Source organism: Phoxinus phoxinus (genome assembly GCF_949152265.1).
Source record: "Phoxinus phoxinus genome assembly, chromosome: 7".
NCBI lineage: Eukaryota > Metazoa > Chordata > Actinopteri > Cypriniformes > Leuciscidae > Phoxinus > Phoxinus phoxinus.
In genome coordinates, this window is record NC_136882.1 from 1,263,167 (window position 1) to 1,335,255 (window position 72,089).

Sequence of the window (72,089 nt, forward strand, 5' to 3'; positions counted from 1 at the left end):
TAAAGTGAACACAAAAGAACAATATTAACTAGAATGTACATTTCCAGAAGAAAATGTGAATGGTGCTTGCAGTGGCAAAAAACACGACCCGGTTGCTAGGGTGTTCTTGGAGTTTGCTATGAAGATGCTAAGGTGTTCTGGGTGGTTGCTAGGTGGTTGCTAGGGTGTATTGGGTGGTTGCTAGGTGGTTGCTAGGGTGTTCTAGGTGGTTGCTAGGCGGTTGCTAAGTGGTTGCTAGGGTGTTCTGGATGGTTGCTAGGCGGTTGCTAGGTGGTTGCTAGTTTGTTCTGGGCGGTTGCTAGGCAGTTGCTAGGGTGTTCTGGCTGGTTGCTAGGTGGTTTCTAGGGTGTTCTGGGTGGTTGCTAGGGTGTTCTGGGTGGTTGCTAGGTGGTTGCTAGGGTGTTCTGGGTGGTTGCTAGGTGGTTGCTAGGCGGTTGCTAGGGTGTTCTGGGTGGTTGCTAGGGGGTTGCTAGGGTGTTCTGGGTGGTTGCTAGGCGGTTGCTAGGGTGTTCTGGGTGGTTGCTAGGCGGTTGCTAGGCAGTTGATAGGGTGTTCTGGGTGGTTGCTAGGCGGTTGCTAGGGTGTTCTGGGTGGTTGCTAGGCGGTTGCTAGGTGGTTGCTAGGCGGTTGCTAGGGTGTTCTGGATGGTTCCTAGGCGGTTGCTAGGTGGTTGCTAGGCAGTTGCTAGGGTGTTCTGGGTGGTTGCTAGGCAGTTGCTAGGGTATTCTGGGTAGTTGCTATGGTGTTACTAGGTGGTTGATAGTTGTCACAGATGGTTACTATGGTGTTTGTAGCATTTTCTAGGCATGATTTAGCACTTAGCTAATCAAAATTAGCATGTAGCTATTCACTGCTAGCATGTGTAGCATGTAGCAAGTCCTGTTTGCTAGCATGAGTCAAAAGAGCCAACCCCCATCTCTATACGATGTTCTGATGCAGAGATATACGTCTTGCAAAACGGTTGCTAGGGTAATCTGTTTGGTTGCTAGGGAGTGTATGAAGGTATTTTTGGTGCAAAACTACTGAACACATGTGAGAGCGGAATTTGTAGCTGTAGAGCATACCCACACATGTGTATCAATAAATTTGAAGTCACAGAGATTTTTTTTTAAACTTGTAGATTTTTTTCCTCTCCTACAAATACAACACAACAGTTACACATTCTCAAATTCTTCATTGCAGGTGCACAAATCGCATTCTACAAATCACAAATTAAGAAATTTGTACGCTCACATTTTTGCTACAGTTGCTGCAGTGAATATGGTGCAAAACGCATTCACACACCTGTATAAAAAATGTGAAGTCACGGACAAATTTTGCACACCCGTAAATTAATATGTGAATCCATACAATGAGAGTTGCACACTTGTGGAATATCTGGTCACAAATGCATTACTTTTCTTGGATAGTTTTCTGACATAATCACAAGTCAAATTACTACAACTGCTTGAATCTGCTGCTACGAGTCTCAAACGCATTTTTTTCGCCTTTAAATGACAAGTTACGCGCGCTCTCACATTTGCACCATATACTCCGTGAAATTGGGAGCAAAAGCAATTTGTGCATCTGTGAGGCAGGGGCGGGCCCTGTTCAGAGAGCAGAGAATTTCGGCCAATCAGAAGAGCTCGTTTGAGCCGCCGGCGCGCGACCGAGAAAGGGGAAAAAAAACCGTGACCATCTTCCCGCGCTGGATGTGAAGGAGAAGGACCAATAAAGGTATGTTTATTTTCACCGTTCACCGTTATATGTTTGTTTAAGTAGTTTTAATATGTGCTCTGGTCGGCTAAGTTGGAAATCATTGTTTCTTATTGTTTCACGAAATGACGTTAAGTTAACTTACACTAACGGTAATGCTAGCCTAACGCATCTGTACTATTAAGTTTGCTATTCAATCGTCTCATAATTAAAGATAACAGCTACTCTCATATTAAACAATGTATTCCTTATATTCTCTTCTGCTTTACCTTCTAGAAAAATGACAGAACAGGGTGGGTCTTCGCAGGTCAGTATCATATCAAATGTGTACAATGTTTTTCTTTCTTTTGGTTTGTTTTTGGTGGATGATAACAGTTATAGGAATACCATAGTAAAGTAAAAGTATTGTATTTGCCCAGTAGGCATAATTGGAAGCTACAGTGAGTCACAGAGTAGGTTAATTAACATTCTATAAAGCCAATGCGATTTAAAGCACGTTTTAAATGCAAAATTCCCGTTCCATGAAATATATAATCACTATTTACATAGTTTAAGAATAGTTAGTTCACTCCCATGTGCCCTGCAGTGTCCCAAAATCAGCTGACCTGCAACAGATGCTTTACCACTTAGAAACAGGCACTGCCTCCTTACTTTGTTGTTTGATCTTATATACTCTTGACAATTAAAATGATGTTGGTTTAGGCATCAGAGACAAATCGTTTGTCTATATAATCAAGACTAAATTTACATGATTCCATTTTCTAAGTACATCTAATTAAATGTAACCCAGACTTCTCTCTAAATGAACAGAAGACAAACATTGAGTCAGCAGTCCGTGTACTTCTAAACTGCATACAAAGTGAAAGGGAAAGACCTCCGTCACATCAAAACACCACTGCTCAGCCTACTGCTACTGTTCCTACCAGCAGCAGACCTGTAAGACCAGCCACAGTGCAGACGGAGATGCAAAGGTAAGTGATTGTTAGCCAAACTAAATTTTGCTTTTGGCAAAAATAACCACAATTATTGTGGTCAAAAAGTAGGTCACTCTTACTTAACACAACTTAGGAAACATTCCAGTAATCACTCAGCCCTGTTGTAAAATAAGAATATTGTGTGCTGTGCTGAATTATCTTTATTTATACAATGGAGCTGTTGAAATCTTGAATCTGATTGGTTGATGAATATTCTAGGTGTGCAATTATTTTTAGGGAAATGCACGGCTAAAGTAGTTCCAGGCAGGTCTGGAACGCATTACAGTTCCATATCACTTCGCCACATGATTTCAATTATTTCAAAGGTCAAACAGATTTCAACAGTAAAAAACAAAACAAAAGAGAACTGTGTAAGAACTGAACTGAGTGCTTAACTAATTGAGCTTGAACAGTTATATACACATACCTATGAGTCAAAGTTACATGTATTTTCAAGTAAAATTAGTCATTTATGTCTTAAGTTAACATGAACAACTGAGAAAGCAATGGAGGCTTGGGATGAGATGCATAAGAAATGAGTCCTACACACGAGCGTTTTAAGGACAAAAACCTGAAAAATTTCTTGAAATACAATATCTGAACAATGATTGTTGTATATTGTATATTGATTGTTGACTGTTGTATAAGTGGAATAATTAACTCCAGTGCAATATTTTGGCCCATCATCAATTATTCCTTACTTAATAAGAAGAAATACTCAGTTACAATGTAACACAATTTTACACAACAACAACTCAACACCGTTTTATATTCATTAATAAAATGTTACTTTGATATTTAGATTTTCACTGCTTAATAACTGTCTATGCCTCCTCCAAGATGTTTCCCATCTTTGTATTCTGGAGGCCAGAAACGAAAAAGAAAGTCATCGGATACTCCACGTGTATCAGCTATAAAATTTATGGAACTGCAGTTCTGCCTGCAACCTGAGAACACCGACAAAACCCCAAAGGATGAGGCAGTGCTCTTGCAAGCAGGTCTTGGAAGGAGGACCATAAATATGGATGAAAATGTGGATCACACAGAGGTTAGCCTTAAAAATATATAATAATAAAAAATCAACTCTCAAGACAGATATTTTTCAGTTACTGTTTCAAATCATGTGATTTCTGTTGTGGTCGCCATACTGGCAGTCAATTTTTGACATCTGCATATTGTAATGTCTTACAATTGCTTTGATCATGCCACAGAACTGTGTAACTGTGGTATACATTTTAAGTGATTTCATTGTCAGTCTGTCTAATCCATACACATTGTAATTTATCTCTTCTGATTTATCCCCTACTCTGCCTGTCACTGCTGTCTTGTGATTTTGTAGATTGATATCTGCAACAGCTGGACTGTACACCATGTTCCGTACACCAGGAATGACTGAAAGTCTTTCAGTCATTCCTGGTTTATGGAGGTGTATGAAATCATTTACATTTTTACATTTGGCAGACTTACATTGCATTATCCTATACATTTATACATAGGTATGTGCAATCCCCTGGGATCGAACCCACACCTTGCGTTGTTAACGCAATGCTCTTACCACTGAGCTACAGGAAAGCTAATCAGTCTGATTTTTGCAAATATCACTGTACATAGTAGGGCAGGGACCTGCAGATTGGCGGGTGAACCAAACAGCCTTTATTGCAGCTGGTACAGATCAGACAAACTATCAACATCTAACTTTATCTGATAACTGCCATCAGTCATCATTTAACTATTTCACCTCATAAAACACAAAAACACTGGTCGTAAAGATACCAAATCCTGACTGTATGCTATTGATGATATTGATTACATGTTAACTGATGCCCCAGTTGTTTCAATTGACTGAAAAGATGGTGGAACTGATATTTTCACAATGACAGCAGTGAAAATTTATTACAGATAAGCCGAGTGCTGCTGGAAGAATTTCCCAAGATGAGAGATTTGCGTGGTGGTTGGCTGCTTACAAAGGCTTCAGGTGAGTTTTTTTTTCCATTGTTAAAGAAAACATCCAGACCTGTTAAGTATCTAGACCTGTTATATATCAGTTAAGCTCAAAAGTTTTTTTTGTGTTAAATTTTAATAAATGTAATCTTCAATAATATCATATTCCATCATACAAAGGAAGAAAAGGTCATTTGAATGAGCTACTAAAATGTTTTATGTTTTCAAAGGGGGCAGTGGACAAAGAAAAACCACTCCATTGCCCCAGGGCGCTGAAGGGTACACTGCCAAAGTCCTTAAGAGTTCATCAAACAATGGAAAAAATGTTATATACATTGTCCCTCTGCAAGAGAAAATTGATACCACCCCACTCCCATTTGACGCTGCAGAATTCGCAAGAATGCCGAAAAATGCCTGCATGACCTGTGGCAAGTTAATTCCTCTGCCACTGATACAGTTCCACATTGAGTCCTGTGGATATAATGTAAGTTGTCTTCTAAATTCTAGTTGTTTTATAAAATAAATATAACACCTCATGTCCTCGGCTATGGTTTGATTGAATCATTGTAGTGTAATTCAGTTTTCAGCTGACAAGTCATTGTTATAAAGGGTTGTTTTTTGTGTTTTATATTCAAAGAAAGATGAATTTGAAGAGGAAGCAGACCAGACAGTAGTAGACCATCCAGCAGAACAGGAGTCAGACCTTATTTGTGTGGTAAGCCATCAATGATGTTTCAGGTTAATATTAAAGCTGCAATCCAGAAACAAATTACACAGACTGATATCACAAACTTCAGTATATTTTATTCTTCGGTTCATATACTACTGTAGTATTTTCAGTTTCAGGTTTGTTAATTTTATATACCTCTTTATGACCACTTGGCCTTTAGGACTCCTGTCCAATTTGTGGAAAGCAGTTTCCTGCAGAGATCGTTGCATACCATGCAAGTTCATGTGGTGAAAGGTATCGCAAGCATGATGTAAATCAACAATCAAAGACAAAAAACCAGTGCCAGTGCTGTTATATCAATAATTTAAATTGATTCACTTAAATTTCCTTTCTGAAAAGGTGAAAAAAGCTTAATTGTAACATCCAGATTTAAAACAACTTGTATTGCTCCCATTGGCAGACTAATTAAAGTAGTCTTATAAGATATAAAATAATTCTTTGAATTAGTATGTCTTGCTATTTGTTTAGTATGTTTAGTGAAAAGCAAGGAAATCTAGATATAATTTGTGAATCATGATTTTTTTTTTTTATATAATAATTACATTTTCATATCACCCAGCATATTATTACAAAAAACATTGTCAGCCTGTTCATTATAGCCACAGAGCTAAGGCGGAGCTACAGATTAGGCGTCCCTAATTAACCCGCGTATCTAACAGTAGTTCCGCATTAATTAATTTGCACGCAAGTTTTATTTATTTTTGTACCGTGTATATTCATGCACCGAACCCGTATCGGTTCAATCCGAATACATGTAGGCTACCGTTCCACCCCTATACTTACTAAGACACCTGACCAACTCTCCACTGGTTCTCTTCAGACCAGATATTTATGTTTCTTCGATAGGAATTATTTAAATTTCTGTTTGGCTCCTCATCTGTCTCACGCCTGGGAGGCTCAGAATTGTATGTCTGTGGGCCATCGTAGGTTTGAGGGGGATTTCGGATCTCCTCAGACTCAAAACTCTCCATACTTGAATAGAACTTTTTTGGCACGTCTCCCTCTTCTGACGTCACAGCTCAGCTGTGTTTAAAAATATGATCTTGACAGAAATGGCTATAAAGTTTACTGTAGGGCAATTACAGTAATAATTTTAATGATAATTACATTTTCATTCAGACATCTAAACATTATTTAATATATCTAAAAAAAAACTGACATACTTTAATCTTTAATTTGGTGTAATGTCATGCTTACACAATTCTAACTTTCTTTAAAAGTCCTCACTGTAGACTGCACATCATATCATATTTACTGATTGTAGTTATACATTACTGGGCTTTTAGAAATCATAATGCTTTCAGATGCTTGAGGGGTAGCTGATAGGTTAGCTTCATACAGACTGCAATCAGGTGTGTCACATGCACAATGCCATGTTTGCAAATATCTTTTGTGTAATAATCTGAGTGTGAGTGTAAGTGTAATTTTGTTTGTTATATAGATTGTTCAAGTGTGTTTATGTTTTAATGTTAAGTTTTGCAGATATTATTTCCACATCTACACTGCCTGACTCTGAAAGCAGTGCTGGTGCCTCTTTTTTCTCTGTCGACTCAACACTTCACACAAGACCAAGCACATCAGCTACTCTTCCAGTAGAGGATATGCCATTAGGGTCCAGACCTGTACAAACTGATGATTTGGGTTAGTGTTGATTTATTCATTAGTTCTTAATAAGTTAACTCAATACAGTTGGACATTATTTTGAAACATGCTGTAATTGTGAAATGTAAATTCCCAATCTACAATGTAGACATTGCAAAATGTCTGACTCAGACTGGTCCACAGTTCTTATATATTCATACTATTTAGACCGCTGTAGCCATGCAGACTGTGTTGTTTAAGGGTTAGTGCACCCAAAAATGTAAACTCTGTCATTAATTCTTCTCCCTCATGATGTTCCAAACCCGTAAGACCTTTGTTCATCATCAGAACACAAATGAAGATATTTTTGATGAACTCTGAGCTTTCTGGACCAGCCATTGAAACTTGAAAAGGCAGTAAAGACATGGTATATACTCCATGTGACTCCAGTGGCTCAACCTTAATGTAATAAAGCGACGGGAATATGTTGTGTGCAAAAAAAACATAACAAAAATAACGACTTTATTCAACAATCTCTTCTCTTCAGCTTCATTCTCTTACGCTGTTCACTTAGTAAACACAGTCCAGCGCTTCAGGTTTTACGTCAAATCGCTGGCTCGTTATTGGCCGAGGCTGGTCACATGATCACCACGACACGTGTGCCAATAATGAGCCAGCGTTACTATGTGAACAGCTTAGGAGAAGAGAGAAGAGATTGTTGAATGAAGTTGTTATTTTAGTTTGTCTTTTGCCCACAAAAAGTTTTCTCGTCGCTTCATAATATTAAGGTTGAACCACTGGAGTCACATGACTATTTTAACCATGTATTAACATGTATTAACTGCCTTTCTGGGCCTTGAAAGTTGCAATGATGTTGCTGCCTACGGCTGGTTCAGAAACCTCTCGGATTTCATAAAAATATCTTCATTTGTGTTCCGAAGATGAACAAAGGTTTACGAGTTTGAAACGACATGAGGGAGAGGAATTAATGACAGAAAATATTTTTTGGGGGGTGAACTAACCATCTAAGTGTATGAGCCTGTGTGGTTTACAGTACATTATCTCATGGAGACTTTATTGACTCAATTGAGTTGCAGACCATGTTGATTCAGACAGCTTGGTACTGTGGCTTTAAACAACTTTTCTGCTTTCATTTCCAGCTTGGAAAGGCATTGTCAGTCCAGAACTGGCTGCAGACCACTACAGAAGACAGTGGCTGCAAAAAAAAGAAGACGAGCCTACCCTGAAAATTAAACTAGACATCGGAGAAGATGTAGAGGAGCAAGAGGGAACGATCCTCAACTTCTACAAGGCTCCCTACATTGATTGGGCAAGACCGTTCCAAGCTAAATTACAGGGTACTGTAACTTAACAGACAGTACGCTGTACATATGATGTACATCTTATTGGTTTAATTACATGTATAAGAGCATTGATTGTCTACTCACTGCTTTCATGCTTTTTTCCCTTTCTTAAGATCATATTCTAAAATACATTTTGAGCATATACTGCCTAAATTTAATATTTTCATATAATGGGGGAGAGTATTGGAGAAAATGATCAATACATTTTTGTACAGTATATTAGTGCACTCATTTGACTTTGTGTTTGTAATTTCTTGTATTTTCAGGAGATTTGGCTATTGGGGATGGTGTGAATCGACACTTTTTAAGTATGGTAATGCACAAGTTGCAACATGGTTTTACTGTTGATTTTGGTAAGTTTACTGGACAAATCTGGCATAAAAATAATAAATTAGCTAAATTAAGTTCTTAAAGATTTCTTTTAGGGTGTGTTCATACTTGTAGCTTGGTTCGCTTGGTATGTTTGGTCTGGACCAAAAAAAAAAAAACATGAATTCCTCACACACACAAACACAGATCTGCTGCATGGATACGCGGTTCTGATGCATGTACCGAACTGTGATGGGCAAACTTGTGACAATGACGAGAAAGAAATTATATGAGTGAGCATTCTGTCCTTTTTAGGGTCTTATCTTCCTGGTCTTGGTTCGTTTACATGTTCTCACTTGGCATGTTTGGTTCAATTGCTCTGTTAGTGCAGTTCATTTGTATGAGTGTGAACGCTGCCATCTGAACCCTGGTGCGCATCAAAAAAGCAGACTGAGACCGCTGAAAAGATGAGTCTCAGTCCACTTCTAAACAAACTGGTGTGGTTCAAATGACCAAACAAACTAATCAAACTACACTACAGGTGTAATTTCACCTCAGAGCAAAATTTTACATTGTGTGTTTTTGTTTACAGGTAATAATAGTTTTTTTTAAAAAGACAAGATGTTAGATCAGATGCTGTTTTTGCACATACAGATTCTTTATATCACTCATTGTATACCTTTAAACTGGGGACTGTCAAAAAATCTAACTACATACTAACTAAATCTATGGTTTGATTATTTCCCTGTAGGAAATGCATGCGGCACTTTACTCTTTGAGGGCCAACCTGACCATCTAATCCCTTCCACCTCACAAGTTTTGGCGCAGAATGAAATGTTTATCATGGCAGGGAGAATGATTGGCCATTCTTTTCTGCATGGTGGACCTCGTCTGACAGGTCTTAGCCCTGCAGTTCTTCATGTGCTGTTAGGTGGAACACCCCAGACAGCCACCATCACACTAGAAGATGTGGCAGATCTAGACATCAAGGAGACCATCAGACCGGTATGTTCCAAGAAGTGCAATGCAATCCAGTATATATATATATTTTTTTAATTGCAGATGTGAAAGTGCATATTGTCAGCTTTAATTTTAGAGTACATCCATATCAGGTGAACTGTGTGGGAATTGCATGTCATTTTATTCTAAGTACACATGTTTTATCTTAACAAAATTAATGAGACAATTCAATAGAATCTTGATACCATGAGATGTATGACTGGGTTCCTATGCAAAAGTATGGAAAACACAGTTTGAAAAAGTATGGAATTTGAGTAATTTGTGTAAATTAAAGAATTTTAGTAATTTCCTGGTCTGGACAAGTACGTCAGAATGATAAAAAATGGTTTACCAGACTATTGCACCGATTTTTTTTTTTTTTTTAATGAACTATATAGCCTATATATATATAGCATTTTAGGTTTCAGAAAAGCAATTAAAAAAAAAGAAGAAAATAAAAATATTTACAGATGACTACTAAATACTAGATATAATGCTAAAAGTAATGATATTAGAACTGTTTATGTTAAATATGGTCTGAAAAATGTTCGGAGTGGTTTGCAAATTTGAGTCTGAAAAAAGTACGCCTTTTTGTAGGAACCTTGGACTTAGTTACAACTGCAACAAATTCCAAATGTAACCACCACATACGGAATCAAACCTAGATTTTTTCATATTTATTTAACATATCTTTATTGCGAGGATTTACCCCTTGAGATGAAACATCTCGTTTTCGAGGGGATCCTCCAGTACATCAGAGCAACAAAAAAAAAAAGCAGCAGAGCAAATATCACGGTCAAAGACAGCACAACAAAATACTTTTATACTTTTTCATATAAACTAAAATTAAACGCAACTAGCCAAACATCAGGCATCAGATGATTGATCACTTACTCTTGGACACTGTAAAGTGGGTCAATGTTTTAAAAGGTTCATAATTCGAACAGAGTTCATCAGATATGAATGTACCTTAAAATTAAAGCTTGACCAGTCTCTTCTACTGAGAACGTAAAATATGTTGCATTCCATAAGCCAAAACAAAGCTGTCATTGTAAAAATAATTTAGACTGCTCTGTATTAAGTGGTATATACAATTGATATGTAATTGTGATGGGTCTCATATCGATTTGAAAGCTTTTTGAAGATGAAGCATCCAAGAACCAATGCTGTGGACTCACTGAGGATCAGAGGGCAGCTGTAAATGAGTTGGCACTGGCATGGGATCTCCCTGTATTAACAAAAACCAACAGGACTTGGCTTCTTCACAATCTGCTTCAACATGCAGTAAGTCCAAAGTTCCAACATTTAAAAAAATGAAGGATTTGGTCATTTGGGTGTATATTTGTCCCATCTAACTGGACATTTTCATATTTCAGACATGCTTTGTTCTTTTTTTGAATGTACATTCCTGGTTACTTTTCCAGGCCTAGTGGTAATTTGACTTTTTCTCGTAGTTTGTATGCAACTGAAAAGGGCTTAATTGTGTCTCTAACCCTTTTCCAACATCTCCAGTGCAGTAATTTATGAGTAAATTTATGTTTCCCACAAATAAAGTAATTGTTTAAATATATGAACATGAGAATAAAAAGGAAGTAAACACTGTAACAGGGCACTCAGTAACTTTGTGAGCACATAAAGACAAGGTAACGCTAATTTTATCCTTCTGATATTTTGAGGTTCTTGGACGAAATGCACGCCAGCTGAAACAGTTCAAGCAGGGATTGAGGGAATCATTGATTTTGCCACTTTTGGAATCTCGACCTGACACAGTGTTATCGGTTTTTCCACGTCAGTCAATGGCTGAATGCAGTGCTGAGGTATTCCACTTTTTGTCCAACAGTAATTTTAATCGGAAAAAGTGCCATCTGACAATTTTTGTAACTATGTATCTTAGTATCAAGGAATATTTTTTGTTGTTATTGGAGCAGTTAGAAATGCAAATAAATGGGACACAACACATACTAAGCCACAAAATAATGAAACCAGCATGTGGTTATAAAATGTGTATAGTTGTCATAATCATCTTGTTCTTAGGTTATTCTAGACCACATTAAATGGCCTGATGAAGGAGGGTTGGAGGATGATGGAGATGACAGTGGGTACTCAATTGACATCAAATGCAGAATTATGGGGTACTTGCGTCAGTTTATGAAAACAGGTAAATTGCATACTGATATTCGTTTTCCTATGTAATGTCCCATCTAGTGCTTTCCACTTTTAGTGTTAAACAACTACCCGCATCCACCTGACCTCACTCATCCCACACACATACAATTTCCTTTAATATAAGGATTTTGTAAAGGTACCTTATGGAGGAATAAATTATGTTCATTAAAAAAATTCTATGCATTTTGATTTTGAATAATTCTTATTGGTTTATAGACACCTATTGAGAAGGTGCGTTGTCTGTTTGTGTACAACGCATGAAGAAATAAAATAATTATAAGATCTGTTCCTCTGCCATGCTGAGCACTTGTTTTGTCCTACTTGTGAAGTCACATCAACAAAGCGTATTTACTCAATTATACAAACATGTCAGACACCATAGGAAAAACATGTACACTAGACTTTTAACCTTAACATGCTTGCAAATTAGCCAAATATTTTTTTTACTGCAACATGTAGGGTTAGAGACTCAGTTTTCTTGTGCTTTGGCTCTCTTTATTTTCAGTGTCTCAAGAGCAGCTGAAACAACTTGTCAAGTTTTGGGTTGGATGGGAGATACCCATGGCTAACATGAAAGTGGAGGTGGTTAGAGCGGAATATCCCACTTCATCCACATGCTACCGCATGCTTCGCTTGCCAGGTTACTACAAGAGTTACAGCGAATTTAGTGTTCATTTAGAGAACTGCATTGCCACAAATGACAGTGGGTTTGGATTATTGTAGAAAGTGGAACGCTCTGAATTCACAAGCTATCTCATTTCATTGTTTTCCATTAAATTTTAGCTTAATAATTGAAGAATCTTACCATTGTTAAGCATTGATCAGTTTTTCAATGTTCCAAGACGTTGAAATGTTGGGTTTTATTGAAACGGTTTAGAGTTGTGTACAGTTGTACAAATGTATTTACAATAAACTTGATTTAAAAAAAAAAAACATGAAGTTGTGTCTATTTGATTTTCATAGGGAATTAAAGTTCATACAGATGACCCTACACATAGCCAATGCTGTGCATATACTCCAGCGCAGCTAAATATTTATCTACTCCCATGCATGTTGAGGGTCCCATTGGGTCCACAGCAGCACTAAGTCCAGCTAGGCCATCAGGTCTCAAAAGGCAGTCACTCTCAGGGACATGGACACCAGAGTTGGGATCACAGGGTATAAGACCACTACTTTCCCAGTCAACCAAAGGGATCTGCAAATCCTGTAACATAAGTTGTCAATACTTCATCTGCCACAAATGCATGCTGTTTTGAGTATAATTAACAAACATGTACCTCATCATTGTACTCTTCAGAGTTGTGCTGTAGACCCATGTGCCACAGTTGATTAGGAGTGAGATTTCTCTCAGTTGAAAGGGGGTGATTGTCCCAGCCATCTCTGAATCCATCAAGCTGGGCTTGCAAGCGGGGAATAAAAACATAATGGCAGCAGAATAGATGAACACTACTGGACAGGTCAAGTAGACCATCCCCTTCCAGCTGGTGAAGCACATTGTAGAAGTGGCATGTGACCGCTGTGAACACATCTCGCCAGAGACGTTCAATTCTGTTAAAAGCACATACATTTATTTCAGCATTTAGAATATTCCTGTCCAGAAATTGTAGCATGCAAATAAAAAAAGGACTATTACAACAAATCAAAAACTATGGTTAATGCAATATTATAGTCCTTTTTTTAATCAGTAAGAGCAAAGTAAATACTGTACTCGTGTTAGGCAATTGAGGTGAAAGAGGATTCTAATCCTGACCTTGGTTTGGTATTAGCAAGGTTTAACAAAACATAAAAAGTTGTGGATCATCCAGATAACACAGTATTAAAAAATAAAGCGTATGTAAACATTTTACCCGTTTATATATATATACATATACACATATATTCATGGTTACCTCTGATTATGTACACTTTTCCCTGCAATGAAGCTGTTTCTCCCGGATCCCCGGATGGAGAACATGAAGCGGGCCACATCAACATTTTCTACACCATGGTCACCACGAACCCTTAAGAAGTAAATGTGCCAGAATTTAAGACTGCAACTTTCAGTTGATATAAGAGGCCATTTAAACGAAGGACAATCAGAGTGGTACAGTTAAGAGTAAATATATACATTTAACTATAATATTGACCTTTGTGGTAAGCCACATCTCTCAACAGCTTCACTGAAGAAGGCAAGGGTAGTGGAGGCCTTGTTGTTATTGGCAACACCAAGATACATTATCTACAGGAATAATACAGAACAAAATCAAACCTTTTAATTTTTTAAGTTTGATTAAGTTATATATACTCTTTAACCAAATAAGTGGCACTGCCATTACATATTTAAAACAATATCTTAAAAAAACCTAGTTGTATATATATATCATTTGAAAGCTTACAATCTCTAGTCTGATTTTCAAAACAAATTACAGGGCAGTAATTTATCAATTTGCAACAAGAATATTTTCATACTTAATTTTGAAATCATGACAGATTGGTAAAAAATGTCGGTTTGTTTTCATGTCAAGCGTTTAAAAGATAACATTTATAAAACATTTTTGAGAAAAACATGTCTGAAAATGTTTTAAATTTAAATAAATATATATATTATCCATTTGTGATGCGGTGAGCTATTAACGCACATAGGTTATGTGTTTATTAGAGGTTAAGTTCAAATCAAATACTTCCAAACTGCCCATACTACTTCTGAATAGGATGTCTACTTCATAAATTGTAAGAAAATTATGGAAATATATGGTTCAGATTTCACAAACCATATATAGCAATGGATATATATCCGCTTCGCGTCGTGACCGCATTACCACCTCGGGTGTGCATTATTTTTCTAATAATTCAACGGCCTGTCGTCAATTATTCCTTACATATGGTTCCGATTGCACAAACCATATATAGCAATGGAGGCACCCTTATATGGTCATCAATGGAGCTTGGATGTCATCTAGTGAAAAACGTACTGCGCCCAAACAAAATCTCACTAAAAGCTCATTTTTTGAGATATCAACCTTAAATTTGTTCAGATATTTGGCTTTGATTTTCAGTTTTAGAGTCAAACATATTTTGTAAAATATATATTTTATTATAAAAATTATATTTTTACATTGTATATGTTCATATATATATATATATATTTCATAATTTATTCCACTTCTACAATTATCTGCCAAATGTCTTCTTAAAAACAAGACCAAACCAACCATATGTCTATATTACAAAGAACGCTTGAATTTCACCCATTTAAGTTTAGATAGGCTACTTTATTTTCATGTCTATGTGAAAAACGGGGTGCAAGTTAAGGGGTTAAGTATTGTTATGCTACTGTTAAGATATACTACAAAAAAAGGCCTGCATCAAATAATTATCAGTACCTTTCTGGAGAAGCCATCAATTCCTCCGAATATCACCATATTGTACCTTAATAGAGAAAGTGAAAAAAGTGTATAAACATCCATAATCTTACTTTTATATAGAACTAGCCCTGCAATAGATTTGTTTGAAAAACACAACCAACCTTATAAGTTTGTGGTTTGTGTCGATATGCATCAGTGATCTGGGGCCTGGGACAGAGTATGTCCGGCGTACCACACACCGCAACTCTGACATTCTTGATACAATCCCTGCAGTGTCAACTCTGTGCATTGATGCACGGACCCTCCGCCACTGAACTCGATGTCCCCGAGCCTGCAGCAGTCCCAACATCATTCGATATCCGGCATGTGGGTTGCTGGAGTGAATGTCTGATACCAGAACGTCAAGTTCCTCATCAGTTAAGTCACTGTACAGACCCCTCACAGATAATCCCCAATCACTCATACGTCTCTGCAGCGTCCACCTAGAAACCCCTACAAAATTGGCAATGCACTTCACAGATAGGCCCATACTAAGAAGCTCAGCCACATATTCCTTGGATATTATAACTCTGGGGCGGCCACTATTTCCCCTCTCCAGAGAAACTGTTATACATGTTTCCTTGTCATTTTGCTCAGAGACTAGGTGATGTAACTCCGTAAGGGCATCATACACTGCTTGAGGGATCTGAAGTTGGCTTGATACTGCACTGAGTACAACAAGCTCCTGTGAACATACAAACTCCAAATAATCTAGATCCAGAGGGGCACGATCAAGGCAACTTGATAGTCTGATGAAGAGCCTGTCAAGTAAATGACTGAGTAGCATTTCCTAGAGAGAACAAAACTATTACAAAAACAATCCTTCTAGCATCTCAACAATGTTGGCTGCCTAAATGATATTATGCCAATAAACAATTATTAAAACAAACATGATTATACTATAATAATTTATACGTTTTGCATAAATCAAACCTGAAATAAAAATATTGGAATTATGTTATAGTCATGGCACAGAGAAAAAAATGATAAATATGACCAAAAAAAAATGCACGTCTAGCTTAGTTTTGTGAGGCAGTGCCTGTTTCTAAGTGGTAAAGCATCTGTTGCAGGTCAGCTGATTTTGGGACACTGCAGGGCACATGGGAGTGAACTAACTATTCTTAAACTATGTAAATAGTGATTATATATTTCATGGAACGGGAATTTTGCATTTAAAACGTGCTTTAAATCGCATTGGCTTTATAGAATGTTAATTAACCTACTCTGTGACTCACTGTAGCTTCCAATTATGCCTACTGGGCAAATACAATACTTTTACTTTACTATGGTATTCCTATAACTGTTATCATCCACCAAAAACAAACCAAAAGAAAGAAAAACATTGTACACATTTGATATGATACTGACCTGCGAAGACCCACCCTGTTCTGTCATTTTTCTAGAAGGTAAAGCAGAAGAGAATATAAGGAATACATTGTTTAATATGAGAGTAGCTGTTATCTTTAATTATGAGACGATTGAATAGCAAACTTAATAGTACAGATGCGTTAGGCTAGCATTACCGTTAGTGTAAGTTAACTTAACGTCATTTCGTGAAACAATAAGAAACAATGATTTCCAACTTAGCCGACCAGAGCACATATTAAAACTACTTAAACAAACATATAACGGTGAACGGTGAAAATAAACATACCTTTATTGGTCCTTCTCCTTCACATCCAGCGCGGGAAGATGGTCACGGTTTTTTTTCCCCTTTCTCGGTCGCGCGCCGGCGGCTCAAACGAGCTCTTCTGATTGGCCGAAATTCTCTGCTCTCTGAACAGGGCCCGCCCCTGCCTCACAGATGCACAAATTGCTTTTGCTCCCAATTTCACGGAGTATATGGTGCAAATGTGAGAGCGCGCGTAACTTGTCATTTAAAGGCGAAAAAAATGCGTTTGAGACTCGTAGCAGCAGATTCAAGCAGTTGTAGTAATTTGACTTGTGATTATGTCAGAAAACTATCCAAGAAAAGTAATGCATTTGTGACCAGATATTCCACAAGTGTGCAACTCTCATTGTATGGATTCACATATTAATTTACGGGTGTGCAAAATTTGTCCGTGACTTCACATTTTTTATACAGGTGTGTGAATGCGTTTTGCACCATATTCACTGCAGCAACTGTAGCAAAAATGTGAGCGTACAAATTTCTTAATTTGTGATTTGTAGAATGCGATTTGTGCACCTGCAATGAAGAATTTGAGAATGTGTAACTGTTGTGTTGTATTTGTAGGAGAGGAAAAAAATCTACAAGTTTAAAAAAAAATCTCTGTGACTTCAAATTTATTGATACACATGTGTGGGTATGCTCTACAGCTACAAATTCCGCTCTCACATGTGTTCAGTAGTTTTGCACCAAAAATACCTTCATAGGAGTGGCTTGGCAGCTGCCAATCATGAAGCTCCAAAGTCAGTGTGAATGTATAAACCAACCCCCATCTCTATACGATGTTTTGATGCAGAGATATTCACCTTATTCCGCCCCGCCCACTTTTACTTCTGTCCAGTACTTCCGTTGTAAACGAACTTCCGGTTTAGCGGACTCTCATTCAATTTCGAGGAGAACTGCAGAGAAGTCTCACTGATAAAATGTCACATAAGGTAAGCTAATTTGTGCCAAATGTGCTCTGTACGTGTGTACCAACAGCACAGCAATGCAATGCAATGTTTCTCTAGGTAATTTTTTAACGACTTTTAGGTGTTTATATGACCCGTCTGCCTGTCTGATCGCAGCCCGGCCGATGTGTAGTGTTTAGCCTACATTAGCCACAAACATCTAAAGTTGTAACACCAGTTCGTGGCTATTTTTTTCTCATCTGTTAGCTATACACTGCAAATGTATCTGGTGATTAAACAAACAAACTGTGGTGTAATAATGTTTCAAACTTTACATGTAGTAGTGTTTGTGCACATATTCATAACTAAGTAATAGCTATTAGAAAGACACAGCTATTAAATAATTTGATGGTGGCATTGTTTCAAAAGCTTCAAGTGAAATGTACTTTAGTACATTGCAGCAGTTATTAATAACCATAGGCCAACGCATTTGGCTATAAAATTATAGCCTATCTACTTATATCAATATCATACTGAGAACAGTAAAGCATAAATGTAAAAACAAATGTAGCTACAGCGCTCTCTTATTTCACACTGTCTGCTGCATCATTAGTCTGTTACATTAAAATTTTAAGTGTTTCTGACTATACTAATTACTTTTATCTTTCACAGATGTCAACAATGGAGAAAAGTACATGGGAGGAAACAATACACACACTGAAGAGCTCAGGGGGGATATGTTTGCCTCACCCAAGGGATGTGTCTGAGTGGGGTGATGACATGAAGCAATGGCCACATATTACATATGGCGACATTTTTAATTATTTTGTTTTGTCTCTTGGGGTTGATGGTTCTGCTATGCGGAACTTTAAAAGTACTGAGGCATACCAATACCTCCACAGTGGTAAAGTCGGCCGTGTGTTGGTTCACCTGGAGGAGGAGTATGTGTTTCTGAAAGCAAGCGTGAGCCCAAGTCAGGCCAGCACTCCATCTCATTTGGCTTGGGTGTTGGCCACATCCAATGGAGCAGTGGAGACTACAGGATGCACTTGCATTGCTGGGTTAGGGAGGTCCTGTAGTCATGCAGCAGCAATATTGTGGAAGGTGGGTTGAGCTGATTAAATGCTAAAATGTTTATGTATGGCAAGGCAATTTTTCTAAATACAATGAATAACATATCTATTCATTTATTTAAATATATATATATATATATATATACTGTATGTTTGTAAGTATTAGATATCATTTGAATTTAATTTGTCATGTTGTGTATTGTTTTTCCAAAAATGTAAACCTTTTATTTTCTCTTTTATCAAAGTACAGTAACAGCCACTGAAATGTTGTCTTCATATGTGCTGACAGAATAGTTTGACAGTTTTTGTTCCATGTTCTGTTTAATGTACAAATAAACAGCTTTCATTGTAACAAGCAGTGATTGTTTCTATCAACATTTTATAACTCTACATGTATCAATTTCATGTTTCTTTAAAACGTGCATTATGTAAAAATAAAAAAAAGTACACAAGCACGCAGGAATCACTAAAGACAATTGAGTAGAGGAAACACTGTTAAAGAAAAGCTTAACTTAAGTATTTACAATTATTAATTTACAACTAATCTTCCTCTTCATGAATGATATCCCCACGCAGGTTAGATAAAGCTGCACAGATTCTCAAGATTTTGTCCAATTTGGGGGCCAGATTAATCGGAACAGTCTGTGAAATGAGTCTGAAGTTTTTTAGACGACGGATGACCCGTTCAACATGGACACGGACATTAGCAATGCGTCTGGTGTTGGTTGTGTCCTCTTCTGACAGTTGCAGCCCCTTTTTTGTGAACGCTGGCAAGATGAGCTTAACTTTTCGTTCACGGAGGAGGTCTGAAATGATGAAGCCTCTGTCCGCCATGACTACATCTCCTGCACGTAGGTAGTCCAAAAAGCCACTATCTGCTGTAATAAATTTGTCACTGCACCGTCCTCCATATGCAGCAGACACAAACATTATTAGACCACAGGGAGCAATCGCCACCAGGTATTTGTATTTTGGCCGTAATAATGACTATAAGACTCGCCTCTTGAGTCAAGGTTGTGGGGTTTCTGGAGGGGGGTTTCAGAGCAGTCAATGACACAGGTTGTTGTTGGATAGTGATCTTTAAAACATTGTGGCATTGTAGCTTGAATGGTCTCCCTGGGCAGCCATGGGATGTAAGTCCTCATCTTCTCCTCCATGATGTCGTACCACAATGATGTAATCTTGCTGACTTGTGACTGTGAGACATGAAATATTTCAGCAAGGTGATCCTGCAGCAAATTCAGCCGCAGCTTCATCAGTGACATAAACACCTGATCACGAGCATCCATCTGAAAAGCATTTATGTAATCCTTTGTCAGCTGATCAGCTAAAAAAGAAAAGGTTTCCAAATTCAAGCCTGTGTACAGAAGGCTGAGGTGATCAGAGCGGAGAAGTTGTTTGTTCAGTTCGGGGGGACCCGAGCACTGTGTTGCCTTATCGTGCTTAAGTGGCTGGTCTAATAATGGGGTAGGACTCCCTGCGTAGTCGTGGTCAGGAGGAAGCCAAGGGGTTTCTTCCTCATGATTATTGTCTTCCACAGCACAGGTGGCAGATGCAGCTGAGGAAACAAAAATAGTACAACATTGGTGACATCTATATATTTAAGTAAAGTTAAAGTTACTTCAATACAACAGTAGGGGTTCAAGTAAATATAATGTACTCAAATTAGAGAAATTGTGAACGCTACATCCGTTTGACAATTTGTACAAAAAAAATCATGCAATTCAAATGAAAAGTCTGATCTTAAATTTACAAAACTAAGAAATAATTAAATAATTTTGGAAGAAGAAATGTTTCATATTGTTAAAATAAAGCTTTTAGTTAAACAAAAACGTTTATAACAGACTGTTAAAAATACTCAATTACATTAAAAGTAAAGAAACTTTGTAAATATAGCTAGCTAACGCAGTACTGCACACCTCTGGTTTTCATAATTTCACAAAGTGTTACATAGAACCAATCACATTACTTTACATATTTTAACAAATTAAAGAACATGACATGATCTTTGTTAAATGTCTTGATAGCCCAATAAATAATGTCTATTGCACTAAACATACACAAACAGGATCAGGCGGAGAGTCTTGTCAAACAACTTATTCATCATGTCAACTTACTTGTGTTTCTTACTAGCACCCGGCGAGGTCTCTTCAGAGGCGCGACGTAGCCTAACCATTTCTCGGGGTATGGATGTTCAGGAGTAGGTTTACCGTCTACAAAGTGATAGGAACAGACAAAAGGAAACTTCGGCGGGTTCTTTAAATTCAGCGCCTTAAGCCACGCACGCCTGTCCTCTTCCTTGACCGGGGGTCGGTGCAGAGTAAATGCTGGCCCACAACATTCAGATCTCTTCTTTTGATGCTCATAACAAAGCTGAGACAGCGTCAAATTTCTTTTTCTCCAGCTGTTATGGCAGCCACGGACTGCACAGTTAACACTGGCCATCTCTAATTTCTTTAAATAAATTAGAAGGCAATTAAATTAAACTAAGACTGATAACAGATTTGACCAGGGCAAACAAAGCGCTAAGTAGCTAAAACAGGAAGTGAGATTACGCGGATGGCGCCACCCAGTGCTACTTCCGGAATAAGGTGAATAGGTCTTGCAAAATGGTTGCTAGGGTACTCTGTTTTGTTGCTAGGGAGTGGCTTGGCAGCTGCCAATCATGAAACTCCAAAGGCTGCTTGTCAGTATGAATGATATAAACTCCTATGCCTCTGTGACATTCAGAATGGAAGATATCCCTGTCTGGATTTTGGTTGCTAAGGTACTCGACAATGGTTGCTAGGGAGGGGCTAGGAAGTGTTGAGGTGATTTATGATTGGCTGTTTGCTGCCCCGAGTCAAACGAGCCAACCCTCGTGTTTCTATGACACTTCTATCCAGAGATATCCATTTGATGTCTTTCAATGGAAGTCTATGGAACTTGTTGCTAATGCACTCTAAATGGTTGCTAGGGCGTGGCTTGATAGCTTCACAGTGATCCTGAGAGACTGATTGGTCGTCTGAGTAAAATGAGCCCGCCCCCTTGTCTCTATGACACTGTGATCCAGAGTTATGTTCAATATAAAATCGCTTACTATGGTGTAGGACGACCCATTTCATGGGCTGTCCTACACCATAGTACTTCATTGGGGCAACTTTGGGCCCCTCCTGCCCCCCAGGGGTGCAACTTTTACCCCATTGTGAGGTATGTTCTGTAAGCCTCTTCAAATGTGGTAAATTTCACATTTCTGTGAAATCCTCGCTCTGAGCTATGATTCTGTGAATTTTGGTTGCTAAGGTGCTCCACAATGGTTGCTAGAGAGGGGCTAGGAAGTGTTGAGGTGATTGGGGATTGGCTGTTTGCTGCCCCGAGTCAAACGAGCCCACCCTCATGTTTCTATGACACTTCTATCCAGAGATAACCATTTGATGTCTTTCAATGGAAGTCTATGGAGTTTGTTGCTAAGGTGCTCTAAATGGTTGCTAGGGCGTGGCTTGATAGCTTCACAGTGATCCCGAGAGACTGATTGGTCGTCTGAGTAAAATGAGCCCGCCCCCTTATATCTATGACACTGTGATCCAGAGCTATGTTCAATAAAAAATCCCTATGCAATTTACCATAGTAGGAAAAACGCATGCATTTCATGGGTCGTCCTACACCATAGAAAGTCAATGGGGAAACTTTGGGCCGCTCCTGCCCCCCAGGGGTGCAACTTTTACCCCATTGTGTGGTATATTCTTAAAGAGCCTGCCAGCCTTTTCAAATGTGGTACATTTCACATTTCTACGAAATCCTCGCTCTGAGCTATGGGGCGTTACATGCTTTTTTCAATGTAAGTCTATGCGTTTTTTTCCGCTGCTATTTCGCCCCTGGGGCGAACACCGCACCCCCGATCGCTTATAAAAGTCATAGCACACCATTCCCAAATAGGCCGCACGTTTTGACACCTCATTCATGGGTCTGTGACAAAAACTGCGGGAGGAGTAGCGCGCCGAAAAAAAAGTGGAAGAAGAAGAATAAGTATGAGCAATAACAATACTGTTGCCTTGCTAAAGCAAGCACCAGTAACTATTGAGCGGTGGTGACGCATTCATGAAAAATGTCACAAAGAACCGGCAGAAGTAATGATTATGAATATGTCAAATATAGCAAGGAGACATTTCAATTGTTTATTAATAAACAAGTGTTTTCTGTCGGTGTCGGCTGCAAAGATGACTCCGGACTTGTGATCTTTCAGACCACACTATTTACCCCGAGAATTCACACAAATTACTGTGATTTTAGTATATGTACCAGGACCTGATTTTACACTTGCTGCTGAACATATAACAGACAGTTACAATAAGGCTGTCAATCAATCTGCCGAACAACCAGTATTTCTGCTGGGGGATTTTAATAAATGTGACGTCACCACTCATCTACCTAACCTGGAGCAATATGTTACAGTCCCCACTAGAAGGCACAACAGACTGGATTTGTGCTATGGTAACATTCCGGATGCGTATACATCAAAATCTCGTCCTCCTATTGGTCGCTCTGACCATAATGTTATTTTATTGTTGCCCAAGTACAGATCACAACTTAAAAGGGGAGCACCAGTTAAAAAAATAATTAATGTGTGGAACGAAGAAACTTCAGAAACATTGAGAGGATGTTTTGAATTGACTGATTGGGGTTTGTTTTCTGAGGATTGTGGGAATGATTTTAACTTATTGACTGATGTAATAACCTCTTACATCTTATTCTGCGAGGACGTTGTAACTACAACTAAAACAATAACAATACATCCAAATAATAAGTTGTGGGTCACCAAGGACATGAAAATCTGTCTAGTTTTAAAAAAGAAGGCTTTTTTAGAAGGTGACACACCCGGAGTGAGGGAGCTTCAGAAAGAATTTAGAAGGAAGGCTAAGATGGCAAAAATTCACTACAAGGACAGAGTGGAACAGAAATTAACCTCTGGGAATGCGAGGGAGGCATGGCAGGGGTTAAACACCATGATGGGGAGAACATCTAAACCTGCAGCGATTAACTGTCAAGACCCCGCCTCCTTTGCGGAGCAGTTAAACAACTTCTTCAGCAGGTTTGACAAAGGAAGTACACCAGCCAGTTGGAATCCACCTAGCCCCAGTCTATCTCACCAGACTATCATCATTGATGAAAAACTAGTGGCATCTATTTTAAGGCAAGTGAACCCACACAAAGCTCCAGGCCCTGACAGACTCAGAGGCAGAGTGCTTAAAGATTGCTCCACTCAACTAAGTGGGGTCTTCACCAATCTCTTTCAGGGCCTCCTGGATTCTAGCTGTGTTCCTTATCAGTGGAAAGAGTCAACCATTATCCCAATCCCTAAAAAGACACATGCCAAAGACCCCAAGGATTTTCGGCCAGTTGCCCTGACATCACTGCTCTGCAAATGTATGGAAAGAGTGGTAAGTAGCCACCTTTCCAGCGCTGTGACAAGAAGACTGGACCCACTCCAGTTTGCTTATAAAGCCAAACGTGGAGTGGAGGATGCAACTCTAACTCTCTTGGACACTGTGACCAGACAGCTGGACTCATTACACACCCACACAAGGATCTTATTTATGGACTTCTCATCTGCTTTTAATACGGTACACACACATACACTCTTGCAACATCTAGTTGAACTTCAGGTCCACCCAATACTGATTTTATAGATTAAGAATTTTTTTTTACAGGACAGACCTCAACAGGTGCGTGTGAACGGTTTTAATTCTAGAAAACAGCTTTTAAACACCGGGCTACCTCAAGGATGTGTCTTATCTCCTGCTCTTTTTTCTGTGTACACAAACAATATTTCATGCAACAGACATGGAATGATTCTTCTAAAATATGCAGATGATATGGCCTTAGTAGCCCACTTGTCTGATACGAAGGCGCTGTCTGACTACCATCAGACAGTCAACAATCTAGTCACAACTTTCCAAAACATTTATTTAGACCTCAATATCGCTAAAACAAAGGAGCTGTGCTGTCAGAGCAGGGAAACTAAAAATACACAAGATATGTTTGAACCCCTCAGCATTAATGGTCAGCCAGTCGAACAAGTTAATGTTTTTGAATACCTGGGGACAGAAATTGATACATCCATGTCCTTCTCACAACACGCAGATAGCGTGTATAAGAAAGCACAGCAGCGCTTACACCTGCTGAGGAAACTCAGAGATTTTAATGTGAGTAAGGACATTTTAACTAGAGTTTATCAGTCACTCATCGAATCCTTACTGACTTTTAACATTTCAGGCTGGTACAATGCCCTTACTGTCAAGCATAAAAGTAAACTGGCACGAATAATAAATCAGGCCAGCAAGATAATAGGCTCCCCGCAAACCCCACTAACAGAACTTCACACACGGTCAGTGTTAAGGATAGCCACGGTAATCACACAAGACCCTACACATCCACTTAATCAATCATTTCAGTTATTGCCATCAGGTCGACGCTATAGAGTCCCACTTGCAAGGAAAAACGTTTACAAAAAATCATTTGTCCCCACGGCCATTGCTACACTGAACAGCCATCTATAGAACAAATCATGTTTTTGCAATTTGCACATTAATGTTTTTAGAGCAAATCTGAGTATTGTTTAATTGTTTTTGTATATGTCTTAAATGTTTTAATGTAATGAGCCTGTTTTGTCAAAGACAAATTTCTGTCACTTGTGACAGACAATAAAGTTTTTCTATCTATCTATCTATCTATCTATCTTCGCAGTAGTGAACGCACCAGAGAGAAATGCACACTTCATACAGATTACATGAGCAGAGAGTCTGTTTTCTTTCGTTTAGAATAGTTTTGTTTGAAAATACACATTTCAAGCTTTCTATACATCTCTCAGGTATTTGAGGCAAAGCTTATACGCGGAGTTTGGGTTCATTTATGAGACGAGCTCCAGTTCACGCGCCGGTGCGGAGATCATGAGAAGTCCTGATTATTGCCTGCTATATTTACTTCTTATTTATTAAATCCAGGCAATTGGTTGATGAAACATTGATTAAAATTAAGATACAATTAATACAAAACGAAATTCACTTTAAAGAAAGGCTTTCTACAAAAACAGACTTAATGAAGTGGTCAAAATCATGTCTGCCCACTCCATTTGTCTCCCGATCGCGCATCTTATGATCTTACTCATGCTTTTCACTTTTCATAAAATCAACATAGATGAAATTAAAAAAATAATTATTTTATTTAAACATAAATATGAAACTAAATCGTTTTATTTAATATCTACGCTACAACACGTAGGCCTATTAGACTACAGTACAGAGAAATGTAATGTCGGAGCGGGATTTGAGTGAACGCCGTCTAACTGGTGAGCATGTGTGGGGAGAGGTACGATTTTCGAACAATCATCGAATATTATTTTTGCTTGATTTGCCAATCCTTAATATTCAGTGTTTTAAATGCCAACCCGTTTTCATCCGGTGGGTAGTATTACTTTTGGTTTGCGCAGTGAAATGACTGCTCTGCTTCCAGCCTGTCACGTAGACCGTGTGGAGCTTGAGACTATTGCAATCGCACAGCTGAGAAGACAGTGTCACTGTCAAATCTGTTCCTGGGAAAAGTAACGTCGTGGCGAATTGTAAAAGTAAATACGTTTCGTTACCAAATTTTCAGTAGCAGCGCGTTACACTACTTTTTACCCGAAAAAGTAGTTACGTTACTGTAACACACAACACTGGTGAACAGGTTTGAAGGCTATGTGCAATTTCTCCTAATTCACAACACGGGTGAATGTCATACTCGCAAGTGTAATGTTAATTATTAAACTACATAAAATATAAAACTTTCAAAAACACTCAGCAATGTGATTATTTTATTGAGTGATAAGGTTTAATCAGTGACATTTGTGATGTCCTTACATTAATACTCCACAAGATGGCCCTCAAGCTCCTTAGGTGAAATATACATGTGAAGTAAAAGAGAGAAGAGTGAGAGTAAGTGCTGAACATGTGCTCGCATGTTATCCTGCTTGTGCAGAAGTGATTAAAAAGTTTCCTGAGAGAATTCGACTTGCCTGTGCTTCTTGTCATGAAGACATTACAACATTATAACAAGATTTGCTATCTTCCCATCCCCTCCTCAACCTGCTTCCCTTGTTTTTACACGTACAGACAATTTTGATTTCATGGGTTTCATAAGCTGTAAGCCATAATCATCAAAATTATTACAAATAAATGCTTGAAATATCCCACTTTGCATGTAATGAGTCTATATAATATATTAGTTTCACCTGATAAGTTGAATTCTTGAAATAAATCAACGTTTTGATGATATTCTAATTATATGACCAGTATTTGCCATGGTCTGATTCGTATTACACTCTGCAACGTATGACCAATAACGAATAATGATTTTATTAAGTACATTTATAATTGTTTTAAACTGCTTGAAAGTGCAGGGAAAGTGCTTGCATTTCACTCTTAAAAATCTGTAGTAGGAATTCAGCATAAACTACAGAAAACGGCACAAATAGATAAAACTGGAACAGCGGCAAATACCTTTTCACATCAATGCACCGACTGTTAATACTGAGCTGTTTCTGACGGGTCTGTGTGTCTGTGGGTGTGTTTGTCCAGCCGTCTGAAGAGCTTTATATAAGACAGAAATCTGTCAGACACTCATCTCTCAGTCCAGGGGCCTCATTTATAAAACTGTGCGCAGGATCCTTACTAAAAGTGTACGTGCGCCCAAAAGCCAAAATGGCGCGCGCCAAAAAATATTCAGACTTATAAAAGCATGCGTACGCCAGAACCTGCGCAGGATTCACTTTATAAATCCCACTCAGCGGAAGATTGTGCGCACATGCGTCTCCTCCCCGAAATAACCATATATGAGCTTACAACGCCTAGTTTTACTATGCATATCCTCATCTGCATATCATTTACATATGATTATTCATCCACGTGATAACATGTTTAACGGTACAAGACATTAGGAAAATATGAAATACGGATGTGCCGTCACGTTACATTAAAAACCATTTAGTAGCCTATCCTGGCCTTGTTTTTGAATAAATAAATCAAATAGTGTAAAATACATTTCAGAGAAAGTTTTTCTCAATCTTTTCCACTGACCAAATAGTATTTTAATTGATTTATATTTTTAATGGAAACAGATCGACCTTGTTGTGCTATTAGGCTATATTTGCACAATCTGTTATTATCATGATAAGCAATTATCTAGTTGAAACATTGAAACACAGCATGCCAGAGGAAAATTTTTCAAAAGCCACGACAAATATTTATATTTATTGAATATAATTTTTTTTAAACTTCCCAGTAAATTTCATGTTTATGTGTTTAACTCCATTAATGAGAATGGCATATTTCATCTAAATGTTTATATCAGAAGTAAAACATAGTTTAAATCATTTATTTACATAAACTGTTATTGTGAACATGCACTGTAGCCTATTTATGATTAGGACTCATAATGAAGATTTACAGTTTTACTTCATCTTCCGTTAGATATGCGTCAGTTTCACTAACGGCCAAACGCGCTCGCTGGCGCGGACATTTAAGGTGTGGATATTTGCTTCAAGTGATAGGCTTGGTGAGTGAAATTATATTTGTATTATCTTTCTGTAGCCTATATGTATAATTTTATTTCGATTTTCTGTCTAAAAGTGACCAAAAAGACATTTAACTCCAGCTCACCATCGGAGTCGCCGAACTGCTCCGTCTCCTAAACGTTCGTCAGAGTTTGCGTGCAGGAGCACACATTTTCCCGTCAAGTTTGTTTTTATAAATCACAACTTATGCGTCGGAAGTGGCGTACGCCTCTCTCAAGGCCTGTTCTGTGCGTACGCACCGGTTATAAATGAGGCCCCAGATCGAGGAGAAGCTGCTCTTCTGACTCCGGCTACAGTCCAACAAGTAAGTATGTTTCTAATACTGAGCACTTGTGGACTCATAGTTCATTTGAACACCTGTATTCTGTAGCCAATGTTATTTTGTGATACAGACATATTAAATATGCTCACTAGTAATACATATACATTACAAATGGAATATAGAAATGACATGAAAAAGTTAAAAATATAATACGGGGCTAAGGAGAATAAGGGCTTTTTTAAGGAGAAAACCTTGTTTAATTTCCAGAGTGTTGAAAAAATATTGTTAACTTGCTCATAACCATCTTTCTTTCTTTTCCACAACAGCTGTGGGCGTTGACTGGTTTGCATGTGTTGCCTCAGATCTGCGTTTGAATAGCGGCGCTCTCTCGATGGGTGTCACATTAGCAGAGTAATGAGCTGCCAGAACGATAATGAGAACGGCTGATCTCTCGCTCTTTATATATAGATTACATAAACAGAGAATATTTATTTTAGTTTTGAATTAGATAATTTAAAACTACACACTTAAATGATTATAGAGATATATATCTCATGTCTGAGTGAATAGTATTCGCTGAGTTATGTTTACGTTTAGAGACGTGCTTCAGAAAAAAAGTTCACGGAGACGGAGAGGCAGAAAGCACTCCCTGTTTACTTTCTTTATTTTACAAAAGCACAATGTTTTATTTTGATTTTAAGTGAACCAGTGCGACCGTCAGCACTGGAAACAACTGGTTAATCTGGTCGGCTCAAAGCACAGGGATGGGACGCACCCCTACCCATCGCAGGAGCCAAAGTAGTAGTAGTAGTTAAGTGAACCCATAAATAAAAAGACATTTAACAGTTTATTTTTTCATATTTCTTAAGCCTGTATGACAAAAAATGACGGTAGTATTTTAAGTCTATTTTGCTGCTATGTGAAAAAAACGAGGCAAACGCGCCGGCGCGTTTTTGGTCCCCAGAGGGTTAAGTGAGTTAAGGTATGTTTTGTTTTACTTTTTCTTTCTGAGAACGATGAAATGTAAAAAGGGTTCAAAAGCAGCAGTCATCCGTGTCACGAGATGACGTACAAAGACAGGATTTGAATTTAAGGATTTTATTCTACTTTTTTATTCTTTTGGACTTTTATTCAAATCAACCAGGGGTGTTGAATTGATATGGTTATCCTACTATAACAATCTATCCTATCCATCCATCTTCTTCCGCTTATCCGGGGCCGGGTCGCGGGGGCAGCAGTGTAAGCAGAGATGCCCAGACTTCCCTCTCCCTAGCCACTTCCTCCAGCTCTTCCGGGGGGACACCGAGGTGTTCCCAGGCCAGCCGGGAGACATAGTCTCTCCAGCGTGTCCTAGGTCTTCCCCGGGGTCTCCTCCCGGTGGGACGTGCCCGGAACACCTCCCCGGGAAGGCGTCCAGGAGGCATCCGGAACAGATGCCCGAGCCACCTCAGCTGACCCCTCTCGATGTGGAGGAGCAGCGGCTCTACTCTGAGCTCCTCCCGAGTGACCGAGCTCCTCACCCTATCTCTAAGGGATCGCCCAGCCACCCTGCGGAGAAAGCTCATTTCGGCCGCCTGTATCCGGGATCTTGTTCTTTCGGTCATGACCCACAGCTCATGACCATAGGTGAGAGTAGGAACGTAGATTGACCGGTAAATCGAGAGCTGAGCCGCAACCACGACAGACCGGTACATCGACCGCATTACTGCAGCAGCTGCACCGATCCGTCTGTCAATCTCCCGTTCCATCCTTCCCTCACTCGTGAACAAGACCCCGAGATACTTGAACTCCTCCACTTGAGGCAGGAACTCTCCACCAACCTGAAGTGGGCAAGCCACCCTTTTCCGACTGAGGACCATGGCCTCGGATTTGGAGGTGCAATCTATACTATTTCTTGTTTATACTGGAGTGACAGAGGGTTCGATTTTTTTTCGAAAATGTGAACAGTGCTCAGATAAAATATTTACTTGCTTGATCCTTCAACAAGGTTCAAGTAGAGTGATCAGTTATACGGAAAATCAGAAATGAAAGGTATAAATGTGATAAATGATGTTTTATTAACAAAGTTCGGGAGGAGCACGTTCAGATAATTAACACAAGTGGAGAGCACTCAGCAATCAATGGTAAGAGGTATATATACACTCAGCGGTCTCACCTCATCCCATTGACAGTTTTGCAGCATCCCTCCACCACCCCTTCTCCACGCTTCTAGTCCTAAACACTTACATACGGGGGGAGTACTCTGGGTTAGAGGTCTTCAGGTGAACCCGTTGACCCGGGACCCGACCCGGGACCCGTACGGGTTCGGGTCTATATTTTAAATGATCAGCCGGGTCCGGGTCGGGTCGAATCTATTACTTCGGGTCCCGGGTCTGTTTAACATTGTGTGTAATACCCGTGCGAGTCATCAAATCTCAAAAATGCGTCTTGTCACACTCATATTTAATATATTTTAAATCAGTAACATAATCAGAGGTGAACTGTCACATGAATGTTTACTTTGACACTCAAAATAAATTGCGTTAAAAAGCATATTTTAGGTTGATCCATCCAGCTAGCGCGCATTTGCAGTCAAGCGCGTGTCATGTTTCTATGGCAACCAGTTACCAGAGGCAGAGCTCAGAGCATCACAGCCAGTCAGGTAACATTACAAGGAAAGGATGGAGAGACTACTAACTTTACGCTGCTACGGCTCCTTAAATTAGGTAAGACAAAAAGTTGTAATTTTTCGCAACAGGTTTATTGACTTGTAATAGCAGTTTAAGGTGGAAAATATGACAATCGGGTCCAGTCGGGTCTGTGTCTTCCCGGCAGTTTCGGGTCCAGCTTACAAAAATAATCGACGGGTCCAGGTAGGGTCTTGTTAGGCATTTATCGGGTCTGCACGGGTCTGGGTCCAGCTTTTGAAATAATAGTCGGGTCCGGGTCGGTTCGGTGTAGCAAATTACGGGTCCCTTCCGGTTCGGGTAAGAATTTTTGGACCCGTGAAGACCTCTACTCTGGGTTCGGGCCGAACTCTGAGCTCGGAGCCCTCCCTCCGGACAGCACGCCAAATACGCATTAAACTTTACCCCCTCAAATTATATGTAAGTGTGAACTCGTGAAAATGACTTAAATTTGTTGCGTTTATTTAGTTATCAGAGAATGATAAAAAGGGAGAAATCGTAATGGAATTTTTATCTTTTATTTCATATTTTGTTTCCTTGATGATTAACAAATGAATGCCATGTGTTCTTTGTCTGTATCTTAAGTTTCCGGGCTGGGAGAGGGGTGAGGGTAGTCATAAAGTTTCTTTGTTCCTTCTTGTGTAAACAGTGGGGGACAGTGGGGGTAAGAGATAGCGTTTATACAGTTACTGGCCAACCCCTCCTCCCTCTCTCACTCCTGTCTGCAGCTGGCCTGCAAGGTTGGATGGGGGCTTCTTGCAAGAATAAAATATATTTTCTTTTAAAGACAAAATAATCTTGATGTTTCTTATGCCTGGGATGCTGTGTTTAAGTATTGTTTTTTGCCACAACAATGCCAACCCCAATGCACCTTTTTCATTATCTACATGTATATTAAAATCACCAACAATTAGTACTTTATCTGCAGCCAATACTAATTCTGATAGAAAGTCCACAAATTCTTTGATAAAGTCTGTATGGTGCCCTGGTGGCCTGTATACAGTAGCCTGCACAAATCTCAAACGTGATTCATCATTGACACTAGATATTGTTATATTAAGCACCAACACTTCAAAATAATTATTTTAAACTAGATTTCTTAGTAATTTTGAAAATATTACTATAAATTACAGCAACACCTCCTCCTTTGCGTTTCAGACGAGGTTCATGTTTATAACCGTAATCTTGTGGGGTTGACTCATTTAAAGCAATGTAATCGTTTGGTTTTAGCCAGGTTTCTGTTAAACACAGCACATCTAGGTTATAATCTGTAATCTTATCATTAACTATTAGCGCTTTTGAAGTAAGAGATCGAATATTCAGCAACCCAAGCTTTATCATTTGCTCATCCGTATTATATCTGGTTTTATTTGTTGAACATCAATTACATTTTTAACCTTAGATGGGTTTGGAAGTTTTTGTGTTTCCTAATTCGGGGAACAGACACAGTCTCTATGTGATGATATCTACTGTAGGTGAAAGAGTCTCTGTGTGGTGATATCTAGGTGAAAGAGTCTCTATATGATGATATCTACTGTAGGTGAAAGAGTCTCTATGTGATGATATCTACTGTAGGTGAAAGAGTCTCTATATGATGATATCTACTGTAGGTGAAAGAGTCTCTATGTGATGATATCTACTGTAGGTGAAAGAGTCTCTATATGATGATATCTACTGTAGGTGAAAGAGTCTCTATGTGATGATATCTACTGTAGGTGAAAGAGTCTCTATATGATGATATCTAGGTGAAAGAGTCTCTATATGATGATATCTACTGTAGGTGAAAGAGTCTCTATTGTGATGATATCTACTGTAGGTGAAAGAGTCTCTATGTGATGATATGCTTGGACTAGCAGCAACTGTAGAACAGATATAAAGGCTAGGAGAATCAGAACAAGGCAGGACAAGCGTCAGTCTGCGTGTAGAACGAGAGCGCAAGTGGTTTTTTCTTAATATTCAGTTCTCTTGTTGTTTAGTGTATTATTTTCCAGAAAGTAGGGCTATTTTCGATTCTGTGGTTACTTGTACATTTTACCTTCACACAAATCTGTATTTTAATTAGACGCGTGACTACTTTATATAACAGCCGCGTCTGAGAAGTGGGCTATTGCAGTTTAAATTTTATAGCACTTAAGTGTAGCTGTTCATAGAGGCAGTTTCGATTTTCTCCCATTTTCAGATTATTTGATTTGCCTGTGCTAATTGCCTGGAATAGCAGCTGTCCTCACTCAGGCGTTTGAAAGCACTATATTTCTGTAGTGTGCGTGCTGTCGCGGAAGCGTCAGCGGAAGCGTTCAGCTCTCCTCGTGTGAAGACCGACTCGGGTAAAGACCATCGACTCTACCTGCGCGACTCCACCGAGCAAGGACACCGACAAGGCACTTAACTATCCTATTCTCCCTCTTCCTTTCACACTGGTATAGTATTTCCCTACTAAATATGTGCTTTCAATACATTCCTGTTGTCTCTCGACGACGCTCTCCCATCACGCACAGAAGGCAGCGCAATACTGCTAATCTGCGTCCCATTCTCCCATCCTCTCACACACCTCTCTCTATTTCTATGGGTCTATGGAACTGTCAGTCAGCAGTCAACAAAGCTGACTTCATTCCAGCCTTTGCATCTCACTCTACTCTTAATATTTTAGGCTTAACTGAGACCTGGATTCGTCCAGAAGACTCAGCAACCCCGACTGCTCTCTCTAACAACCTCTCCTTCTCTCACACTCCTCGCCAGTCTGGGAGGGGTGGGGGCACAGGTCTTCTCATTTCTAACAATTGGAATTACTCAACTCTCTCCTCTCTCTGCAATAACTACTCGTTTGAATATCATGCTATTACACTTACAACTCCCATTAAGATCCATATTGTAGTCATATATCGCCCCCCAGGTCAACTGGGAAGCTTTGTAGAGGAGCTGGATGTGCTGCTGTCTTCTTTCCCTGAGGATGGCACCCCACTTGTAGTCTTCGGTGATTTCAACATTCATCTAGAGAAGCCGCATGCAACAGACTTCATCTCTCTCCTAGCCTCATTCGATCTCAAACGGCTCATCACCTCAGGTACTCACAAATCAGGCAACCAACTGGACCTGGTTTACACACGCAACTGCATCACAGACAACATTTTGGTGAAACCTCTCCATGTTTCTGATCATTTCCTCATCACTTTCAATCTACAACTCTCTACCCATGCTCCACGAAACCCCCTACCAGCTACTTTCAGACGAAACCTGCGCTTACTCTCTCCCTCCCATCTCTCCTCTGCTGTGTCATCTTCTCTTCCCTCACACTCACAATTCTCATCTCTGGATGTTAATACCGCAACAGACACTTTATGCTCCACTTTAACTTCTTCTTTAGACAATATCTGCCCTATCTCCTCCAGGCCAGCAAGCACTACTCCCTCTAACCCCTGGTTATCTGAGGTTCTTCGTGAACACCGGACTAAACTCAGGGCAACAGAGAGGAAATGGCGCAAATCAAAAGACACAACTGACCTTAGTATGTATCAATCTCTGCTCTCTTCCTTTTCTGTTGATGTTCATGCTGCAAAATCTTCTTATTTTCACAACAAGATCAACAGCACCGCTAACACACGAACTCTTTTCAAGACATTCAACTCTCTCCTCTGTCCACCTCCACCACCACCCACCTCCTCTTTAACTGCTGATGATCTTGCTAACTTCTTCACCAACAAAACAACAACTATCAGCAGTCAGTTCTCAGCTCCACACACACAGGAACCCAGTCCAACCCCTCCCAATCCGAAACACCTTCTCTCCTCCTTCTCTTCACTAACCGAGGAAGAAGTATCTAAACTTCTCCTCTCCAGTCACCCTACCACCTGTCCTCTAGATCCCATCCCCTCACACCTTCTACAAGCCATCTCTCCCACACTTCTCCCAGCACTCACACACATCATCAACTCATCCCTCCACACTGGCACTTTTCCTACAGCATTCAAGCAGGCTCGGGTAACTCCACTGCTTAAGAAACCCACATTAAACACATCACTCTTAGAGAATTACAGACCTGTCTCTCTCCAACCATTCATTGCGAAAACACTTGAACGAGTTGCCTTCAACCAAGTAACATCCTTCCTCTCTCTGACCAACCAACTAGACGTAAACCAATCTGGCTTCAAGAAAGGGCATTCAACCGAGACTGCATTGCTGTCAGTCACAGAAGCCCTACGGATCGCAAAAGCTGAAAATCAACGAACACCACTAACCACTCGGTGAGTTGCACAGTTTTGTAAACGAACATTATTGGCTGTTTTAATGACATTTTCGGACATGCCCATTGACTCCAATGTTAAATGGGTCCATGGCCAATTCTATTATAGTCAAAAACTCGAGAGAGGAACCATTGTCAAAAAAATGTTGTCCACCACTCTTGTTCATCCAAAACAAACTACAATATAGACTCAAGGTGTTAAATACCGGAATTATCCTTTAATAACAATATATTGAAACGTCTGTTTATCCATAGGCTACTCCCTTAAAGGAGTCCAGACATTAGAAAAATATCAGTCTACACATGGATTTTATATTTAATATGAGGGAAATAGACATGCATGCATGCGTGACACAAAAAAATCTTTAACTTTTAGGAGGCAAAATATTGTTTAGTAATTCTATGAATTACACTGCGCAATCAAAAGTAATACTAGTAATACTAAATATAGCAGACAATAGATAGCAATCACGACACGGAGGCGCCGGCGCGTGAACCGGAGCGCGTCTCATAAATTAACCGAAACTCAGCGTATAAGGTAGCCTACTCCACAGACCTGAAAAATAGGCTATATCTATATTGAAATGTCTACTTTTAAACAGAACAATTCAAAACTAAAGGAAACAGACTGCTCTCTGCTTATGTAATCCGTAGCCTATGAAATGTGCATTCTCTCTGGCGCATTCACTACTGTGAAGATCGCGAGTCAGCATCGTCAACTTCATCTTTATTAATAAACAATTAAAATGTCTCCTTGCTATATTTGACATATTCATAAACAATCATTGCTTTTGCCGGTTCTTTGTGACAGCTTTAAGGTGCTTTCGTCGCCGCCACCCTTACATGTTACATGATTGCGTCACCACCGCTTCAAAAACATGATTGCGTGATGAAAACATGATGAAAAACATGAAAAATACCACCTAAACATCGCCTAACTGCTTAGAAAGAAAACACAGAACAAATAAAGTAGCCTAATGCGCATACATCCATCTCACGAATGTAGGCTACAGTCTTCTTCATGCCATCTTCACCCATTAGCTGCTTGCCAGCGTGAGCACAGAGGCTGAAATCATGCCTCACTCCTGTAAAAAATTTAGCCTATCGCTATACAAATATATCAGACGCTGCCATTTAGTCTTTATTTACAACTGGACACACCACACACGGCTATTGACTGACCATGAACGGGTAACTTAGCCTACTTGCATTTTTCATTCGTTAATGTCTCTTTTTTTACAATTAAAACTAAAAGTGTGTTGTAACACAAGCGTTACTGAACATGTAACGAGTAAAATATTACTGAAAATTGATTAGTAATGCCTTACACTACTGCGTTACAGCAAAAAGTAATATGTTACTGTAATGCATTACTTTTGTAACGCGTTACTCTAACACTGACCTTGACTAATTGCCAGTTTAACAAAATATTGGATATAAAAAAAATCATACTTGCTTGTATGTTTGTAAAATATGAGAGTGTTTGGGGTTTGCTTTACATCAAGTCATTAAGCTTGTTAACCATTTGGCAGACTCCAGTCAGGGATGTGTTTCCCGTACAACGCCTTAACTCGCTGCTTCACTACGCATCGTTGAAGAAACCAACTAGCTAGTCACGACTGTTTCCCAAAACCAGAATGTCGCAAATTGGTCGTTCAACGCACGTGGAGGAGTAATAACTACTTTTTAATACATCTGTTGAGATCAAATTAATGCTATAAATTACGGACATGGCATCTGAAGACTATTTATAATTTTTCTCAGTTATTTTTCTCTATTTCCAGATTCAATCATAGGCTCGTTCTTGCGCACTAGAGCTCGATCACACATGCACTCTTCAAAAACAGTGCTTTAAATATCTTAACAAACTAAAAGACGTAAATGACATTTGTATATATTCTAAATAAAAAACACAGATTGCACTGAATGTCAGCTTGCTTATTTTGCTCAAGATAAGGATTTATTGAGTCCACATGTCATGCAAACTAGAAACTCTGCTTCTAACCACAAGTCGAGATATGTCACTACAAACACACAACTTTGCGATGCTGGGGTGCATTTCCCGTACAACTATACAGCTCGCTGCTTTACTACTGTCACGGTGTGGGTTTTGTTCCTTGTTGTCTGTCATGTGATTCCCTGTTTGCCATGTGTCTTGTTAATTGTCTGATCATTGTTCCCATGTGTTTCTGATTAGCCACACCCTCTTGTTATATTGTTTAGCTTGTTTGTCTGTGTATTTATACCTCTGTGTTTCAGTTGTTGGTTGTCGGTCGTTGTTTGCTGTAGCTGTTCCTTGTTCCTTGTTCCTTGTTCCTTGTTCCTTGTTCCTTGTTCCTTGTTCCTTGTTCCGTTCTGTTCTGAGTTAAATAAAGTAGTGCGTGCATGTGGATTCGCTCTCCGCTTCGTCCTTGCCGAATCGTAACAACTACCATAGTACGATGCATCGTTGGAGAAATCAACAAGCTAGTCACGACTGTTTCCCGAAACCGTATGTTGCAAAGTATCGTTCAACCACGTTGGTTTATGATGTCTCGCACGTGGTGGACTAATAACTTATTTAAATTAATCTGTTTGAGATCGAATTAACGCTATATTTTGTCATATAAGTTACAGACATGGCATCTGAAGACCATTTCTAATTTTTCTCAGATATTTTGCTTTAGTACCAGACTCAATATTTGGCTCGTTCTTACATAGTAGAGCACGTTCGCACATGCGCAGTCTTCAAAAACGGTGCTTTAAATCTCTTGACAAACTAAAAGACGTAAATTACATTTGTATGTATTCTAAATAAATAACACGGGTTGTACTGAATGTCATCTTGCTTATTTTGCTAAAGATAAGGATGTATTCAGTCTATATCTCATGTAAACTAGAAACTCTGCTTCTAACCACAGCTCGAGAGCTGTCGTTCCAACCACACAAGTTTGCGATGCTGTTTGCGAACGTTCGTTGGAACGATGGTTTCAGGAAACACCAAATCGTTGAACTATGCTGATAACGACGGAACTTGCGACCATAGTTGGCTAACGATGCTTTCGGGAAACCCCAGACTGATTGTATTGCTCTTATATGTAAAACACATCAGAAAGTTTCTATAAAAAGTTCCTTAGAAAGCTGTTTACGATATTATTGTCTTTATTCGTAATTAGAATATGAAAAGCTATCTGTTGTTTGTATTCATCATGTCTATTGCAATTAAAAGAACACGTCACCGTTTTTTGAAATAGGGGTTATTCAACGCTCTAGCGAGTGAGTGATTATTCCACTCACTCGCTGTCCTCCGCCTCGGCCCCACTCACTCACTCTCCTCTGCCTCAGCCCCACTCACTCACTGTCCTCCTCGGCCCCACTCACTCACTGTCCTCCTCCTCGGCCCCACTCACTCACTGTCCTCCTCCTCGGCCCCACTCACTCACTGTCCTCCTCCTCGGCCCCACTCACTCACTGTCCTCCTCCTCGGCCCCACTCACTCACTGTCCTCCTCCTCGGCCCCACTCACTCACTCTCCTCTGCCTCGGCCCCACTAACTCACTCTCCTCCTCGGCCCCACTCACTCACTGTCCTCCTCCTCGGCCCCACTCACTCGCTGACCTCCGCCTCGACCCCACTCACTCACTGTCCTCTGCCTCGGCCCCACTCACTCGCTGTCCTCCGCCTCGGCCCCACTCACTCACTGTCCTCTGCCTCGACCACACTCACTCACTGTCCTCTGCCTCGACCACACTCACTCACTGTCCTCCGCCTCGGCCCCACTCACTCACTGTCCTCCGCCTCGGCCACACTCACTCACTGTCCTCCTCCTCGGCCCCACTCACTCGCTGTGCTCCGCCTCGGACCCACTCACTCGCTGTCCTCCTCCTCGGCCACACTCACTCACTGTCCTCCGCCTCGGCCCCACTCACTCACTGTCCTCCGCCTCGGCCCCACTCACTCACTCTCCTCTGCCTCAGCCCCACTCACTCACTGTCCTCCTCGGCCCCACTCACTCACTGTCCTCCTCCTCGGCCCCACTCACTCACTGTCCTCCTCCTCGGCCCCACTCACTCACTGTCCTCCTCCTCGGCCCCACTCACTCACTGTCCTCCTCCTCGGCCCCACTCACTCACTGTCCTCCTCCTCGGCCCCACTCACTCACTCTCCTCTGCCTCGGCCCCACTAACTCACTCTCCTCCTCGGCCCCACTCACTCACTGTCCTCCTCCTCGGCCCCACTCACTCGCTGTCCTCCGCCTCGACCCCACTCACTCACTGTCCTCTGCCTCGGCCCCACTCACTCGCTGTCCTCCGCCTCGGCCCCACTCACTCACTGTCCTCTGCCTCGACCACACTCACTCACTGTCCTCTGCCTCGACCACACTCACTCACTGTCCTCCGCCTCGGCCCCACTCACTCACTGTCCTCCGCCTCGGCCACACTCACTCACTGTCCTCCTCCTCGGCCCCACTCACTCGCTGTGCTCCGCCTCGGACCCACTCACTCGCTGTCCTCCTCCTCGGCCACACTCACTCACTGTCCTCCGCCTCGGCCCCACTCACTCACTGTCCTCCGCCTCGACCCCACTCACTCGCTGTCCTCCGCCTCGGACCCACTCACTCACTGTCCTCCTCCTCGGCCCCACTCACTCGCTGTGCTCCGCCTCGGACCCACTCACTCGCTGTCCTCCTCCTCGGCCACACTCACTCACTGTCCTCCGCCTCGGCCCCACTCACTCACTGTCCTCCGCCTCGACCCCACTCACTCGCTGTCCTCCGCCTCGGCCCCACTCACTCACTCTCCTCTGCCTCGGCCCCACTCACTCACTCTCCTCCGCCTCGGCCCCACTCACTCACTCTCCTCTGCCTCGGCCCCACTCACTCACTCTCCTCTGCCTCGGCCCCACTCACTCACTCTCCTCTGCCTCGGCCACACTCACTCACTGTCCTCCTCCTCGGCCCCACTCACTCGCTGTGCTCCGCCTCGGACCCACTCACTCGCTGTCCTCCTCCTCGGCCACACTCACTCACTGTCCTCCGCCTCGGCCCCACTCACTCACTGTCCTCCGCCTCGACCCCACTCACTCGCTGTCCTCCGCCTCGGACCCACTCACTCACTGTCCTCCTCCTCGGCCCCACTCACTCGCTGTGCTCCGCCTCGGACCCACTCACTCGCTGTCCTCCTCCTCGGCCACACTCACTCACTGTCCTCCGCCTCGGCCCCACTCACTCACTGTCCTCCGCCTCGACCCCACTCACTCGCTGTCCTCCGCCTCGGCCCCACTCACTCACTCTCCTCTGCCTCGGCCCCACTCACTCACTCTCCTCCGCCTCGGCCCCACTCACTCACTCTCCTCTGCCTCGGCCCCACTCACTCACTCTCCTCTGCCTCGGCCCCACTCACTCACTCTCCTCTGCCTCGGCCCCACTCACTCACTCTCCTCTGCCTCGGCCCCACTCACTCACTCTCCTCTGCCTCGGCCCCACTCACTCACTCTCCTCCTCCTCGGCCCCAATCACTCACTGTCCTCCGCCTCGGCCCCACTCACTCACTGTCCTCCGCCTCGGCCACACTCACTCGCTGTCCTCCTCCTCGGCCCCACTCACTCACTGTCCTCCGCCTCGGCCACACTCACTCACTGTCCTCCGCCTCGACCCCACTCACTCACTGTCCTCCGCCTCGGCCCCACTCACTCACTGTCCTTCGCCTCGGCCACACTCACTCACTGTCCTCCTCCTCGGCCCCACTCACTCGCTGTCCTCCGCCTCGGACCCACTCACTCGCTGTCCTCCGCCTCGGCCCCACTCACTCACTGTCCTCCGCCTCGGCCCCACTCACTCGCTGTGCTCCGCCTCGGACCCACTCACTCGCTGTGCTCCGCCTCGGCCACACTCACTCGCTGTCCTCCGCCTCGGCCCCACTCACTCGCTGTGCTCCGCCTCGGCCCCACTCACTCACTGTCCTCCTCCTCGGCCCCACTCACTCACTGTCCTCCTCCTCGGCCCCACTCACTCACTGTCCTCCTCCTCGGCCCCACTCACTCACTGTCCTCCTCCTCGGCCCCACTCACTCACTCTCCTCTGCCTCGGCCCCACTCACTCACTCTCCTCCTCGGCCCCACTCACTCACTGTCCTCCTCCTCGGCCCCACTCACTCGCTGTCCTCCGCCTCGACCCCACTCACTCACTGTCCTCTGCCTCGGCCCCACTCACTCGCTGTCCTCCGCCTCGGCCCCACTCACTCACTGTCCTCTGCCTCGACCACACTCACTCACTGTCCTCCGCCTCGGCCCCACTCACTCACTGTCCTCCGCCTCGGCCACACTCACTCACTGTCCTCCTCCTCGGCCCCACTCACTCGCTGTCCTCCGCCTCGGACCCACTCACTCACTGTCCTCCTCCTCGGCCCCACTCACTCGCTGTGCTCCGCCTCGGACCCACTCACTCGCTGTCCTCCTCCTCGGCCACACTCACTCACTGTCCTCCGCCTCGGCCCCACTCACTCACTGTCCTCCGCCTCGACCCCACTCACTCGCTGTCCTCCGCCTCGGCCCCATTCACTCACTGTCCTCCTCCTCGGCCCCACTCACTCACTGTCCTCCTCCTCGGCCCCACTCACTCACTGTCCTCCTCCTCGGCCCCACTCACTCACTGTCCTCCTCCTCGGCCCCACTCACTCACTCTCCTCTGCCTCGGCCCCACTAACTCACTCTCCTCCTCGGCCCCACTCACTCACTGTCCTCCTCCTCGGCCCCACTCACTCGCTGTCCTCCGCCTCGACCCCACTCACTCACTGTCCTCTGCCTCGGCCCCACTCACTCGCTGTCCTCCGCCTCGGCCCCACTCACTCACTGTCCTCTGCCTCGACCACACTCACTCACTGTCCTCCGCCTCGGCCCCACTCACTCACTGTCCTCCGCCTCGGCCACACTCACTCACTGTCCTCCTCCTCGGCCCCACTCACTCGCTGTCCTCCGCCTCGGACCCACTCACTCACTGTCCTCCTCCTCGGCCCCACTCACTCGCTGTGCTCCGCCTCGGACCCACTCACTCGCTGTCCTCCTCCTCGGCCACACTCACTCACTGTCCTCCGCCTCGGCCCCACTCACTCACTGTCCTCCGCCTCGACCCCACTCACTCGCTGTCCTCCGCCTCGGCCCCACTCACTCACTCTCCTCTGCCTCGGCCCCACTCACTCACTCTCCTCCGCCTCGGCCCCACTCACTCACTCTCCTCTGCCTCGGCCCCACTCACTCACTCTCCTCTGCCTCGGCCCCACTCACTCACTCTCCTCTGCCTCGGCCCCACTCACTCACTCTCCTCTGCCTCGGCCCCACTCACTCACTCTCCTCTGCCCCACTCACTCACTCTCCTCCTCCTCGGCCCCAATCACTCACTGTCCTCCGCCTCGGCCCCACTCACTCACTGTCCTCCGCCTCGGCCACACTCACTCGCTGTCCTCCTCCTCGGCCCCACTCACTCACTGTCCTCCGCCTCGGCCACACTCACTCACTGTCCTCCGCCTCGACCCCACTCACTCACTGTCCTCCGCCTCGGCCCCACTCACTCACTGTCCTTCGCCTCGGCCACACTCACTCACTGTCCTCCTCCTCGGCCCCACTCACTCGCTGTCCTCCGCCTCGGACCCACTCACTCGCTGTCCTCCGCCTCGGCCCCACTCACTCACTGTCCTCCGCCTCGGCCCCACTCACTCGCTGTGCTCCGCCTCGGACCCACCCACTCGCTGTGCTCCGCCTCGGCCACACTCACTCGCTGTCCTCCGCCTCGGCCCCACTCACTCGCTGTGCTCCGCCTCGGCCCCACTCACTCACTGTCCTCCTCCTCGGCCCCACTCACTCACTGTCCTCCTCCTCGGCCCCACTCACTCACTGTCCTCCTCCTCGGCCCCACTCACTCACTGTCCTCCTCCTCGGCCCCACTCACTCACTGTCCTCCTCCTCGGCCCCACTCACTCACTCTCCTCTGCCTCGGCCCCACTCACTCACTCTCCTCCTCGGCCCCACTCACTCACTGTCCTCCTCCTCGGCCCCACTCACTCGCTGTCCTCCGCCTCGACCCCACTCACTCACTGTCCTCTGCCTCGGCCCCACTCACTCGCTGTCCTCCGCCTCGGCCCCACTCACTCACTGTCCTCTGCCTCGACCACACTCACTCACTGTCCTCCGCCTCGGCCCCACTCACTCACTGTCCTCCGCCTCGGCCACACTCACTCACTGTCCTCCTCCTCGGCCCCACTCACTCGCTGTCCTCCGCCTCGGACCCACTCACTCACTGTCCTCCTCCTCGGCCCCACTCACTCGCTGTGCTCCACCTCGGACCCACTCACTCGCTGTCCTCCTCCTCGGCCACACTCACTCACTGTCCTCCGCCTCGGCCCCACTCACTCACTGTCCTCCGCCTCGACCCCACTCACTCGCTGTCCTCCGCCTCGGCCCCACTCACTCACTCTCCTCCGCCTCGGCCCCACTCACTCACTCTCCTCCGCCTCGGCCCCACTCACTCACTCTCCTCTGCCTCGGCCCCACTCACTCACTCTCCTCTGCCTCGGCCCCACTCACTCACTCTCCTCTGCCTCGGCCCCACTCACTCACTCTCCTCTGCCTCGGCCCCACTCACTCACTCTCCTCCTCCTCGGCCCCAATCACTCACTGTCCTCCGCCTCGGCCCCACTCACTCACTGTCCTCCGCCTCGGCCACACTCACTCGCTGTCCTCCTCCTCGGCCCCACTCACTCACTGTCCTCCGCCTCGGCCACACTCACTCACTGTCCTCCGCCTCGACCCCACTCACTCACTGTCCTCCGCCTCGGCCCCACTCACTCACTGTCCTTCGCCTCGGCCACACTCACTCACTGTCCTCCTCCTCGGCCCCACTCACTCGCTGTCCTCCGCCTCGGACCCACTCACTCGCTGTCCTCCGCCTCGGCCCCACTCACTCACTGTCCTCCGCCTCGGCCCCACTCACTCGCTGTGCTCCGCCTCGGACCCACTCACTCGCTGTGCTCCGCCTCGGCCACACTCACTCGCTGTCCTCCGCCTCGGCCCCACTCACTCGCTGTGCTCCGCCTCGGCCCCACTCACTCACTGTCCTCCGCCTCGGCCACACTCACTCACTGTCCTCCGCCTCGGCCCCACTCACTCACTCTCCTCTGCCTCGGCCCCACTCACTCACTGTCCTCCGCCTCGGCCCCACTCACTCACTGTCCTCCACCTCGACCCCACTCACTCGCTGTCCTCCGCCTCGGCCCCACTCACTCACTCTCCTCTGCCTCGGCCCCACTCACTCACTCTCCTCCGCCTCGGCCCCACTCACTCACTCTCCTCTGCCTCGGCCCCACTCACTCACTCTCCTCTGCCTCGGCCCCACTCACTCACTCTCCTCTGCCTCGGCCACACTCACTCACTCGCTGTCCTCCGCCTCGGCCCCACTCACTCGCTGTCCTCCGCCTCGGCCCCACTCACTCACTGTCCTCCGCCTCGGCCCCACTCACTCACTCTCCTCCGCCTCGGCCCCACTCACTCACTCTCCTCTGCCTCGGCCCCACTCACTCACTCTCCTCTGCCTCGGCCCCACTCACTCACTCTCCTCTGCCTCGGCCACACTCACTCACTCGCTGTCCTCCGCCTCGGCCCCACTCACTCGCTGTCCTCCGCCTCGGCCCCACTCACTCACTCTCCTCTGCCTCGGCCACACTCACTCACTCTCCTCTGCCTCGGCCCCACTCACTCACTCTCCTCTGCCTCGGCCCCACTCACTCACTCTCCTCTGCCTCGGCCCCACTCACTCACTCTCCTCTGCCTCTGCCCCACTCACTCGCTGTCCTCTGCCTCGGCCCCACTCACTCACTGTCCTCCGCCTCGGCCCCACTCACTCACTCTCCTCTGCCTCGGCCCCACTCACTCGCTGTCCTCTGCCTCGGCCCCACTCACTCACTGTCCTCTGCCTCGGCCCCACTCACTCGCTGTGCTCCACCTCGGACCCACTCACTCACTGTCCTCCGCCTCGGCCCCACTCACTCACTGTCCTCCGCCTCGGCCCCACTCACTCACTCTCCTCTGCCTCGGCCACACTCACTCACTGTCCTCCGCCTCGGCCCCACTCACTCACTGTCCTCCGCCTCGGCCCCACTCACTCACTCTCCTCTGCCTCGGCCACACTCACTCACTCTCCTCTGCCTCGGCCACACTCACTCACCTCTGCCTCGGCCCCACTCACTCACTGTCTTCCGCCTCGGCCCCACTCACTCACTCTCCTCTGCCTCGGCCACACTCACTCACTCTCCTCTGCCTCGGCCACACTCACTCACTGTCCACCGCCTCGGCCACACTCACTCACTGTCCTCCGCCTCGGCCACACTCACTCACTGTCCTCCTCCTCGGCCACACTCACTCACTGTCCTCTGCCTCGGCCACACTCACTCACTGTCCTCCGCCTCGGCCCCACTCACTCACTGTCCTCCGCCTCGGCCCCACTCACTCACTGTCCTCCTCCTCGGCCACACTCACTCGCTGTCCTCCTCCTCGGCCACACTCACTCACTGTCCTCCTCCTCGGCCCCACTCACTCGCTGTCCTCCGCCTCGGCCACACTCACTCACTGTCCTCCGCCTCGGCCACACTCACTCACTGTGCTCCGCCTCGGCCCCACTCACTCACTGTCCTCCGCCTCGGCCCCACTCACTCACTGTCCTCCGCCTCGGCCACACTCACTCACTGTCCTCCGCCTCGGCCCCACTCACTCACTGTCCTCCGCCTCGACCCCACTCACTCGCTGTCCTCCGCCTCGGCCCCACTCACTCACTCTCCTCTGCCTCGGCCCCACTCACTCACTCTCCTCCGCCTCGGCCCCACTCACTCACTCTCCTCCGCCTCGGCTCCACTCACTCACTGTCCTCCTCCTGGGCCCCACTCACTCACTGTCCTCCTCCTCGGCCCCACTCACTCACTGTCCTCCGCCTCGGCCCCACTCACTCACTGTCCTCCGCCTCGGCCCCACTCACTCGCTGTCCTCCGCCTCGGCCCCACTCACTCGCTGTCCTCGGCCCCACTCACTCGCTGTCCTCGGCCCCACTCACTCGCTGTCCTCCGCCTCGGCCTCGCTGTCCTCCGCCTCGGCCCCACTCACTCACTGTCCTCCGCCTCGGCCCCACTCACTCACTGTCCTCCGCCTCGGCCCCACTCACTCACTGTCCTCCGCCTCGGCCCCACTCACTCACTGTCCTCCGCCTCGGCCACACTCACTCACTGTCCTCCGCCTCGGCCCCACTCACTCGCTGTCCTCCGCCTCGGCCCCACTCACTCGCTGTCCTCCGCCTCGGCCCCACTCACTCGCTGTCCTCGGCCCCACTCACTCGCTGTCCTCCGCCTCGGCCTCGCTGTCCTCCGCCTCAGATAATAAATGGAAACGAAAAACAGGTGCATGACGTAATCAAACAATGAGTATCCATGGAAACAAATGCCAACACTGGAAACAGATCAGGAAACACTGAAAAACCATTAATTTTCTGAAAATTATTTTTTTTATTTTTTAGTCCTCAAGTTCAAAAGGGGCATTTTTCCACAAAAAGTGCTTCTTCTGCTAGATGATTAAACGCATTGAAATAAAAGCTGAGGATTATATCATAAGCTAGCTTAAATTATTCCTCCCTTGTATATAAAGCTGTTTTGGTAATCAGTGAGCTCAATCTATGGAAGGACTTAATTAACCTCATTCATTTGGTGTGGAGATTGAATGTTTGCTTTATCCATCCATCCATCTTCTTCCGCTTATCCGGGGCCTGGTCGCGGGGGCAGCAATCTAGAAATTCTGTCCATAAATATTATGAACAGAACCGGCGACAAAAGGCAGCCCTGCCAGCGTCCAACATGCACCGGGAACAAGTCTGACTTACTGCCGGCAATGCGAACCAAGCTCCTGCTCCGGTCGTATAGGGACCGGACAGCCCTTAGCAAAGGACCCCGGACCCCATACTCCCGGTGCACCCTCCACAGGCCGCATCGAGGGACACAGTCGAATGCCTTCTCCAAATCCACAAAGCACATGTGGATTGGTTGGGCAAACTCCCATGAACCCTCCAGCACCCTAGAGAGGGTATAGAGCTGGTCCAGTGTTCCACGGCCGGGACGAAAACCGCACTGTTCCTCCTGAATCCGAGGTTCTACTATCGGCCGTAATCTCCTCTCCAGTACCCTGGCATAGACTTTCCCGGGGAGGCTGAGAAGTGTGATCCCCCTGTAGTTGGAACACACTCTCCGGTCCCCCTTCTTAAAAAGAGGGACCACCACCCCAGTCTGCCATCCCAGAGGTACTGTCCCCGACCGCCACGCGATGCTGCAGAGACGTGTCAGCCAAGACAGCCCCGCAACATCCAGAGACTTGAGGTACTCAGGGCGGATCTCATCCACTCCTGGTGCCTTGCCACCGAGGAGTTTCTTGACTACCTCGGTGACTTCAGCTTGGGAGATGGACGAGTCAACCTCTGGGCCCTCAGCCTCTGCTTCCTCAATGGAAGACATGACGGCGGGATTGAGGAGATCCTCAAAGTATTCCTTCCACCGTCTGACAACATCCCCAGTTGAGGTCAACAGCTGCTCCACTGTAGACAGCGTTGGTGGGGCACTGCTTCCCTCTCCTGAGGCGCCGGACGGTTTGCCAGAATCTCTTCGAGGCCAGCCGGTAGTCCGGCATGTTTGCTTTATAATAATAATAATAATACATTATATTTGTAACTTTATATTACAAATTTATATTATTTATATACTTTATACTTTATATTTAAGCAAAGTCCCAAAGTGCTACAATTAAAAATCAAGAGAAAGACCGCATTTAGAAGCATCCACAGTCCTCAGATGGTCAGGGAGAACATTCCACAGACTGGGAGTGGCTGAACAGAAAGCCCAATCTCCCTTAGTATGTAGCTTAGTCCTGGGAGGTTTCAGGAGATTAGATGAAACTGAACAGAGGGAACGTGTGGAAGTTTGTGGGATGAGGAGTTCCTTGAGGTAAGGGGGGGAGTTACCATAAATGCCCTGGTGTGTGAGGAGCGAGACCTTGTGCTCAATCCTGAGAGAGACAGGAAGCCAGTGGAGTGATTTGAGGATGGGAGTGATTTGCACACTCTCATAAATACGACCTGTGACCTTAAATTATTCTGTGTTGCAGGTTCAGGCACAATGAACGGCATTATTCCCAGGAGCAAAGCAAAAGGCACTGACATCTGTGGAGCGAATGGCTACTATTATATAATCCGCTCTGATCTCGGCTGCTATATGCAGATACGTAGTATCGATAGAGGTTCAGAAATCTCTATTTGGAGTCTGCACCCTGCCTGCCAAAATGGAGACCATTACATTGGTAGTAGAGATGGATACATTAACATCATCAAGGGCAATTCCTATCGCAGAGTCAAGAACCTGACGACAGACAGCGATGCTGAAGTTCACAGTCTTCCTCCCAACTGCCGAGGGGGAGACCACTACATCGCAAACATTGAATATTTTTACATCATCTTCCAAGAAAAAGGCACTTATCGGAGAACAGCAAACATGAATGAAGACTCGGATGGTGTAGAATACAACCTGGATCCCGACTGCAGAAACGGCCTCTATTACTGGGGGAACTCAAACGACTGCTTCTTCCTCAAGCCAGCCTCAGAGTGGGGATATGAGTTCTCCGGTATCGACTTCAGAAATGATAAGCGCACTGGTGTCTATTCTGTTCATCCTGATGTTCTTAACTTCCTTCCTGGTGGGCTGGCAGTAACTAAAGGCCCAACCTTTGGCATGTGGGAGAATATTAAAACTATAACTAATGACAGCAATACACCAGTGAAATGGCAAAAGAAAATCAATAAAAAGGTTGGATACAATAAGGAGAAGATGTCCCAGATGACACACGACTGGAAGATATCCGCGTCAGTCACAGCTGAAACTGGAGATCTTGCAGGGTTAATTGCGAAGGTGCAGTTCTCCTTTTCTGCAGAATATGGAGGTTCACACGTCAGCACTGAAAAAGAAAGCTGGAACGAAGTGACTGAAGAGGAAGAACTACTCACATTTGAGCTGAAGCCAAACGAGTCTGTATATCTGTGGCAGTACAAACTGGGTCTCGGTCATGAACCAGTGTTGTTCTGCCGTGATTTAAAGATTGATGATGTGCCAAACCCTCCGACTGAAGTCCCGCTGCCACCCGCTCAGTCATGAAAACATCACAATTATTTAACTCCAAGGATAATCAATTGCTATAGTTAAATATCTTAATTATAACTTCTCAAGCAATTATTTATATATCTGCATGCTTTGCTTAAAATGAGGCTTGACATGTAACTGTCAATGTAACTGCAATTATCACAACACTATCCATTATGGTATTATTGAAACTTTGTTTTTATGATTAAGAGAAACAGACAGAATCCTACTTTAAATCTCATGAAATTCCTTCTTAAAATCTGACACATGTAACCCACTGCAAATCTTTCAATATTGTGGCTAAATCAGTCTTTGGGAAAGTTTTACTAGAAAAAAATGCATGCTTAGTCTATATTATTGTAGATGTAGTCATATATGTTGCCATAGCGCAACTGATGTCGACTGAGGTGTTTGATTCACAAGTATAAAAAGCGCTGCATTCTGTACTCATACATTTGGCGTATACATGTAGGCTTACAATAAAGCTGGAACTGCTTTTAAAATCTTGTTTTTTTCATTGCCATTCTGTTTCTTTAACCCTTTAACGTGCATTGTAACCGTGCGGTTGACCTTTTTTCGCGGTCAAATTCCTGTAATTAAAACTCGCCAAACCCCATTTTTAGCTGTTTGTTCTTCCTCTCACTGAATCGAATGTGTAATGGCAATGATATCCACTGGGTGGCAATGTTGTAATAAAATATTTGTTGCTGAGACGAGCTGAATCTGAACCGGAAGTGTATTGTCGTGATCTCTCCTCAAGCAATGGCTGCCATTGACGCTAAAATTTAAGGTAAGATATTTTTTTGGTTGGATTTCATGTTCTAGACTTCCTAATGATTATATTGTTGTTGAATGGAAGAAACGTGATGATAAGATGTATCTCTCTGTTACCTCAGAAAAGTTGTGTGACCGCTCGGTTGAGTTGCCCAGTTAGGGTAAACTGAACTGGACGCTAGCTAAATTAGCACAGCAACGCGATCGTGACACAGAATAATACACCCTGCGGGATCATACGGCCTATTTCTTTGCTAGACTATATGTATTTTACCCTTATTTATACGGCCTGTGGTTTTACCTTCAGATTCTAAATTTAACACTGTTTACTCTTTAGGCTACATATTACGTCCATTAGTCTTACTCATTATTTCTGCAATAGCCATCATAGCTGAGGCTTATTGACTAACACTACGTTATGCATTGAATAGCTACAACTACAGCTGTCTAGATGGGTATAAACATTACATTTTCTGTTCAATATTCTGACAAACATAAGATAATGAGACTAATTTAATTGATGGTTGGACATTTTTGGCTTTATTTAGCACAGTAAACTTACCTTATCAGTCACACTTCAACATTTTCAGTCTCTTGTTATGTAATTTCATGGTTGTGTGTTATCCGATTTGTCATGCATAGTACACAGAGTATTTATTAGCATGTGCAATTTTTTCTTAACAAATTAAAATAAATCACAATGTGCCTGTATGTTGGGAGAACAGTTTATCAATATGACAATTGTGCATTTATTATGGATAGATGTACCTGATGCACTGATTACTCAAGGCACAGTTTGCGACCCTACACTGTACAGTAATGTTTATTATGTTCCATCTTTTTCAGACATAATGGACTGCCGTACATTTTATGGACCCCCCAGATCTACCTCTAACACTATTGCACTGTTACGCATACACACACCCTTACTTGATATTATTACTACATTCATTTTTATATGAAAAAAAAGATTTACAAGTTGCATTTTAGTATTTTGATCAATTTCACATTTAGAGTAATTCAAGGATGAGAAGTTGTTTGAACAGAAAACTGTTCTTTGTTACGTATCACCTATCAAATCAAAAGATATGTGCTATATTTCTATTTTATTACATTGTCAATTTGTCTATACCATACTTGTCAGATATTGCTACCAGAGATTTATTTATTTATAGTATACAAATTATTTAGCCTATTGTTGACAGCTGTCATAATTATTTATTTACATTTGTTACATTTCTTGATTTATATTATGTTTACTGTTGCACTTTACAATGTTTTTATTGTATGTGTTATAATAAGAACATGTTTTATAAAATAAATTGATGATATTTTTAACATATTCTACTGTCTGTAATGTTTTTATATGAAATAAAATTCAACTTCAGATGCACACAAGAAAAAAAATCCATGAATGCCTAATACTAGTTACTTCATGTCGAGAATTACCCTAACTGGGCAAGTCTGGTTGACGTGTGTATCTGCTTCCTGATTGGGTCATTAAAAAATTCATCATTTTTTATGGGTCATTTTTGCATAATTATTTCTTAGTGTGACTGATAAAGGGTTAAAACACTTCTGTTTCGGTTTCTGTTTGTTTTATTTATATAGCACACAACCCAGGTTGAACCAAAGTGCTTTACATAAAGATTCCAATAAAGGATCAAAATAACGACATACCTAGACCAGTCAATACATAACATATTAATTATCACATCTACTAACGACAGGAAATATAGGCTAACGACATCAGATGTGATTTACACAAATGCTTAAAAATCAATAGCGATTTTGCAGACCTAATAGGCAACGGCAGCTCATTCCATTGTCTCGGCCCTGTTACCGCAAACGCCCGATCACCCTTATGAAGGCGTTGTGTTCTAGGCACTATCAGTAGTTCCTGATTCTCTGAGTGTAGTGTTCTGGAGGGGGTATACACAGTTAAGAGATTCGCCAAATATGGTGGGGCCTGATTATTTAGCGATTTATATACAAACAGTAAAATGTTGTATCTTATTCTGTACTGCACTGGAAGCCAATTTAAAGACTCCAGTGCAGGTGTGATCAACTCATGTTTCTTTATTCTCATTAAAAGTCTCCCCGCTGCATTTTGTACCGATTGCAGTCGAGACAGAGATGCGGCGGTAATGCCACAATACAGCGAATTACAGAAGTCGAGCCTTGAAAAAATTAAAGTGTGGATAACTCTTTCAAAGTCTTTATTTGATAGGAATGGTTTAATTTTAGCTGGTAGACGTAGATTGTAAAAACAAGCCCGGACTACAGAATTAATTTGCTTGTCCATTTTTAGGTTATTGTCAATTAAAAAGCCTAAATCTCTGACTGTAGATTTCGTGTAAGGTGTTAAAGGACTTGAATCTAATATAGTTTCTGCGGGTTTATTTTGATGGCCAAATACAATAACCTCTGTTTTGTCCTCGTTTAACATTAAAAAGTTTTTAGCCATGCAGTTTTTAATGTCTTTTAAACACTCTAAAAGCGACTCGAATGAACTGGTAGAGCTGAGTGGTAGGTACATTTGCGTGTCGTCGGCGTAACAATGAAATGACACTCCATACTTTCTAAAAATGCTTCCCAAAGGGAGCAAATACAGTGAGAATAGTATAGGAGAAAGGATAGACCCTTGCGGGACCCCCCACGGAAGGTTTTTTTTCCTGAGGTCATATCATTATAGTTAACTGAAAAACATCTACCACTCAAGTAGGACAAAAACCATTTCAAAACTGTGCCTTTTAAACCGACTGAGTGTTCCAGACGGGAAATAAGAATGTCATGGTCAATCATATCAAAAGCTGCGCTTAGATCAAGCAGCACTAGAACAACATCATCTCCTTTATCTAAGGCCAAAAAGATGTCACTTAACACAGACTATGTGGTCTTCTGGGTCTTTTTGACCCCAAATGACTTGCTAAACTAATTTTAAAAACGTATCTTCGTCCAAATGGCATGAGTTGTCAACACTTTCTAGATCTACAAAAAAAGAAAGAATGATATCTGGGGATATGGGATGTTTTTATGTTAGTGTGGAAAAAAAGTCACACTCTTTTAAGTCACAATTGGACAGAATTCATCCTCAAAATCAGAAACACAGCAATGAAGTGGCACACATCTAACAATACAAAAAACATCCACAATGCAAAATTATCATGCTCACACACACACACACACACACACACACACACACACACACACTTGTGAGACTATAAAAAGACTATAAAAAAACTGCTCTCTTATAATTTGTCCAATAAAATAATCCAAAATGCAGAACAATCACAGGGACTATCATTCTACACTGGCCAAGAGGGGACTAGTGTTTCTGGTCATTTTGAAGAAACAAAAATGACATATTTTTTTTTCTTTTAAGGTCTATTTTCATAATATAACTTTAAAGGTGCCATGTGTTAAAATTGAGGTAAAAATATCCAAAAAATGAGCTACACGCATCACAAGAATGAGAAGAAATAAGGGCAATGATGTCATTAAAAAAATGTCAAGTTATAGTGCTGCAGAGATATCAACCTTAAATATAGCTGCAAGCAGCAATCACCGGGGCCAAGCGCAAGCAAGACGACAAGACATGCCAAAGTGGCTGGGAGTGTGAGACCCACTGCAGCAAGGAGCAATTGAAGACATTTAAAGATGAATTTTGGCACAATGGTTGATACATTAACTAAAAATATGATTATCACTTTCGACCAATAGGTGGCGCAGTTACGAAACTGATGTGATAATGTCAGAGTGAAGTGACAATGACACATACAAAGTTTGGTGTCAATCTGTCAAGGCATTGCAGATATAAAGCCTGAATAGTCATTTTGGCATCATGCCTCAACTTTGCCACTGTGGTATACAAAAACGGTTTTGTCTATCGACACGAAATCCATAACTTTTACTCGGCACGGTCTGGAGATGACACGATCCGATTTTGGTGAAAATCGGACGTTCGGTCTAGGAGGAGTTCGAAAAAGTAGGTTTTAAAAGAAAATAAAGATGGCGGACAGGAAGTTTGGCTGACTATGGCAAAATTGGTATCTATGATTTCAGCATAACCCAAGGAATCTATTGAGATCAGTGTCATTACTATAGGCAAATTTATTCAAAAGTTATTAGCATTTTTGGAAATTTCATTATAACTTTTGACCAAAAGGTGGCGCTGTCTCATAATCTTTTGAGTACCTTTAGGGCTTTGTACTGATGACCCATACTGAGTTTCGTAACGATACGTTCATGCGTTCATAAAATAAAGCATTTTAGCACATAATTCAAAATGGCCGACAGCCAAAATGGCCGATATGGAAAAATTGGATATCAGTCGACTCAACATGACGCCCTGAATCTAACGAGACCACTTTTGTGATTTTTGGACAAACCGTTCAGAAGTTATAAGCAAAAATAGCCTTTTTTCATATCTCCAGACCAGTAGGTGGCGCTGCGCCGAAACGCAGCATGTAGCCTCAAGTCATGCTTGTGATGACATGTAGGAAGTTTGGTTTGAATACGATTAAGCGATGCGGAGATACAGCCTTATGTCTGTTTTCGCAAGCGCTACGTAAAATTTGTTTGCGCGTTTATCGAAAACGGTTTGACGAATCAACTTGAATTCCATAACTTTTTGTCCCCACAGCCTGAAGATGATCTGGTGCAATTTTGGTGCAAATCGGACAAACCGTCTAGGACGAGTTCGCAAAAGAAGGTTTTTTGGACAATTCAAAATGGCGGCCATATTTTTATGACGGAAAATGACGTCATAGGGTCCAGTCGAATCGTCGTGAGCTCAGGAATCAGAGGAAAAAAGAATTTTGTTGATAGGCCTTACGGTTTAAAAGTTATTAGCATAATATAAGTGAAACTTTGGACAGGTGGTGGCGCTAGAGGGAATGAGTTAGAGACACCAAAATTGGTGCAATTACTGTTGGGAATGTCCTCTATCAGAATGTCAAACCGGAACAACTTTCCCGCATACGCTTCTATGGGCTGCCATAGACGCCCAGTCGGAAGAAGCAGAATAATAATAAATATAGCTGCAAGCAGCAATCACCGGGGCCAAGCGCAAGCAAGACGACAAGACATGCCAAAGTGGCTGGAAGTGAGAGACCAACTGCAGCAAGGAGCAATTGAAGACATTTAAAGATGAATTTTGGCAAAATGGTTGAAAAATCACATACATTAACTAAAAATATGATTATCACTTTCGACCAATAGGTGGCGCAGTTACGAAACTGATGTGATGTGGTCAGAGTGAAGTGACAATGACACTTACAAAGTTTGGTGTCAATATGTCAAGGCATTGCAGATATAAAGCCTGAATAGTCATTTTGGCATCATGCCTCAACTTTGCCACTGCGGTATACGAAAACGGTTTCGTCTATCGACACGAAATCCATAACTTTTACTCGGCACGGTCTGGAGATGACACGATCCGATTTTGGTGAAAATCGGACGTTCGGTCTAGGAGGAGTTCGAAAAAGTAGGTTTTAAAAGAAAATAAAGATGGCGGACAGGAAGTTTGGCTGACTATGGCAAAATTGGTATCTATGTTTTCAGCATAACCCAAGGAATCTATTGAGATCAGTGTCATTACTATAGGCAAATTTATTCAAAAGTTATTAGCATTTTTGGAAATTTCATTATAACTTTTGACCAAAAGGTGGCGGTGTCTCATAAATTTTTGAGTACCTTTAGGGCGTTGTACTGATGACCCATACTGAGTTTCGTAACGATACGTTCATGCGTTCATAAAATACAGCATTTTAGCACATAATTCAAAATGGCCGACAGCCAAAATGGCCGATATGGGAAAATTGGATATCAGTCAACTCAGCACGACGCCCTGAATCTAACGAGACCACTTTTGTGATTTTTGGACAAACCGTTCAGAAGTTATAAGCAAAAACATAAATTCTTCATATCTCCGGACCAGTAGGTGGCGCTGTGCCGAAACGCAGCATGTAGCCTCAAGTCATGCTTGTGATGACATGTACCAAATTTGGTCTGAATCCGATAAAGCGTTGTGGAGATACGGCCTTACGTCTGTTTTCGCAAGCGCTACATAAAATTTATTTGCGTGGTATTCGAGAACGGTAATTCGAATCAACTTGAATTCCATAACTTTTGGTCGTCAAGGTCTGGAGATGATCTGGTTCATTTTTCGTGAAATTCGGAGCAACGGCCTAGGAGGAGTTCGAAAAAGTAGGTTTTTCGGAAAATTCAAAATGGCGGGAAAACTATTATGACGGAAAATGACGTCATAGGGTGCAGTCGAATCGCCATGAGCTCAGGAATCAGAGGAAAAAAGAATTTTGTTTCTAGCCCTTGTGGTTCAAAAGTTATTAGCATAAACATGAGTGAAACTTTGGACAGCTGGTGGCGCTAGAGGGAATGAGTTGGAGACTCCAAATTTGCTATGGTGATAGTTCAGGCTGTCCTCTATCACTGTGCCAATTTGTATAAGTTTCCCGCAAACGGTTCTATAGGCTGCCATAGACGCCCAGTCGGAAGAAAAAAAAGAAAAAAAAGAAAAAGAAGAAGAATAAGAACGGGAACAGATACAATAGGTGCCCGCACCTTCAGTGCTTGGCCCCTAAATATAGCTGCAAGCAGCAATCACCGGGGCCAAGCGCAAGCAAGACGACATGACATGCCAAAGTGGCTGGGAGTGTGAGACCCACTGCAGCAAGGAGCAATTAAAGACATTTGAAGATGAATTTGGGCAAAATGGTTGAAAAATCACATACAATAACTAAAAATATGATTATCACTTTCGACCAATAGGTGGCGCAGTTACGAAACTGATGTGATGTGGTCAGAGTGAAGTGACAATGACACATACAAAGTTTGGTGTCAATATGTCAAGGCATTGCAGATATAAAGCCTGAATAGTCATTTTGGCATCATGCCTCAACTTTGCCACTGCGGTATACGAAAACGGTTTCGTCTATCGACACGAAATCCATAACTTTTACTCGGCACGGTCTGGAGATGACACGATCCGATTTTGGTGAAAATCGGACGTTCGGTCTAGGAGGAGTTCGAAAAAGTAGGTTTTAAAAGAAAATAAAGATGGCGGACAGGAAGTTTGGCTGACTATGGCAAAATTGGTATCTATGTTTTCAGCATAACCCAAGGAATCTATTGAGATCAGTGTCATTACTATAGGCAAATTTATTCAAAAGTTATTAGCATTTTTGGAAATTTCATTATAACTTTTGACCAAAAGGTGGCGCTGTCTCATAATCTTTTGAGTACCTTTAGGGCTTTGTACTGATGACCCATACTGAGTTTCGTAACGATACGTTCATGCGTTCATAAAATACAGCATTTTAGCACATAATTCAAAATGGCCGACAGCCAAAATGGCCGATATGGAAAAATTGGATATCAGTCAACTCAACATGACGCCCTGAATCTATCGAGACCACTTTTGTGATTTTTGGACAAACCGTTCAGAAGTTATAAGCAAAAATAGCCTTTTTTCATATCTCCAGACCAGTAGGTGGCGCTGCGCCGAAACGCAGCATGTAGCCTCAGGTCATGCTTGTGATGACATGTAGGAAGTTTGGTTTGAATACGATTAAGCGATGCGGAGATACAGCCTTATGTCTGTTTTCGCAAGCGCTATGTAAAATTTGTTTGCGCGTTTATCGAAAACGGTTTGACGAATCAACTTGAATTCCATAACTTTTTGTCCCCACAGCCTGAAGATGATCTGGTGCAATTTTGGTGCAAATCGGACAAACCGTCTAGGACGAGTTCGCAAAAGAAGGTTTTTTGGACAATTCAAAATGGCGGCCATATTTTTATGACGGAAAATGACGTCATAGGGTCCAGTCGAATCGTCGTGAGCTCAGGAATCAGAGGAAAAAAGAATTTTGTTGATAGGCCTTACGGTTTAAAAGTTATTAGCATAATATAAGTGAAACTTTGGACAGGTGGTGGCGCTAGAGGGAATGAGTTAGAGACACCAAAATTGGTGCAATTACTGTTGGGAATGTCCTCTATCAGAATGTCAAACCGGAACAACTTTCCCGCATACGCTTCTATGGGCTGCCATAGACGCCCAGTCGGAAGAAGCAGAATAATAATAAATATAGCTGCAAGCAGCAATCACCGGGGCCAAGCGCAAGCAAGACGACAAGACATGCCAAAGTGGCTGGGAGTGTGAGACCAACTGCAGCTAGGAGCAATTGAAGACATTTAAAGAAGAATTTTGGCAAAATGGTTGAAAAATCACATACATTAACTAAAAATATGATTATCACTTTCGACCAATAGGTGGCGCAGTTACGAAACTGATGTGATGTGGTCAGAGTGAAGTGACAATGACACTTACAAAGTTTGGTGTCAATATGGCAAGGCATTGCAGATATAAAGCCTGAATAGTCATTTTGGCATCATGCCTCAAATTTGCCACTGCGGTATACAAAAACGGTTTCGTCTATCGACACGAAATCCATAACTTTTACTCGGCACGGTCTGGAGATGACACGATCCGATTTTGGTGAAAATCGGACGTTCGGTCTAGGAGGAGTTCGAAAAAGTAGGTTTTAAAACAAAATAAAGATGGCGGACAGGAAGTTTGGCTGACTATGGCAAAATTGGTATCTATGTTTTCAGCATAACCCAAGGAATCTATTGAGATCAGTGTCATTACTATAGGCAAATTTATTCAAAAGTTATTAGCATTTTTGGAAATTTCATTATAACTTTTGACCAAAAGGTGGCGCTGTCTCATAAATTTTTGAGTACCTTTAGGGCGTTGTACTGATGACCCATACTGAGTTTCGTAACGATACGTTCATGCGTTCATAAAATACAGCATTTTAGCACATAATTCAAAATGGCCGACAGCCAAAATGGGCGATATGGGAAAATTGAATATCAGTCGACTCATCACGACGCCCTGAATCTAACGAGACCACTTTTGTGATTTTTGGACAAACCGTTCAGAAGTTATAAGCAAAAACATAAATTATTCATATCTCCGGACCAGTAGGTGGCGCTGCGCCGAAACGCAGCATGTAGCCTCAAGTCATGCTTGTGATGACATATACCAAATTTGGTCTGAATCCGATAAAGCGTTGTGGAGATACGGCCTTACGTCTGTTTTCGCAAGCGCTACGTAAAATTTATTTGCGCGGTATTCGAGAACGGTAATTCGAATCAACTTGAATTCCATAACTTTTGGTCGTCAAGGTCTGGAGATGATCTGGTTCATTTTTCGTGAAATTCGGAGCAACGGCCTAGGAGGAGTTCGAAAAAGTAGGTTTTTCGGAAAATTCAAAATGGCGGGAAAACTATTATGACGGAAAATGACGTCATAGGGTGCAGTCGAATCGTCGTGAGCTCAGGAATCAGAGGAAAAAAGAATTTTGTTTCTAGCCCTTGTGGTTCAAAAGTTATTAGCATAAACATGAGTGAAACTTTGGACAGCTGGTGGCGCTAGAGGGAATGAGTTGGAGACTCCAAATTTGCTATGGTGATAGTTCAGGCTGTCCTCTATCACTGTGCCAATTTGTATAAGTTTCCCGCAAACGGTTCTATAGGCTGCCATAGACGCCCAGTCGGAAGAAAAAAAAGAAAAAAAAGAAAAAGAAGAAGAATAAGAACGGGAACAGATACAATAGGTGCCCGCACCTTCAGTGCTTGGCCCCTAAATATAGCTGCAAGCAGCAATCACCGGGGCCAAGCGCAAGCAAGACGACAAGACATGCCAAAGTGGATGGGAGTGTGAGACCCACTGCAGCAAGGAGCAATTAAAGACATTTGAAGATGAATTTTGGCAAAATGGTTGAAAAATCACATACAATAACTAAAAATATGATTATCACTTTCGACCAATAGGTGGCGCAGTTACGAAACTGATGTGATGTGGTCAGAGTGAAGTGACAATGACACATACAAAGTTTGGTGTCAATATGTCAAGGCATTGCAGATATAAAGCCTGAATAGTCATTTTGGCATCATGCCTCAACTTTGCCACTGCGGTATACGAAAACGGTTTTGTCTATCGACACGAAATCCATAACTTTTACTCGGCACAGTCTGGAGATGACACGATCCGATTTTGGTGAAAATCGGACGTTCGGTCTAGGAGGAGTTCGAAAAAGTAGGTTTTAAAAGAAAATAAAGATGGCGGACAGGAACTTTGATTGACTATGGCAAAATTGGTATCTATGTTTTCAGCATAACCCAAGGAATCTATTGAGATCAGTGTCATTACTATAGGCAAATTTATTCAAAAGTTATTAGCATTTTTGGAAATTTCATTATAACTTTTGACCAAAAGGTGGCGCTGTCTCATAAATTTTTGAGTACTTTTAGGGCGTTGTACTGATGACCCATACTGAGTTTCGTAACGATACGTTCATGCGTTCATAAAATACAGCATTTTAGCACATAATTCAAAATGGCCGACAGCCAAAATGGCCGATATGGGAAAATTGGATATCAATCGACTCAGCACGATGCCCTGAATCTAACGAGACCACTTTTGTGATTTTTGGACAAACCGTTCAGAAGTTATAAGCAAAAATATAAATTCTTCATATCTCCGGACCAGTAGGTGGCGCTGCGCCGAAACGCAGCATGTAGCCTCAGGTCATGCTTGTGATGACATGTACCAAATTTGGTCTGAATCCGATAAAGCGTTGTGGAGATACGGCCTTACGTCTGTTTTTGCAAGCGCTACGTAAAATTTATTTGCGCGGTATTCGAGAACGGTAATTCGAATCAACTTGAATTCCATAACTTTTTGTCGGCATGGTCTGTAGATGATCTGATTCAATTTTCATGGAAATTGGAGCAACGGCCTAGGAGGAGTTCGAAAAAGTAGCTTTTTCGGAAAATTCAAAATGGCGGAAAACTTTTCATGGCGCAAAATGACGTCATTGGGTGCAATCGAATCGTCACGAGGTCAGGAATCAGAGGAAAAAAGAATTTTGTTTCTAGCCCTTGTGGTTCAAAAGTTATTAGAATAAACATGAGTGAAACTTTGGACAGTTGGTGGCGCTAGAGGGAATGACTTAGACACACCAAAATTGGTGTATTTAATGTTGGGACTGTCCTCTATCCGAATGTCATACCATTACAACTTTCCCGCGATCGGTTCTATGGGCTGCCATAGACTCCCAGAGCGGAAGAAGAAGAAGAATTATTTTTGGTACGGGAACAGATACAATAGGTGCCCGCACCTTCAGTGCTTGGCCCCTAATAAATATAGCTGCAAGCAGCAATCACCGGGGCCAAGCGCAAGCAAGACGACAAGACATGCCAAAGTGGCTGAAAGTGTGAGACAAACTGCAGCAAGGAGCAATTAAAGACATTTGAAGATGAATTTTGGCAAAATGGTTGAAAGTCACATACAATAACAAAAAATATGATTATCACTTTCGACCAATAGGTGGCGCAATTACGAAACTAATGTGATGTGGTCAGAGTGAAGTGACAATGACACTTACAAAGTTTGGTGTCAATATGTCAAGGCATTGCAGATATAAAGCCTGAATAGTCATTTTGGCATCATGCCTCAACTTTGCCACTGCGGTATACAAAAACGGTTTCGTCTATCGACACGAAATCCATAACTTTTACTCGGCACGGTCTGGAGATGACACGATCCGATTTTGGTGAAAATCGGACGTTCGGTCTAGGAGGAGTTCGAAAAAGTAGGTTTTAAAAGAAAATAAAGATGGCGGACAGGAAGTTTGGCTGACTATGGCAAAATTGGTATCTATGTTTTCAGCATAACCCAAGGAATCTATTGAGATCAGTGTCATTACTATAGGCAAATTTATTCAAAAGTTATTAGCATTTTTGGAAATTTCACTATAACTTTTGACCAAAAGGTGGCGCTGTCTCATAATCTTTTGAGTACCTTTAGGGCGTTGTACTGATGACCCATACTGAGTTTCGTAACGATACGTTCATGCGTTCATAAAATACAGCATTTTAGCACATAATTCAAAATGGCCGACAGCCAAAATGACCAATATGGGAAAATTGGATATCAGTCAACTCAGCACGACGCCCTGAATCTAACGAGACCACTTTTGTGATTTTTGGACAAACCGTTCAGAAGTTATAAGCAAAAACATAAATTCTTCATATCTCCGGACCAGTAGGTGGCGCTGCGCCGAAACGCAGCATGTAGCCTCAGGTCATGCTTGTGATGACATGTACCAAATTTGGTCTGAATCCGATAAAGCGTTGTGGAGATACAGCCTTACGTCTGTTTTTGCAAGCGCTACGTAAAATTTATTTGCGCGGTATTCGAGAACGGTAATTCGATTCAACTTGAATTCCATAACTTTTGGTCGTCAAGGTCTGGAGATGATCTGGTTCATTTTTCGTGAAATTCGGAGCAACGGCCTAGGAGGAGTTCGAAAAAGTAGGTTTTTCGGAAAATTCAAAATGGCGGGAAAACTATTATGACGGAAAATGACGTCATAGGGTGCAGTCGAATCGTCATGAGCTCAGGAATCAGAGGAAAAAAGAATTTTGTTTCTAGCCCTTGTGGTTCAAAAGTTATTGGCATAAACATGAGTGAAACTTTGGACAGCTGGTGGCGCTAGAGGGAATGAGTTGGAGACTCCAAATTTGCTATGGTGATAGTTCAGGCTGTCCTCTATCACTGTGCCAATTTTCATAAGTTTCCCGCAAACGGTTCTATAGGCTGCCATAGACGCCCAGTCGGAAGAAGAAAAAGAAAAAGAAAAAGAAAAAGAAAAAGAAAAAGAAAAAGAAAAAGAAGAATAAGAACGGGAACAGATACAATAGGTGCCCGCACCTTCAGTGCTTGGCCCCTAAATATAGCTGCAAGCAGCCATCACGGGGCCAAGCGCAAAAGCAGACGACGAGATATGCCTACATGGCTGAAAGTGTGAGACAAACTGCAGCAAGGAGCAATTAAAGACATTTGAAGATCAATTTTGGCAAATTGGTTGAAAAATCACATACATTAACTAAAAATATGATTATCACTTTCGACCAATAGGTGGCGCAATTACGAAACTGATGTGATGTGGTCAGAGTGAAGTGACAATGACACATACAAAGTTTGGTGTCAATATGTCAAGGCATTGCAGATATAAAGCCTGAATAGTCATTTTGGCATCATGCCTCAACTTTGCCACTGCGGTATACGAAAACGGTTTTGTCTATCGACACGAAATCCATAACTTTTACTCGGCACGGTCTGGAGATGACACGATCCGATTTTGGTGAAAATCGGACGTTCGGTCTAGGAGGAGTTTGAAAAAGTAGGTTTTAAAAGAAAATAAATATGGCGGACAGGAAGTTTGGCTGACTATGGCAAAATTGGTATCTATGTTTTCAGCATAACCCAAGGAATCTATTGAGACCAGTGTCATTACTATAGGCTAATTTATTCAAAAGTTATTAGCATTTTTGGAAATTTCATTATAACTTTTGACCAAAAGGTGGCGCTGTCTCATACATTTTTGAGTACCTTTAGGGCGTTGTACTGATGACCCATACTGAGTTTCGTAACGATACGTTCATGCGTTCATAAAATACAGCATTTTAGCACATAATTCAAAATGGCCGACAGCCAAAATGACCAATATGGGAAAATTGGATATCAGTCAACTCAGCACGACGCCCTGAATCTAACGAGACCACTTTTGTGATTTTTGGACAAACCGTTCAGAAGTTATAAGCAAAAACATAAATTCTTCATATCTCCGGACCAGTAGGTGGCGCTGCGCCGAAACGCAGCATGTAGCCTCAGGTCATGCTTGTGATGACATGTACCAAATTTGGTCTGAATCCGATAAAGCGTTGTGGAGATACAGCCTTACGTCTGTTTTTGCAAGCGCTACGTAAAATTTATTTGCGCGGTATTCGAGAACGGTAATTCGATTCAACTTGAATTCCATAACTTTTGGTCGTCAAGGTCTGGAGATGATCTGGTTCATTTTTCGTGAAATTCGGAGCAACGGCCTAGGAGGAGTTCGAAAAAGTAGGTTTTTCGGAAAATTCAAAATGGCGGGAAAACTATTATGACGGAAAATTACGTCATAGGGTGCAGTCGAATCGTCATGAGCTCAGGAATCAGAGGAAAAAAGAATTTTGTTTCTAGCCCTTGTGGTTCAAAAGTTATTGGCATAAACATGAGTGAAACTTTGGACAGCTGGTGGCGCTAGAGGGAATGAGTTGGAGACTCCAAATTTGCTATGGTGATAGTTCAGGCTGTCCTCTATCACTGTGCCAATTTTCATAAGTTTCCCGCAAACGGTTCTATAGGCTGCCATAGACGCCCAGTCGGAAGAAGAAAAAGAAAAAGAAAAAGAAAAAGAAAAAGAAAAAGAAAAAGAAAAAGAAAAAGAAGAATAAGAACGGGAACAGATACAATAGGTGCCCGCACCTTCAGTGCTTGGCCCCTAAATATAGCTGCAAGCAGCCATCACGGGGCCAAGCGCAAAAGCAGACGACGAGATATGCCTACATGGCTGAAAGTGTGAGACAAACTGCAGCAAGGAGCAATTAAAGACATTTGAAGATCAATTTTGGCAAATTGGTTGAAAAATCACATACATTAACTAAAAATATGATTATCACTTTCGACCAATAGGTGGCGCAATTACGAAACTGATGTGATGTGGTCAGAGTGAAGTGACAATGACACATACAAAGTTTGGTGTCAATATGTCAAGGCATTGCAGATATAAAGCCTGAATAGTCATTTTGGCATCATGCCTCAACTTTGCCACTGCGGTATACGAAAACGGTTTTGTCTATCGACACGAAATCCATAACTTTTACTTGGCACAGTCTGGAGATGACACGATCCGATTTTGGTGAAAATCGGACGTTCGGTCTAGGAGGAGTTTGAAAAAGTAGGTTTTAAAAGAAAATAAATATGGCGGACAGGAAGTTTGGCTGACTATGGCAAAATTGGTATCTATGTTTTCAGCATAACCCAAGGAATCTATTGAGACCAGTGTCATTACTATAGGCTAATTTATTCAAAAGTTATTAGCATTTTTGGAAATTTCATTATAACTTTTGACCAAAAGGTGGCGCTGTCTCATACATTTTTGAGTACCTTTAGGGCGTTGTACTGATGACCCATACTGAGTTTCGTAGCGATACGTTCATGCGTTCATAAAATACAGCATTTTAGCACATAATTCAAAATGGCCGACAGCCAAAATGGCCGATATGGGAAAATTGGATATCAGTCAACTCAGCACGACGCCCTGAATCTAACGAGACCACTTTTGTGATTTTTGGACAAACCGTTCAGAAGTTATAAGCAAAAACATAAATTCTTCATATCTCCGGACCAGTAGGTGGCGCTGCGCCGAAACGCAGCATGTAGCCTCAGGTCATGCTTGTGATGACATGTACAAAATTTGGTCTGAATCCGATAAAGCGTTGTGGAGATACGGCCTTACATCTGTTTTCGCAAGCGCTACGTAAAATTTATTTGCGCGGTATTCGAGAACGGTAATTCGAATCAATTTGAATTCCATAACTTTTGGTCGTCAAGGTCTGGAGATGATCTGGTTAATTTTTCGTGAAATTCGGAGCAACGGCCTAGGAGGAGTTCGAAAAAGTAGGTTTTTTGGAAAATTCAAAATGGCGGGAAAAGTATTATGACGGAAAATGACGTCATATGGTGCATTCGAATCGTCATGAGCTCAGGAATCAGAGGAAAAAATAATTTTGTTTCTAGCCCTTGTGGTTCAAAAGTTATTAGCATAAACATGAGTGAAACTTTGGATAGCTGGTGGCGCTAGAGGGAATGAGTTGGAGACTCCAAATTTGCTATGGTGATAGTTCAGGCTGTCCTCTATCACTGTGCCAATTTTCATAAGTTTCCCGCAAACGGTTCTATAGGCTGCCATAGACGCCCAGTCGGAAAAAGAAAAAAAAGGAAGAAGAATAAGAACCGGAACAGATACAATAGGTGCCCGCACCTTCAGTGCTTGGCCCCTAAATATAGCTGCAAGCAGCAATCACCGGGGCCAAGCGCAAGCAAGACGACAAGACATGCCAAAGTGGCTGGGAGTGTGAGACCAACTGCAGCAAGGATCAATTGAAGACATTTAAAGATGAATTTTGGCAAAATGGTTGAAAAATCACATACAATAACTAAAAATATGATTATCACCTTCGACCAATAGGTGGCGCAGTTACGAAATTGATGTGATGTGGTCAGAGTGAAGTGACAATGACACATACAAAGTTTGGTGTCAATATGTCGAGGCATTGCATATATAAAGCCTGAATAGTCATTTTGGCATCATGCCTCAATTTTGCCACTGCGGTATACAAAAACGGTTTCGTCTATCGACACGAAATCCATAACTTTTACTCGGCACCGTCTGGAGATGACACGATCCGATTTTGGTGAAAATCGGACGTTCGGTCTAGGAGGAGTTCGAAAAAGTAGGTTTTTTAAAGAAAATAAAGATGGCGGACAGGAAGTTTGACTGACTACACCAAAATTGGTATCTATGTTTTCAGCATAACCCAAGGAATCTATTGAGATCAGTGTCATTACTATAGGCAAATTTATTCAAAAGTTATTAGCATTTTTGGAAATTTCATTATAACTTTTGACCAAAAGGTGGCGCTGTCTCATAATCTTTTGAGTACCTTTAGGGCGTTGTACTGATGACCCATACTGAGTTTCGTAACGATACGTTCATGCATTCATAAAATACAGCATTTTAGCACATAATTCAAAATGGCCGACAGCCAAAATGGCCGATATGGACAAATTGGATATCAGTCAACTCAAAATGACGCCCTGAATCTATCGAGACCACTTTTATGATTTTTGGACAAACCGTTCAGAAGTTATAAGCAAAAATAGCCTTTTTTCATATCTCCGGACCAGTAGGTGGCGCTGCGCCGAAACGGAGCATGTAGCCTCAGGTCACGCTTGTGATGACATGTAGGAAGTTTGGTTTGAATACGATTAAGCGTTGCGGAGATACAGCCTTACGTCTGTTTTCGCAAGCGCTACGTAAAATTTGTTTGTGGGTTTTTTCGAAAATTGCTAAGCGAATCAACTTGAATTCCATAACTTTTTGTCGGCATGGTCTGTAGATGATCTGATTCAATTTTCATGGAAATTGGAGCAACGGCCTAGGAGGAGTTCGAAAAAGTAGCTTTTTCGGAAAATTCAAAATGGCGGAAAACTTTTCATGGCGCAAAATGACGTCATTGGGTGCAATCGAATCGTCACGAGGTCAGGAATCAGAGGAAAAAAGAATTTTGTTTCTAGCCCTTGTGGTTCAAAAGTTATTAGAATAAACATGAGTGAAACTTTGGACAGTTGGTGGCGCTAGAGGGAATGACTTAGACACACCAAAATTGGTGTATTTAATGTTGGGACTGTCCTCTATCCGAATGTCATACCATTACAACTTTCCCGCGATCGGTTCTATGGGCTGCCATAGACTCCCAGAGCGGAAGAAGAAGAAGAATTATTTTTGGTACGGGAACAGATACAATAGGTGCCCGCACCTTCAGTGCTTGGCCCCTAATAAATATAGCTGCAAGCAGCAATCACCGGGGCCAAGCGCAAGCAAGACGACAAGACATGCCAAAGTGGCTGAAAGTGTGAGACAAACTGCAGCAAGGAGCAATTAAAGACATTTGAAGATGAATTTTGGCAAAATGGTTGAAAGTCACATACAATAACAAAAAATATGATTATCACTTTCGACCAATAGGTGGCGCAATTACGAAACTAATGTGATGTGGTCAGAGTGAAGTGACAATGACACTTACAAAGTTTGGTGTCAATATGTCAAGGCATTGCAGATATAAAGCCTGAATAGTCATTTTGGCATCATGCCTCAACTTTGCCACTGCGGTATACAAAAACGGTTTCGTCTATCGACACGAAATCCATAACTTTTACTCGGCACGGTCTGGAGATGACACGATCCGATTTTGGTGAAAATCGGACGTTCGGTCTAGGAGGAGTTCGAAAAAGTAGGTTTTAAAAGAAAATAAAGATGGCGGACAGGAAGTTTGGCTGACTATGGCAAAATTGGTATCTATGTTTTCAGCATAACCCAAGGAATCTATTGAGATCAGTGTCATTACTATAGGCAAATTTATTCAAAAGTTATTAGCATTTTTGGAAATTTCACTATAACTTTTGACCAAAAGGTGGCGCTGTCTCATAATCTTTTGAGTACCTTTAGGGCGTTGTACTGATGACCCATACTGAGTTTCGTAACGATACGTTCATGCGTTCATAAAATACAGCATTTTAGCACATAATTCAAAATGGCCGACAGCCAAAATGACCAATATGGGAAAATTGGATATCAGTCAACTCAGCACGACGCCCTGAATCTAACGAGACCACTTTTGTGATTTTTGGACAAACCGTTCAGAAGTTATAAGCAAAAACATAAATTCTTCATATCTCCGGACCAGTAGGTGGCGCTGCGCCGAAACGCAGCATGTAGCCTCAGGTCATGCTTGTGATGACATGTACCAAATTTGGTCTGAATCCGATAAAGCGTTGTGGAGATACAGCCTTACGTCTGTTTTTGCAAGCGCTACGTAAAATTTATTTGCGCGGTATTCGAGAACGGTAATTCGATTCAACTTGAATTCCATAACTTTTGGTCGTCAAGGTCTGGAGATGATCTGGTTCATTTTTCGTGAAATTCGGAGCAACGGCCTAGGAGGAGTTCGAAAAAGTAGGTTTTTCGGAAAATTCAAAATGGCGGGAAAACTATTATGACGGAAAATGACGTCATAGGGTGCAGTCGAATCGTCATGAGCTCAGGAATCAGAGGAAAAAAGAATTTTGTTTCTAGCCCTTGTGGTTCAAAAGTTATTGGCATAAACATGAGTGAAACTTTGGACAGCTGGTGGCGCTAGAGGGAATGAGTTGGAGACTCCAAATTTGCTATGGTGATAGTTCAGGCTGTCCTCTATCACTGTGCCAATTTTCATAAGTTTCCCGCAAACGGTTCTATAGGCTGCCATAGACGCCCAGTCGGAAGAAGAAAAAGAAAAAGAAAAAGAAAAAGAAAAAGAAAAAGAAAAAGAAAAAGAAGAATAAGAACGGGAACAGATACAATAGGTGCCCGCACCTTCAGTGCTTGGCCCCTAAATATAGCTGCAAGCAGCCATCACGGGGCCAAGCGCAAAAGCAGACGACGAGATATGCCTACATGGCTGAAAGTGTGAGACAAACTGCAGCAAGGAGCAATTAAAGACATTTGAAGATCAATTTTGGCAAATTGGTTGAAAAATCACATACATTAACTAAAAATATGATTATCACTTTCGACCAATAGGTGGCGCAATTACGAAACTGATGTGATGTGGTCAGAGTGAAGTGACAATGACACATACAAAGTTTGGTGTCAATATGTCAAGGCATTGCAGATATAAAGCCTGAATAGTCATTTTGGCATCATGCCTCAACTTTGCCACTGCGGTATACGAAAACGGTTTTGTCTATCGACACGAAATCCATAACTTTTACTCGGCACGGTCTGGAGATGACACGATCCGATTTTGGTGAAAATCGGACGTTCGGTCTAGGAGGAGTTTGAAAAAGTAGGTTTTAAAAGAAAATAAATATGGCGGACAGGAAGTTTGGCTGACTATGGCAAAATTGGTATCTATGTTTTCAGCATAACCCAAGGAATCTATTGAGACCAGTGTCATTACTATAGGCTAATTTATTCAAAAGTTATTAGCATTTTTGGAAATTTCATTATAACTTTTGACCAAAAGGTGGCGCTGTCTCATACATTTTTGAGTACCTTTAGGGCGTTGTACTGATGACCCATACTGAGTTTCGTAACGATACGTTCATGCGTTCATAAAATACAGCATTTTAGCACATAATTCAAAATGGCCGACAGCCAAAATGACCAATATGGGAAAATTGGATATCAGTCAACTCAGCACGACGCCCTGAATCTAACGAGACCACTTTTGTGATTTTTGGACAAACCGTTCAGAAGTTATAAGCAAAAACATAAATTCTTCATATCTCCGGACCAGTAGGTGGCGCTGCGCCGAAACGCAGCATGTAGCCTCAGGTCATGCTTGTGATGACATGTACCAAATTTGGTCTGAATCCGATAAAGCGTTGTGGAGATACAGCCTTACGTCTGTTTTTGCAAGCGCTACGTAAAATTTATTTGCGCGGTATTCGAGAACGGTAATTCGATTCAACTTGAATTCCATAACTTTTGGTCGTCAAGGTCTGGAGATGATCTGGTTCATTTTTCGTGAAATTCGGAGCAACGGCCTAGGAGGAGTTCGAAAAAGTAGGTTTTTCGGAAAATTCAAAATGGCGGGAAAACTATTATGACGGAAAATTACGTCATAGGGTGCAGTCGAATCGTCATGAGCTCAGGAATCAGAGGAAAAAAGAATTTTGTTTCTAGCCCTTGTGGTTCAAAAGTTATTGGCATAAACATGAGTGAAACTTTGGACAGCTGGTGGCGCTAGAGGGAATGAGTTGGAGACTCCAAATTTGCTATGGTGATAGTTCAGGCTGTCCTCTATCACTGTGCCAATTTTCATAAGTTTCCCGCAAACGGTTCTATAGGCTGCCATAGACGCCCAGTCGGAAGAAGAAAAAGAAAAAGAAAAAGAAAAAGAAAAAGAAAAAGAAAAAGAAAAAGAAGAATAAGAACGGGAACAGATACAATAGGTGCCCGCACCTTCAGTGCTTGGCCCCTAAATATAGCTGCAAGCAGCCATCACGGGGCCAAGCGCAAAAGCAGACGACGAGATATGCCTACATGGCTGAAAGTGTGAGACAAACTGCAGCAAGGAGCAATTAAAGACATTTGAAGATCAATTTTGGCAAATTGGTTGAAAAATCACATACATTAACTAAAAATATGATTATCACTTTCGACCAATAGGTGGCGCAATTACGAAACTGATGTGATGTGGTCAGAGTGAAGTGACAATGACACATACAAAGTTTGGTGTCAATATGTCAAGGCATTGCAGATATAAAGCCTGAATAGTCATTTTGGCATCATGCCTCAACTTTGCCACTGCGGTATACGAAAACGGTTTTGTCTATCGACACGAAATCCATAACTTTTACTTGGCACAGTCTGGAGATGACACGATCCGATTTTGGTGAAAATCGGACGTTCGGTCTAGGAGGAGTTTGAAAAAGTAGGTTTTAAAAGAAAATAAATATGGCGGACAGGAAGTTTGGCTGACTATGGCAAAATTGGTATCTATGTTTTCAGCATAACCCAAGGAATCTATTGAGACCAGTGTCATTACTATAGGCTAATTTATTCAAAAGTTATTAGCATTTTTGGAAATTTCATTATAACTTTTGACCAAAAGGTGGCGCTGTCTCATACATTTTTGAGTACCTTTAGGGCGTTGTACTGATGACCCATACTGAGTTTCGTAGCGATACGTTCATGCGTTCATAAAATACAGCATTTTAGCACATAATTCAAAATGGCCGACAGCCAAAATGGCCGATATGGGAAAATTGGATATCAGTCAACTCAGCACGACGCCCTGAATCTAACGAGACCACTTTTGTGATTTTTGGACAAACCGTTCAGAAGTTATAAGCAAAAAC

At 42.7% G+C, this 72,089-nt stretch overlaps 4 protein-coding genes across 10 annotated transcripts; 2 read left to right on the plus strand and 2 right to left on the minus strand.

The window, feature by feature from the left end:
- The first annotated feature begins 1,017 nt into the window (after window positions 1-1,017).
- On the plus strand, window positions 1,018-12,692 carry LOC307001845 (uncharacterized protein). Of its 2 annotated transcripts, none has more exons than XM_079618848.1 (16): window positions 1,018-1,716; window positions 1,972-2,002; window positions 2,506-2,666; window positions 3,510-3,717; window positions 4,569-4,644; window positions 4,841-5,094; window positions 5,248-5,325; window positions 5,501-5,574; window positions 6,815-6,981; window positions 8,082-8,279; window positions 8,552-8,638; window positions 9,346-9,599; window positions 10,728-10,877; window positions 11,270-11,410; window positions 11,628-11,751; window positions 12,265-12,692. In XM_079618848.1, the coding sequence occupies exons 2-16, from the start codon at window positions 1,976-1,978 to the stop codon at window positions 12,480-12,482; spliced, it is 2,217 nt and encodes a 738-aa protein (XP_079474974.1). In that variant the 5' UTR covers window positions 1,018-1,716; window positions 1,972-1,975; the 3' UTR covers window positions 12,483-12,692. The 2 variants fall into 2 exon arrangements, with proteins under 2 accessions (XP_079474974.1, XP_079474975.1); XM_079618849.1 differs by having other exon boundaries at window positions 2,509-2,666.
- LOC307001846 (uncharacterized protein) lies at window positions 12,606-17,496 on the minus strand. Of its 5 annotated transcripts, none has more exons than XM_079618850.1 (8): window positions 16,797-17,496; window positions 16,511-16,541; window positions 15,265-15,932; window positions 15,122-15,167; window positions 13,886-13,977; window positions 13,649-13,759; window positions 13,037-13,307; window positions 12,606-12,963 (listed from the first exon to the last, which is right to left on the minus strand). In XM_079618850.1, exons 2-8 carry the CDS (start codon window positions 16,535-16,537, stop codon window positions 12,748-12,750), a joined length of 1,431 nt encoding a protein of 476 aa, XP_079474976.1. In that variant the 5' UTR covers window positions 16,538-16,541; window positions 16,797-17,496; the 3' UTR covers window positions 12,606-12,747. The 5 variants fall into 5 exon arrangements, with proteins under 5 accessions (XP_079474976.1, XP_079474977.1, XP_079474980.1 ...); XM_079618851.1 differs by having other exon boundaries at window positions 15,265-15,595; window positions 16,797-17,494; XM_079618854.1 differs by having other exon boundaries at window positions 12,607-12,963; window positions 15,265-15,490; window positions 16,797-17,494.
- Window positions 17,497-19,706: 2,210 nt separating this feature from the next.
- On the minus strand, window positions 19,707-21,353 carry LOC307001955 (uncharacterized protein; the record flags this gene model as incomplete). Its single annotated transcript, XM_079619054.1, has 2 exons — window positions 20,892-21,353; window positions 19,707-20,332 (listed from the first exon to the last, which is right to left on the minus strand). The coding sequence occupies exons 1-2, from the start codon at window positions 21,217-21,219 to the stop codon at window positions 19,707-19,709; spliced, it is 954 nt and encodes a 317-aa protein (XP_079475180.1). The 5' UTR covers window positions 21,220-21,353.
- Window positions 21,354-33,279: 11,926 nt separating this feature from the next.
- On the plus strand, window positions 33,280-50,965 carry LOC307002147 (uncharacterized protein). Of its 2 annotated transcripts, none has more exons than XM_079619452.1 (3): window positions 33,280-34,349; window positions 35,412-35,526; window positions 48,684-50,965. In XM_079619452.1, the coding sequence occupies exon 3, from the start codon at window positions 48,695-48,697 to the stop codon at window positions 49,721-49,723; it is 1,029 nt and encodes a 342-aa protein (XP_079475578.1). In that variant the 5' UTR covers window positions 33,280-34,349; window positions 35,412-35,526; window positions 48,684-48,694; the 3' UTR covers window positions 49,724-50,965. The 2 variants fall into 2 exon arrangements, with proteins under 2 accessions (XP_079475578.1, XP_079475577.1); XM_079619451.1 differs by lacking the exon at window positions 33,280-34,349 and adding an exon at window positions 34,678-34,790 and having other exon boundaries at window positions 48,684-50,964.
- Window positions 50,966-72,089: the final 21,124 nt, after the last annotated feature.

Bases quoted from the DNA above. Each gene is read 5' to 3' on its own strand.
- LOC307001845 (XM_079618848.1), top strand. From the start codon at position 1,976: ATGACAGAACAGGGTGGGTCTTCGCAG. The intron at 9,600-10,727 runs GTATGTTCCAAG...TCGATTTGAAAG, and splicing joins TCAAGGAGACCATCAGACCG to CTTTTTGAAGATGAAGCATC. The intron at 10,878-11,269 runs GTAAGTCCAAAG...TGATATTTTGAG, and splicing joins ACAATCTGCTTCAACATGCA to GTTCTTGGACGAAATGCACG.
- LOC307001846 (XM_079618850.1), bottom strand. From the start codon at position 16,537: ATGACAGAACAGGGTGGGTCTTCGCAG. The intron at 15,168-15,264 runs GTTGGTTGTGTT...TTCTCTATTAAG, and splicing joins ACAAACCACAAACTTATAAG to GTACAATATGGTGATATTCG. The intron at 13,308-13,648 runs GTAACCATGAAT...TGCTTTTAACAG, and splicing joins AAAAGTGTACATAATCAGAG to AATTGAACGTCTCTGGCGAG.
- LOC307002147 (XM_079619452.1), top strand. From the start codon at position 48,695: ATGAACGGCATTATTCCCAGGAGCAAAGCAAAAGGCACTGACATCTGT.